The sequence below is a fragment of the Dendropsophus ebraccatus genome, chromosome 3, assembly GCF_027789765.1.
Source record: "Dendropsophus ebraccatus isolate aDenEbr1 chromosome 3, aDenEbr1.pat, whole genome shotgun sequence".
Taxonomy (NCBI): Eukaryota; Metazoa; Chordata; class Amphibia; order Anura; family Hylidae; genus Dendropsophus; species Dendropsophus ebraccatus.
In genome coordinates this window covers 69801647-69873735 of record NC_091456.1, presented here as the reverse complement: position 1 = coordinate 69873735, position 72089 = coordinate 69801647, and the positions used below count along the sequence as shown (strand labels likewise).

The following is a 72089-nucleotide window of genomic DNA, read 5'->3' as shown; positions in this document are numbered from 1 at the left end:
ATGGGGGTTAACTAGTCCACCAGGGACATGACTGATGGGGGTTAACTAGTCCACCAGGGACATGCCTGATGGGGGTTAACTAGTCCACCAGGGACATGACTGATGGGGGTTAACTAGTCCACCAGGGACATGACTGATGGGGGTTAACTAGTCCACCAGGGACATGACTGATGGGGGTTATTTAGGCTACCAGGGACATGACTGATGGGGGTTATTTAGGCTACCAGGGACATGACTGATGGGGGTTATTTAGGCTACCAGGGACATGACTGATAGGGGGTTATTTAGGCTACCAGGGACATGACTTGGGGGTTAACTAGACTACAAGGGGCATCACTGGGGGTTAACTACAATAGCAGCGGCATCACTGGGGGTTAACTACAATAGCAGGGGCACTAGGGGAACAATACTTTGCCCTGGGTGCTGCAAACCCACGCTACTAATTGCCGCGCATGGTATGCGGCCCTCGAATGATTTTATTAATGCCCGACCGGCCCTCGACATGGAAAAGGTTCCCCACCCCTGGTATACAGGGATGTCACTCAGTATATGCACAGTATACAGGGATGTCACTATATGCACAGTATACAGGGATGTCACTCAGTATATGCACAGTATACAGGGATGCCTCTCACTATATGCACAGTATACAGGGATGTCACTATATGCACAGTATACAGGGAGGTCACTCAGTATATGCACAGTATACAGGGATGTCACTCAGTATATGCACAGTATACAGGGATGTCACTATATGCACAGTATACAGGGAGGTCACTCAGTATATGCACAGTATACAGGGATGTCACTATATGCACAGTATACAGGGAGGTCACTCACTATATGCACAGTATACAGGGAGGTCACTCAGTATATGCACAGTATACGGGGATGTCACTCACTATATGCACAGTATACAGGGATGTCACTCACTGTGTAGCCAGCCCCCACATATTATCCCCCCCCCGTGTAGCCCCCCCACATAGTATAGGTCCCTGTGCAGCCAGCCCCCACATAGAATAATCACAACATATTATCCCCCCCTGAAGCCCCCCACACAGTAAAAGCATCCCTCTGTACCCCCCCACATGGCATTTTCCCCCTGTACAGCCCCCACATAGTATAGTATAGAGGGGTCTATAACTCCATGTTATAGGCCCCAAGTAAAGCTCCCACTGTGTAGGAGCATTCATGTAAAAAACAAAAAAACAAAAGTATACTCACCTCTGGTGGATCCAGCAGGTCCTCTCTGTTCCTCTCTGGTCTGGTGCTGTTAGCTGCTTACATATTCTGTTACCAGCAGCCCGATGCAGACCGGCCTCGGAGGCTCACAGCTCCAGCCCCGCGGCGCCTGCATCTCTCTCCTCTCCTGCTCGGGCAGGCAGCAACTGATGACGTCACACGTCTGCCGACGAGCAGGAGGGGAGAGAGATGCAGGCGCCGCGGGGCTGGAGCTGTGAGCCTCCGAGGCCGGGCTGCATCGGGCTGCTGGTAACAGAATATGTAAGCAGCTAACAGCAGAGGACGGCAGCAAATGCAGGGCGGCCACACAAAGTTCTTACGGCCGCGGCGGGCGTGAGCGCGTGGTGGCTCGTGGTTTACTTAGCAGGGGGGCTGGTCGGCGGCCCTCCGACTGATAATCTGAGCAGCCCAGCGGGCATTTGCCCGGCCTGCCAGATTATCAGTCCGGGCCTGCGTGCATTACTGTAACAAAATTCTAGACTTTACATCTACTTGTGTTATTTTTTCTCTTTTTTCATTATAGACACTTATTCAAGCATTCAGTGGGAACACAGGATCAGACCGTGCACTTTTATCACCGCATTGGGGGCGCAGAGGGATAGGCACTCATATTTGGGATGATTGAGGCCGGACTAAATCCCGGTTTCTCTAGTCCCTGGTCTATGCTGATGGTTGGTCCACTTGGGTAATATGACGGTGTACACATTATGCGTTTTTAACGTAGATACAATGTGAGCTGTAGTGTGGCCCTACTTACTTGTCCCCTAATATAATGCTGTCATGTTCTAGCAAATTCAAAATTTCCCTTTACGATTCCTATGTTTAGATCTCTATATATATGTTTCTATGTTGGTGGGCGTTCCCATTGACTAGTCCGAGCTGACACACTTGCGTGATTGGGGAATCTTTTGCGCATGGGCTGCCTTTATGGACATGCACGTAATTATGGTCCACCAGAGCTTGCGTTCCATAGTCTCACATGCCACGCTATTGGAGGTGATGAATCAGCTAGCTGTATGTCACCCCCGCATGTGTTTAACAATCCATCCTCGTTCCTTTGTTGGATTGTAATATTTACTCTGTATATGAGACACTGATTGTTAAATTTGATAACACAGTACCACGTATGTATATCTCTTAGAATTAAAGTGACTGTACCACCAGGCCCAGGCTGAAGCACTGGAGGCGGGCCGACCCACCATTAGTGGGAGGAAACCCAGACCCTCTATGATAGGGTTCCATTGATTCTAATGGAGTCATGTCATGGAGGGGCTGGAGTTTCTTCCCACTAAGGGTGGGTCGGCCCGCCTCCAGTGCTTCAGCCTGGGCCTGGTGGTACAGTCACTTTAAGGGATTTTTTCCTCTTGTCACACTACAAACAATTCCATTGATGGACACTAGATGTCACTTTTTAGCAAAGCTAATTAGACTTGCTTCACTATGTTACATATATATATATATATATATATATATATATATATATATATATATATACCCCCAGGGGGCATGTGTGTTTATTAGGCTTGAAAAAAAGCTGTTTTGCACATGGGTTATGAAGAAACTTTTTTTTCAATCTACATTACAAATTAAGCAAATTGCTTAGTTTGCTCGGCAGTCGGCTTTCTTTGATCTTCGTGTCACTCCACCTTGGGGGCTGGGAAAAGCTCGATCCAGTCCTGGAAAACTGGGAGAAGTTTCCCAGGACTGGATCCAGCGTTTCCCAGCACCCGAGGTGGAGTGATACGAATATCAAAGAAAGCCGACTGCCAAGCAAACTAAGCAATTTGCTTAATTTGCAATATAGATTCACTAATCTTTAATGATACATGATGCCAGGAGTTTTTATAATCCGTTCAATGGCACACCGTCCTTATATACAGACTGTGCAACTAACATGGGAAAAAGAAATCTGATCCCACCATAAGAGAATATTTCTTAGAAATTCTGTTTCTTGCAATGGATGGACCCCCAATCACCCCAGGTCATAAAGGAAATACTAAGAGTTCTCCTCATGTCTAATCAATCTGGCTTTGGCTTCAAAAATCTGCCAGATAAATCTCTCTGTGTTAAGCCAGCCTAAGCAAATTGCTGACAGATTTTTGAAGCCAAAACGAGGAATTGATTTGATAGGAGGAGAAATCTCAGTCTGTGACATCTATAACACTCATCTAAAGGTATTCTACCCATTCGGAATAATCTAATGGTTGCGTTTAATTTGGTCATGGACCCTTCCCTGGATACCTCCTCTGGCAAAACGGCTGTGCCACGCTCTGAATATGCAATGGCATGGTCGGTCCTTGGTCTCCATGGTCTGGTGGATGTTTGGCACATCCTTCATCCCAAGGACAAGGACTTTACCCATTATTCGGATGCACACCGCACCTATGGCAGACTGGATATGTTCTTCATCACTCAGTTTGCTTTAACATTTAATCCCACAGCCACGATAGGTAATGCTTTGTGGTCTGATCATTCTCCTATTTTTCTGTCCTTGACTTTGCCGGGGGTGGTGCCCAGGGAATGGACGTGGAAATTGAACAAGTCGCTCCTTAAAGACATAGTATGTAAGGCGGCTGTTACTCAGAATGCCACTGACGAAGCTCTGACTGCATTGTCGCTAGCTAGGGAACAGCTAAAGGACCTCCTTAATAAGTCTTCTTCTTCCCAACAGGAGCGGTACCGCAGCTACCTTTATGGGCATGCCAACAAGTGTGGCAGAACATTAGCTAGACTGATTCACCCAAAGACACAGGTTACGCACATTCCTAGCCTCCTTGACCAAACTGGAAATGCTATACACAATCCCAGAGAGATTTCTGATCTTTTTTGTTCTTACTTCTCGTCTCTGTATAACAGCAAGGGGCGCTACTCGGAAATGCCAGCAAAGGCCTTGGAGTCTAGGATATCTGCGTACCTGTCAGACACGGAGCTGCCTAAGGTGCCCGCGGATTCTGTTGAGGATTTGGAGTCTCCCTTTACTAAAAATGAACTTAAGGATGCTATTGCTGACACTAAGGGGGGAAAAGCCCGAGGCCGGATGGTTTCACCGCATGCTTTTTTAAAACCTTCAAGGATCTACTGCTGCCGATTATGATTAAGTGCTTTAATAGCATCTCAGTGACGCGCCTCTTTCCTCGTCAGTCGCTGGAAGCCCATGTGGTGGTCCTGCCCAAACCGGGAAGAGACCCTAAATACTGTAAGAATTACCGTCCCATCTCGCTCATTAATTGTGACCTTAAGCTGAACTCTAAAATGCTAGCCACTCATTTGAATAGCTATATCCCCCAACTCATTTATACCGACCAGGTGGGATTTGTCCCTGGCAGGGAGGCAAGGGACAACACGTTGAGGACTCTCACCCTGATGTCATGGGCTAGCCGTTCGGGATTCCCTTTGTGCTTGCTCTCCCTTGATGCGGAAAAAGCTTTCGATCGAGTGCATTGGGGGTTCCTGCAGATGGTTCTGCGGGGGGTGGGACTTGGTCCGCTTATAGTGGACAGAATAATGGCATTGTACTCTTGTCCTTCAGCGCGTGTGCGAGCTAATGGTCTGCTATCTAGCTCCTTTGAGATTCACAATGGTAAAAGGCTGTCCCTTGTCTCCCATGCTTTATATCCTAACGATGGAACGCCTGGTGGTTGCCCTTAGACATAACCCCACAATCCAGGGCGCCGTGATTGGACAGGACCACTACAAGCTTGCATTATATGCAGATAATCTCCTGCTCCATATCTCATCCCCCACCACGGCGCTTCCTTCTATCCTGCAGGAGTTCCAGCGGTTTGCCGACCTTAGTAATTTTAGGTCAATCTGACAAAAAACGAGGGGCTTAACATCTCAGTCCCACAGGCTGTATTTAATGCGGTCAGGGCTTCCTTTCCTTTCCAGTGGCATACGGATTTCATTGTTTACCTGGAAATAAAACTCCCGCCTGCTCTTAGCTCACTTTTTGATCTGAATTATACCCCCATGCTGAACAGGGTTCTCGCGCATATGACCTCTTACTTCCTGAAGCCGACCTCATGGTTTGGCAGGATGGCCATTAAAAAGATGGACATCCTCCCTAAGCTACTGTACATTTTTCAAACTATTCCCATAGTAGTCCCGTTGCCTTCTTCAGAACTCTGCGCAGGGCTATCTCGAAATTCATTTAGGGGAACAGCAAACCCAGGATTGCATACTCCACCCTGACTCAATCTAGGTCCATGGGAGGTATGGGATTACCTGATCTACGTCTCGATCATGAGGCGCTGTCCTGCACGGGGTTCTGGACTGGGTACACTGTCGGGGCTCTAAGAGGTGGGTGGATTTAGAGTTCTCGCTCTGTCTGATTGCACCCTCTCTCTTGCCATGGATTTCTTCCGGAGTTCGCCAATCACTGCCTGGTCTCCCCTTCTTTATCCCACACACGTTATGCGTTTGGGATAGGTGGGTTGCTAAATACAGACTATCTGCAGTACCGGGACCACTTTCCCCGATACTCCAGAACCCATCATTCCAGCCTGGCCTGCAGATGCGCGGATTTCTCCTATGGGAAAGGTCCAACTGCCCTAGAGTCAGGGACTGTATGACGGGTGACGCCATCTCTACTATGGCGACACTTCTGGCTCAGTCCCCGGACCATCGGTTGTCCTGGCTGGAATATGGGCAACTAACTTCGTTCTTACGGGCCCTTTTCCCAAGGGGCAGGTAGGTCTCTACACTCACGGACTTTGACAACCTGGTTGTTTCCTCTGCTATCCTACATTGTATATCTGTACGATACCAGAGCTCCCTTCTTTACCAAGTGGGAACGCGACTTGGATATGTCTTTTGACGGTCAGTCCTTCCAGAAGATCTGCGAACTTACCCATGGTCTCTCCATGGCCGCTAAGGCAAAGGAGAAAAATTATAAGATTCTTTCACGGTGGTATTACTGCCCAGTCTCCTTGCATACAATGTTTCCTGAGGTCTCTGACCGCTGCTAGCGATGCCTCACGGAGATATGGCGATATGTTACACATTTGGTGGGCATGTCCAGGCATTCGAGAGTTCTGGGACAAGATTTTAATCATCTATACCGCATATTCTGGAAGGACCGTCGTTAATTCCCCACAACTGACTTTTTTGTTGCAAATCCCAGGTTCCCTTGCCATTATTAAGAAAGGGATGCTGCAACATTTTCTGACCGGGGCACGTATGGTCATCCCCTGACACTGGAAAACACGGTAGTACCTACGATGGCGGAGTGGCTTAGTGATCTTAGGGAACTGGGTAGAATGGAGGAGCTGAGTGCAGAGGCTCTTGATCAGTCTGCCAAATTTGATAGTGTGGTTTCCCTGGTGCTTGTTTATGGACTTTATACTCTTATAGCGCTGTAATTGCTGCAGCGTTTGGTTCTGTGGTCTGCCCCCCGCCTGCCTCCTCTTCTCCTTTCTTGTCCTCCTCCTCTCTACCTCAGCTTCTCTTTTCTTTTTTCTTTGTTATAACCTGCATGACATTTATTATGCTTAAAGTTTGAACTATATGGCACTATCGTGTTGATGGTGTAGATGTTTCGAATTGTTGGCATTACATTGCTCTTCTTGTTCTTTATATGTTTTTCATACTTAAAAAATGTGACGCCAGACGACTTGCAGGTCACTATATACTAATGTTTCATTGATTTTGTACCTACTGTTTTGCGCTTGGCTGTCAATAAAATCAGATTATATATAATCTAATAGTTGTGTTATAACCGTGATGAATTATGTACAACTGCAGAGGAAAATATTTTTTGCTAATCATCTGCAGAAAACAAGCTTGTAAGCTTTCCAATAGGCCTCTGCTGGGAGAGAAGACTTCGAAATCTTAAGTAGAGATGAGCAAAATTACAGTAGAAACGAAGCGCTTCATTAACTTGGCAGCCAGTTTGTCAGCTGGCTACCTTTAAATGAAGTGCGTCCAGGTGCTTGGGAAAAGCTGGATCCAGTCCTGAAAAACTTTTGAGCTTCCCAGAACTGGATCCAGCTTCTCCCAGCACCCGGAGCAGCAGAGCTAATGAAGTACTGTGGTACCTCGGTTCTCAAACTGCTCAGAACTTAAAACAGTATTTTTAAGGAAAGTTTGCTTTGGTTTTAAACTCTTGCTCGGTTCTCAAACACTTTTCGGCACCCGGTCTTGAAGTACAGTAATACCGCGGTATTCAAACAAAAATTTACCTAAAAGTAACGTTCAGAATTCAAACTTTGCTCGGTATTTGAACCTTTTTGGGAGCGTGGATGGTGAGTTATATCTAATGATTTTAGAACTGGTAAGGCTCCACATACAGTACAGTATAAGGCTATGTTCACACTATGCATATTTCAGTCAGTATTGCAACCAAAACCAGGAGTGGATTAAAAACACAGAAAGGATCTGTTCACACAATGGTGAAATTGAGTGGATGGCCGTCATATAACAGTAAATAACTGCCATTATTTCAATATAACAGCCGTTGTTCTAAAATAACAGCAAATATTTGCCATTAAATGGCGGCCATCCACTTAATTTCAACATTGTGTGAACAGAGCCTTTCTGTGTTTTTAATCCACTCCTGGTTTAGGTTGCAATACTGACTGAAATATACGTAGTGTGAACATAGCCTAAGACTGCTGGAGTGCATGTACAGTACAGTAGTAGTAGTACAGTCAGTGCACCACCTTCTCCCATCCTGTACAGTACTGTATAAGACTGCTGGAGTGCATATACAGTACAGTAGTAGTATAGTCAGTGCAACACTGTCTCCCATACTTTACAGTGCTGGAATAGGAGGGATTGTTTATACAGTAAAGGATGAGTGAGGAGTTAGTAACTACTGTACTATAATTGCTGGTTTTGTTGAACATTTTATGTATATAATGTGCTGTACAGTATAGTGCTATGCTGTACTATACTGTAGAGATTAAACTAGGCACTTTTCAGTGTAATAAATGAGTATTGTAGGTAATTATTTGTTGGTGCTGGAACCAATTAAACACATTTACATTATTACCTATGGGAAAACACTGCTCGGTTCTCAAACTGCCTTCCTGAAACCAATTATGTTTGCGAACTAAAGTACCACTGTTCACTTACATTATCACACAGACATAGACAACATAGACACAAGCCCTTGAGACCTAAGGATACATATGAGTGGTTAGTCAGAAATAGTGAATCTTGGGTTGGGAAATTGAAAATGAATTGCATGCTACAACTAGAGGTATTTGTTAAAGGAATATCTAGGGAGCTGAAAGTCTGTCTGCAACTGAGAAAACAACTGAATTATATTTTGGGTATGCAAATTACCAACAGTGATTACACCATGGGCCCACCAAAACCTGGAATCAAGTTCTGCTTTTATATGGAGGAGACCCAGTTTATTGCACAATGGTAAACCAGTCATGATAGCTCTAAAGTCATGCAAGTTTTTAATTGCTGTCCACGTGCCTAGGCAATTTGTAAATTGGAAGCAGATTCTTCGTAAGAACGTATCAGGAGAGGACATATAGTGCGCTAAATGCATCTTTGAATTTTTTCTGACTGTCAAACTTCCTCAGTCTGTAAGAACTCACCTTGTAGGGAAAGGATGATTCTGGAAAAAAAGGTCAGGAATCAGCTCAGAAGTAAGGGAGGACCTGGTCAATGACTTGAAGAGTTGGTACCACAGACCCAAAGATTAGTAAAACACTAAACCATTGTGGATTTAAAGCGACTCTGTATCACCAACCAACCCTTTTTGATTAGAGTAAATCCTTTACTGGTCATTATCATTATTATTTCTAAAGCACCCTTAATTTCAAAGCGTGTTTTAAAATGCACTTGGTGCCTTGTTTAAAGCAAAAAAAATCATCTTATAGGCTGCGTTCACACTACATATATTTCAGTCAGTATTGCAACCAAAACCAGGAGTGGATTAAAAACACAGAAAGGATCTGTTCACACAATGTTGAAATTGAGTGGATGGCCGTCTTTAAATGGCAAATATTTGCTGTTATTTTAGAACAATGGCTGTTATATTGAAATAATGGCAGTTATTTACTGTTATATGGCGGTCATCCACTCAATTTCAACATTGTGTGAACAGATCCTTTCTGTGTTTTTAATCCACTCCTGGTTTTGGTTGCAATACCGACTGAAATATACATATACTGACTGAAATATACGTAGTGTGAACGCAGCCTAAGAGTGCGTTCACATGTACAGGATCTGCAGCAGACTTGATGGGGCTGATTCGAAGTTGCTGATTCAAAGCAAATCTGCAGCAGATCCTGTACGTATGAACGCACCCTTAATCTGCAGCATTGTGTCATATCTGCATGGCCTGGAGTGTCCATGCCCCAGATCTGTGATGCCTCCCCTTTCTTCCTCCTAATCATTAGGAACAACCCCAGACAAGATTTCTATTTATCGCTCATCTAAACTGCACCTGAGTCGCTACACCCAAAGTGCAGTTTAGAGAAGTGGTGAATAGAGAAAATCCTGCCAATGTTCCTAATGATGAGGTGGGTAGGGAGGAAGGAAAGAGAGGCGTTGCAGACCTGGGGCAACAACACACCAGTTTGACACAGTGCTACAGATTCAGGGTGGGTACACACAACAGAATCACAGCGAATTTTACACTGTACGGGAATCGCAGTGGATGTTGCTGCAAACTCAGTTTGAATAGGATCACATGCTCGCAGCAGAATTTCCATTCCGCCGCCCCCCTTAACCCACGGTGGCCTGGTCTACCTGGCTTTGTTCTAACCAGGCACCAGGAACATTTTAAAAGACATGACCGGTAAAGATCTACTCTCATCAAATGGATGGCACTAGCAGTTTGGTGGATACAGAGTCACTTTAAATCCTGTAGGTCACGCAAAGTCAACCTGCTTATACATGTCCAAGCCTGTTTGAAGTTCACCAATGACCATCTAAATCATCCAGGGGAGGTATGGGAGAAAGGCATGTGGTCAGATAAGAGAAAAATAGAACTTTTTGGTATCAACTCCACTTGCTATATTTGTTGGAAGGAATACAACTCCAAGAATACAGTCCCAACTGTGAAGCATGGGGGTTGAAACAGCATTCTTTGAGGGTGCTTTTCAGCAAAGGGGGCAGAATGACGGCCCCAATTATCCTCCCTTCAATATGGTGCAATGTAGCGTGGGATTTTAGCAAACTACCTCCTTCATTCAGTAAGAGCATTGAAGATAAGCCATGGCTGGGTCTTCAATCATGACAATGACACGAAACACAAGAAGTGGCTCCTTAATGGTGTGTTTACACAGAGAGATTTATCTGACAATTTTTTGAAGCCAAAGCCAGCAATGGATTTGAAAAGGAGAAACATCTCAGTCTTTCCTTTATGACCTGTTTTCTGTTTATAGTCTGTTCCTGGCTTTGGCTCCAGCCCTAAACACAATAGAAAATCTTTCGAAGAAGCTGAAATTCAATGTTGCCTAGTGACAGCCCTTAAACCAGAAAGATCTGGAGATGATCTGTATGGAGGAGTGGAACAAAATCCAAACTTGGTCAAGAACTACAGGAAATGTCTGACCCCTGTTATTGAAAACAAAGGTTTCTGCACCAAATATTAAAGGGATATTCCCCTTCAAAATCATTTTTGCATTAACGGATAGTACACTCAAAGCTTCAGATCTTTGTAAAATGAACTTATGGCTTTTGAACCATTTTGCTGCTTTCTGTGTGACCTCACCCCCTCTGGAAGCATAAAATCATCTGAACTGTGTCCTCTCCAACACTGCTCCCTGCACCCAGCCTCCGTGTCGGGGATCACATGTCCTCAGTCTTTTCAATTGGCAGTGTTATAGCTCTTCTAACCTTGCCCACTGAAGAAAGGGGGAATACGTGATACCCTGAGATTGTGTTCTTCCTCCAGTAAGAGCTCTCTGCCAAAGCAAAGCGGCCCCAGCGTGTTAATAGTTCACTGTGCAATTCACCTAAACGCTGCCCTTTCCCTTCTCTTCCTCATCCCCTGCATGATCACTTATCTGCCCTGCGTCTCAGCTCCCCCATCTCCTTCCTACACACTGACTTTTCCTTCTTCTCCATGAGAACTTGCATCCTTACTTGTCAGCAGTACTTTGCTGTTCTTATGGCTGTCTCTGTCCTGTTCCCTGCACTTTCCCCTCCTCATCTCACTCTGAGCTCACAGCACAGTTGTGCTTAGCAGAGCTGAGCAGGTGCACTGAGTCATGTAACAGACGTTCGTAGTGCTTGAGTGCGCCAATCACTACCAATGTTTATTATAGTGTGCTTGCCCAATAGTAAATACAAGCCCACTTAATCTAAAGTAAAAAATAAAAAAAAGTACAGTGGTACCTCAGTTCTCAAACTGCTTGGAACTCAAACAGTATTTTCAAGGAAAGTTTGCTTTGGTTCTCAAACACTTTTATGGACACACAGTCTTGAAGTACGCGGTATTTGAACGTAAAATTTACAGAATTCAAACTTTGCACGGTTTCTCAATGGTTTTGTTAGCATGGATGGTGAGCTGTACCTAGGGAGTTTAGCACTGCTGAGGCTTCACGTACAGTACTGTAAGACTGCTGGACTGCATATACAGTACAGTAGTAGTACAGTCAGGGCACCACCATCTCCCATCCTGTACTGTATAAGACTGCTGGAGTGCATATACAGTACAGTAGTAGTACAGTCAGGACACCACCATCTCCCATCCTGTACTGTATAAGACTGCTGGAGTGCATATACAGTACAGTAGTAGTACAGTCAGGGCACCACCATCTCCCATCCTGTACTGTTCTGTATAAAACTGCTGGAGTGCATATACAGTATAGTAGTAGTACAGGCAGTGCACCACCATCTCCTATCCTGTACTGTATAAGACTGCTGGAGTGTATATACAGTACAGTAGTAGTACAGTCAGGGCACCACCATCTCCCATCCTGTACAGTATAAGACTGCTGGACTGCATATACAGTACAGTAGTAGTACAGTCAGTGCCCCACTATCTCCCATCCTGTACTGTATAAAACTGCTGGAGTGCATATACAGTATAGTAGTAGTACAGGCAGTGCACCACTATCTCCCATCCTGTAAAGCATTGTATAAGACTGCTGGAGTGCATATACAGTACAGTAGTAGTACAGTCAGTGCCCCACTATCTCCCATCCTGTACTGTATAAGACTGCTGGAGTGCATATACAGTACAGTAGTAGTACAGGCAGTGCACCACCATCTCCCATCCTGTACAGTATAAGATTCCTGGAGTGCATATACAGTATAGTAGTAGCAGGGCGGATTCTGGGGTTTCGCCCGCCTGAGGCAAACCTCAGGCGGCCGCCCCGAGTGATGGCCGGCACACCCCACCCCCCCCGCCATCCACTCACCTGTCCCACACCGCAGCCGGCCCGCGCTCTCTGCTGTCTCCACATCCCATCAGGTCCCGCGATGTCACCCTGCAGCTGTCACGGACCTCCAGGCTGTGGTGAGTGAGTGGGGTGATCGGGTCGCCCCGGGGCGGTCCCGCGCGACCCGATCACCCCAGCGCGTCCCCCCACGACCCCGGGCACTCATCACAGCCTGGAGGTCCGTGACATCGCGGGACCTGACGGGATGTGGAGAGCGCGGGCGACGGGACAGGTGAGCGGCCGCTGTCATTTTTGTTAAGTGATACTTAACAAAAATGACAGCAGGGGGGACATAATGCCGCCCCCTGCCGGACCGCAAAATCTGCCGCCTGAGGCGGAAGGCTCATTCCGTCTCATGGCAGAAGCGGGCCTGAGTAGTAGTACAGTCAGTGCCCCACCACCTCCCATCCTATACTGTATAAGACTGGAGTGCATATACAGTATAGTAGTAGTACAGACAGTGCACCACCATCTCCCATCCTGTACAGCTCTGTATAAGACTGCTGGAGTGCATATACAGTACAGTAGTAGTACAGTCAGTGCACCACCATCTCCCATCCTGTACTGTATAAGACTGCTGGAGTGCATATACAGTACAGTAGTAGTACAGGCAATGCACCACCATCTCCCATCCATTACAGTGCTGGGATGGGATGGGATACAGTAAAGGAGTTGGTTACTGTAATATAATTGCTGGTTTTGTTGAATGTTTCTTGTACATAATGTACTGTATAGAATAGTGCTGTTCATTAATGTAGTGATTACACTGGGCACTTTTCAGTGTAATAAATGAGTATTGTAGGTAATTATTGGTGGGTGCTGGAACCAATTAAACACATTTACATTATTTCCTATGGGTAAACACTTCTTGGTTCACAAACTGCTCGGTTTTCAAACTGCCTTTCAGAACCAATTAAGTTTGAGAACCAAGGTACCACTGTAATGTGTGTACAAATTTCTTGGGTGTAGCGTGAGTTATGCCAGGTGGTGTTTGAAGGCTTATACTACAATATTTTATAATGATCTCACAATTTCCTATTTTCAGGGATTGGCCCGCTCTGTTTACTGCAGTGCTTCTCAATTCCAGTCCTCAGGCCTCACCAACAGGTCATGTTTTGAGGATTTCCCATACAAAGGACACCTGTGATAATACCTGATGCACAAAGTATAATTATATCACCTGTTAAATAACAAGGAAATCCTCAAAACATGACCTGTTGGTGAGGCCTGAGGACTGGAATTGAGAAGCAGTGGTTTACTGTGCAATGTAGTAATGACAAGCAGTGGGCAGAAAAGAAAGCAAAGGGAGGCGGGTACAAATGGACCAATCAGAGAGAAGCACTGCACAATAGGAAATGTAGTTTCCTGGCTGGCGCCATCTTGGATATAGATCGCTTTTAGAAAAACTTGTAACTCAGGAATGGCAGCAGCTAGAAAGTCAGGAGATGGCTCAAAATACTCAAGAGAGACTTGGTAAGACCAGCTAGGTTTGGAAGCATTTAAATTTTTAGCTCTTGGGAGGAATCCCCTTTAAGTTCTGTTTTTCTATAGTATAGAATACTTACTTCATGCTCATAGTTCAAGTTTAACTAGATTTGCATTTCCAGGGAAATACATAGTGCTTGAAAAGAGCGCCCCTTTACCAGTGCCTTCCAGAGCGCCCCTTTACCAGTGACTTCCTTTTAAGAGAAACTTTAATCCTGGGTGCCATCTCTTAAAGAGCGACCTGGGTCCCATCCCTTAAAGAGCAACCTGGGTCCCTTCGCTCTTAAAAGGGACCCATTTAGAGCGACTTGAATCCCTTTAAGAGCGACTTGGGTACCGTCCCTGCTACATGGCTGCCTCAGCTCTGCTATTTTACTGATTGACCTCTGCTACTTATAATAGTAAAGATCATTGCTCGGTTACCATGACAATCTGACTCATGTCAGTGAGACAAAATCGTTAAGGACCTTCCATATATTACATCTTCTATTGGCCAATAGTGGACATGTGACTGTGTGAATGTTGTGATACATTGCCTGACAAGACCTTAAGAGTTCCTATTGGCTGCTATATTTCTGCTATTTGCATATGTGCTATGATCGGCTGTTAGTGTTTAGAGTGTGGCCATTATTTTCTTTGTAGATGAGAAAACTTGCAAAATCCTTAGTGTATCAAATACTTATTTTCCCCACTGTATATGGATACTTTGGGGGGGAAATTCCCCTTGTGTCTCCCTGGAATATGCAGTTGTCCCTTTTCAGTAGTGTACGCCTGCCGTATCCCCCCACTTACGTGACATTGGAGAAGGGGCATAACAAGGGGGAGAGGAGGTGTTGCCTTCTCCAGCACCTGCACCTGATTAATAGAGGTTTACACAATTTTGCGCAATGCCTACGCAGGGTGCAGGGCCGGCTGTACTAAGAGGTATTCGCCTCTTAGTAAATATGACTGGCAAAAAGGGGGCGGGGCTTTAAGAGTAGCATACTCATACGCCAGTCTTGATAAATGTCCCCCTTTGTGTCAAGACAGATACCAGGAAGTGCTAAGCAGCAGCACTGGGCACCAAAAGTGGGGGTGGACCTTTTTTGGTATATTAAAGAAAAGGTAAGGCCATTTTTTGAAATCTAGCAGGGGCAGGGGAGAATTTGATCAGGAGTAAGAACTTCCCTCTCCCCGTGCCCGCGGTGAGCAGCTCCAGGACCCCCACCAGAAGGCCAGTCCATCAGCCGGGTCGTGACGTGTGATCACCAGAGATCTCGGACCAGGTCCCGAGGCCGGTCCTGCCACTCACCACAGGCATGGGGAGAGGTAAGTTCATACTCCTGATCAAATTACCCCCAGCCGGCTGCCAGATTTTGAAAATGACTTCTCCTTTAAAGGGAACCATTCACCCCGTGGCCCCCGGCAGAAACTGACATACAGTGACATAAAGGTCAATATACTTACCACATCGCTCCCGGTCCCGTCCCGGATCCCGTTGTTGACACGGAGAAATCGCCGATTCTTCTTCTCCCGCCCATTATGGTAATGAGCTGAGATGAGTCCAACGTCCATAGGAAACGACGGACGAGTCCAACTTATTCATGAGGTCCTCTTCTCGTCGCCGCCCATCCACGCCTCCTGGAACTTGATTGACGTCTTCAGTCTTCAGCCGAATTCCCGCGCAGGCGCCGCTGTGATGGTCTCGTCACCTCTTCTGCGCCTGCGCGGTAAACAGGATACGGTGTTCGAGCAAATCGGCGCACGCGCAGTAAACAGTGAAGCTGCGGAGCGGCTTCAATTGTGAACTGCGCATGCGCCGAAAACGACTGTCACGGCGCCTGCGCGGGATCCGGCGAGAAGAAAGAAGACGAGGAGGAAGAGGACCTGGCGTCAATCAAGTGTCGGAGGCGGGGAGAAGGCTGGACTTCGGACCCGGCGGCGCTCATTACCATAATGGGTGCGAGAAGAAGAATCGTCGATTTCTCCGTGTCAACAACGGGCTTCGGGACGGGACCGGGAGCGATGTGGTAAGTATATTGACCTTTATGTCACTGTATGTCAGTTTCTGCCGGGGGCCACGGGGTGAATGGTTCCCTTTAAGCCTTGCTTGAGCACACCTGCATTAAAAAAAAAATCTAAATCTAAAATTATTATCTATTTTCTTCAGGTCAGTATGACTCCAACAATGCCCAGTTTAAGTAGTAAAATAAAAGGTACATACATTTTTCAAAAACTTAAGTAGTGAGAGGGAGGAGGGAAAACAGATTTTATTAGACAAAAGAGCTTCCTTCTGTACTCAGATTTTCTTAAAATTGCTTAAAGTTGTTTGACAAGACAGTTGCACTATATTAAGAGATGGGCAAAGCAGATTAGTTTTGCTTTGCACTCATATCCCTCAGGCTGCCCACTCTGTGCAGAGGGAGGATAGCATCCGAGAACCGCCAGGAAAACATGGATCAGTGTCTTCCAGGCAGTCCCCAGGCGTAGCCTCCCTCTGCAAGAAGCCACCTGCTTTAAGTATATGAACGCAGATCAGTTTTGTATGAAGCAAAACGAATCTGCTTTGCTCATCTCTTACTATAATTAAAAGCATGCAATGGAGATTCCCTCATCTTAAACTATTTATTGAAACAAAAACCAGTGGTGCAACAGGGCCAGATTAACGCCAAATTAAAAATAGCAACAAACAAATAAAATGATACTTACGAAGCAGATAACACGTTTCCGGAATTGTTCCTTACATCAGATCCAAGAGTAACTGCTTGTATCCATTCGACAGGCCCCAAAATTAGAAGTATCACAGACGTTAGGTCTCCACGGCCAGCAGCCCTTCCCCTGATCCTCTGCTGGGGTGACAAAGCCCAAGTGCCTACAAGGTTAGAGTCCTAGCTAACCATTTAGGACCCACAACTAAACCAACAGCCCTCCACGGGTACCTCCCCCCCCCCCTTTTTCTCTCTGCTTTAACAAGTGGTGGGTATACCCTTAAAAAAAAAATCAAATGTCTCAATAACTTCATGTGCCCTTGAATGTGCATCAATTACAGCTTGACAGTGACATCTCTTGCTGTTCACAAGATGACTTATTGTCTGCTGAGGTTTCCCCTTATGTCATTGAGGTTCTGGGGCACAGAGTTTCAAGCCTCTACATGTCAATTCAGCTGAGAAAAGTGAGGTACCCCAGTCTCCAGCAGCTGTTCCCTAAAAATGGAAACTCAAGCTTGAGTATTGTTGTCCATGAATATTAAGCCTGTGTGGGTTATGCAGTCACAATGACTGCATTAATGATGTTATTCAAGTAGTATGGGTTTGTCACTAGCATTCTGTAGGGCAGTCCTGCATTGACAAGGCACACCTGCCCACACTATAACACCTCCACCACCAAAGGCAACAGTGGCTGATGCATGGTGCTCTCTTTAACGTCTCCAACATCACTTCTCATTTCGGCTCACTGTTCACTCATCCAGCATAGAAGGTGAGCGCAAAGCATCAGCCACTGTTGCCTTTGGTGGGGGTGTTACAGTGTGAGCAGGTGTCTAGTCAATACAGATATACCCTATGTTGTTTTTTTTTGTGTATTCCTAAATCTCCTTGATGGCAATGGAGCTCACTTAACTTCCCTCATAACCCCAATTAAAGAAAGCAATCATGGAAGGATATTCATTTTAACAGTAGATATTCTGCCCAACAAATAGAATATGAAAACCTTTCAAAGAAATATCACAAGGTCTTATGGCAAATTACAGTATGTGTATTGAAGGATACATCTATGTACAATAGCAGCTTTTCAAACCTTCAGTTCAGACGTACCAAACTGTAGTTACCCTGTGAACAATTAATAAATAAAAAGTTAGTGACATTATTGTTCATTTCATGTACATGGAATTCATCAGAGTGTCCTGATATTTGATAAACTTGTCTTGTAAATTTTTAATTTTAGTTAAAAGTTCCTGGGTCAACATAAGCATATGCAAGAAAGTCTCCGAGTTTATTGCCCTCCGTGTCATAATGAAGCATCTTGAAGCAAACATCACAGAAAAAGCAAGGGTCATCTGGAGCAAAGCTGTCTTTGTTTGTTACCCACCTAAAACACAGAGAAGATAAATTATGAATCATTCCTTTATTGATGACTAACAGTACATTTACACGTACCATGTTTGCTGCCAAATTTTGATGTCAATATAACTAAATGATTGAACACTACTTCAAAACTGCAGCAGACAAGCAATGTATGAATGTACCCTTAGCCTTAAAGTGAAACTGCCACACCCTTTTTGCATTATGACTTCTTTACACAGGTGTAAACGGTAAATTTAGTAGTTTTCGTACGTGATTTTACATCATACGTCATGCTGCTTGTTCCAGTAAAAAGTGATCTTTTAACATCTGCGGATTGTGCAATATGGGCGGGGCTTCACAGGCGAAGCGCCACTCAACAACCCCACCGTTTGTCCCGCCCCTCCTGACGTCATTGGTGCATAGGTCTTGCCCCCTCCGTGGCCATTGGTATGGGCCGACCTAGAGGGGGCCCATACCAATGGCCTAGACCTTTAGGCTGGCCTGTACCAATGGCCGTCGAGGGGGCAGGGCCTATGCGCCGATGATGTCATGCGGTGGGGCAAACTGTGGTGTTGTGGGCGGGGCTAAGTGGCGCTTCGGCCGTAAAGCCCTGCCCAGATAGCACAATTCACAGATAACAAAAGATCACTTTTTTCTGGAAAAAGCTCCATGACGTATGAACTAAAATAAGGTATGAAAACTGCTAAATTTACCCTTTACATCTAGAGAAGTCATAATGCAAAAAGGAGGTGACAGTGTCACTTTAAATTCTGCAGAAATACAAACTCACTAGGGATTATATTTAAAAACTTAAAAAGTTTGGTGTGCCACGTAATGCAATGTCCATGTAATTTAAAATACAAATCAGACATGCCTGTATTATGACAGACTTCATTGGGGCGCTTTGTAGTGAAGCAGCATGGAGGTAACAGAATGGTATTTCAACTTATTAGGAATTAAAGGGAATCTGTCAGCTTCCAGGCCTTACCTGAGGTGCTGACAGTGTGCTGTAGCAGGCAGTCCCCTATTGAGCATGGAATCTTTTGGTTATTTGTCTGTGAAGTGGTTTATGCATCTTTCTTTTTATGACTGAATTAAAATACTAAACTAATTTGGACCTGATTGTATAATTTTTAACAGTGCAAAGAATTCCCAATCATGAGAAGAAAATAAAAAAAATAAAGAACTATATTTCCTTCAGGGGATTTGAACCAAAGAATGAACTGCTGGTGCTGGTTTCTAGACAGGTGAGTTATACCTAGACCACAGCTTCTGCACAGGCTTGGAGATTCAACTATATCTGTTGGAAGCCGGGCAGCATTGATTATTCATGAAGGAGAGGGAGGACTGGGGAGGTGTGCCAAAGTGTGACACAAACACTGAGCCGTGTAGGAGTAGGAGACGTGAGATTGTACATAATCCACTGCACGGAAAATTACCAAAAAGGCACCATGCTCACCAGGGGACTGCCAGCTACAGCACACTGTTGGCACCAGTGGTAGGGCCCAGGTGCTGACAGATTCCCTTTAATTAAATGCTGTAAGCAATCAGGGAATTACCAATGTGTCAAGTAGTGTGAGCTTACTATCTACCAATAGCAGGGCAGTAATATGCTTACCTGCCCACTGAAATGGAATGCCTTACAAAAAAAAAAAAAAAAAAAAAGGATTGTTAGGTCCTATGACAATGAATAAATGGGTGCTGCTGATTTCAATGAGGTGGGTGATAAAAAAAAATCATAAGAAAAAAAATGCACAGGGAAGCGTAATTTAATCTAATAGCTTAAAAAGTGAAAGCATTTGAAAAGGAAGTAAAAATTTGATTAGTGTAAATACCTAGAATTCTCTAAAGTACAGCATATGCTTTATTCAAGACTTCAGCCAAAAGTAAAAGTTGCCTCTAAACTCTAATATGTACACAGCTACCTTTTATGTCAGTGCCTGACAGATATTAGCCAACCAGCAAGGAGACCTCATGAGCGAGACATAAATGACCAACATTTAATTGCCAAAATGTCGCCATACAAGCTGACATAGCAGCATAAGGAAAATGATGACATTGTGCCACTTGGAAATTAGGAGTACATTCAATATTGTATATACACGTATTGATACAACATAACTACATTTCAGAACTACCCATTTCCATAGAAGACACTTACTTTGCAACATACAGTTTACACACATTGCACTTTCTTGTCCAAAACCAATGTTTTCGGATATGCAGTGGATAAAGTCTCCTATCTAAACAGTCTTCGTGATGTATTAACCTTTTAAAAAGGGAAATAAACGGAAAACTCAGTTTTTCAAAGGCAAAAACCATGAAACACAGCCATATACTTAAAGCGTAACTGTCATTTCAGGGTGATTTTCGTGAAAACATTAAATATCAACAGCTGTAATAGGTTTTATAAACCAAAATAGTTACCTTCTGGACTGAAAAAGCAATCTCCGAGCCTCCCCCCTCACTTCAGTAGCAGCAGGATTTCTGTCTCCATTATGTGGCTATGGAGAGGGGAGGGGCTGTTAGGAGTGACTGAGCACGGAGCAGTCTTGCAAAGCACAACACCCTGCAATCTTCTCTCAGTAAGTTCATAGATAAGCACTGACCTTTCTGACCCCAGAATCCTGCGGTTTAGGTGCCCAGAGAGTCTACAAACAGCTGACCTTCAGGTCACCTCTTCCTGCTCCCTCATCTCCCTCGGCCCCTCCCCCCTCCATAAGGATAGAATGGAGAGAGCAGAGCCAGTCTTCACTGGCTTCTCTGTAATGAAGACGTGTTTGCCTGATAATGCACAGATAAGAAGTCAGGGGGGAAGGCGGGCAAATTGCTTCTTGAGTACAGAAGGAGGCTTTTTTGGCTAATAAAACCTATTATAGAGTTTCTTAAAATCGCTTATACTACTGATTTCTGCAAAAAAAAAAAAAAAAAATGACAGTTACACTTTAACTTTCTTGTGTGTTTTTTTTCTTTGAATAAGCATTTACAGGAGTTATTTGGAAGCTTCTATCCAGACCTGAACCTAATAGAAAATCTTTGGAGAGAGCTGAAACTCAATGTTGCCCAGTGACAGCCTTAAAGGGGTACTGCAGCGTGGGGGCACTTTTGCGCTGGGACCGGGGCCAAGGGAAAAGATGTCCACTCACCTCCCCGGTTCCAGTGGCGGGTCCCGCATCGCGGCGCTCCGGTGCCCGCCTCCTTCACCGGGTGGCTGAGCGGACCTGAGAAACGGGGAGGTGAGTGGAGGTCTTTTCCCTCGGCCACCTCGTCCCCGGTCCCAGCGCAAAAGTGCCCCCACGCTGGAGTACCCCTTTAAAATCTGAACGATGTTCAGAAGATCTGTGTGGAGGAGTGGGACTAAAACCCTGCTGCAGTGTGTCCAAACATGGTCAAGAACTGCAGGAAATGTCTGCAATTGCAAAACAAAGGTTTCTTTACCAAATATTGAAGTGTAACTGTCATTTAAATTTTTATTGTAGAAATCAATAGTACAAGATTGTAAGAAACTCTTTAATAGGTTTTATTAGGCAAAAAAGACTTTCTGTACTCAAAAAGCAGTTTTCCAACCTCTCCCTCTTACTTTTGATCTGTACATTATCAGGCAAAGCCGTCTTCATTACAGAGAAGCAAAGTGAAGACAGGTTTGCTGAGTCAATTATAACCTATGGAGAAGGGAGGGGCCAAGGGGGATGACTGAGCAGGAAGAGGACAGAGCCAGCTTGTGCAGTTTGCAGACTGTCTGGGCACATAAAACGCTGGATGCAGAGATCAGAAAGTGCTTATTTGGAAGCTTGTTGAAAGAAGATTGCAGGATGTTGTGTTGTGCAAGGCTGCCTTTTCTCCTCTTCGTGCTTACTCAGCCCCTCGACCCATCCCCCCTCCACAGAGCATAATTGACACAGAAATCTTGCTTCTACTGAAGTGAGTAGGGGAGGTATGAAAACAGCTTTTTGAGTACAGAAGGAAACTCCTTTTCTTAAAGGGGTTATCCAGCGCTACAAAAACATCGCCACTTTTCCCCCTCTCGTCTCCAGTTGGGCGGGGTTTTGAAACTCCATTCCATTGAAGTAAATGGAGCTTAATTGCAAACCACACCTGAACTGGAGACAACAGTAGGGGGAAAAAGTGTCCATGTCTTTGTAGCGCTTGATAACCCCTTTAATAAAAACTATTACTGAGTTTCTTAAAATTGCTTGTACTATTGATTTATTGATTTATAAAAAAAATGACATTTAAATGAGTTACATTTTAAGTTCTGTTTTTCTATTGTATCAAATACTTATTTCAATTAATTAAATGCAAAATAATTATTTAAAAATCATACAATTTAATTTTCTGGATTTTTTTCCCCATAGATTGTGTCTCTCACAGGCGAAGTTTACCAACGATTAAAAAAAATAAATAAATAAAAATACAGACCTCTCCATTCTTTGTAGGTGGAATAACTGCCAAAATCTGCAGTGTATCAAATACTTATTTTTCCAACTGCAGAACAATTGTGCATGCAGTTCCTTTATGTAAAATAATTGTGCCTAGGTATTCTGATTTTTAATACAGACTTTGCTGTAAATTCCCTGTAATCTCAGTGTTATGGTAAAAATACTTAGTTATTGACCTACCTAATATCTGTGACAGTAATAATGTGCTCACAATCTCCTTGATGGCAGTACAAGTAGGGAAAACCAATTTTTATATTTAGGTCATTAAAGGTAAATTCTTCCATCTTGGCTGACCGAAATTTCCCATAGCCTCTATCACGGGATTCAGACCATTCAATTGTGGTTCTGAAAAAAAATTCAAACACAGGGTGAATTTATACAAAAACTTTAGTACTGCCATATAAGCTGAGTTTGATAAGTTGAGTTTACTCCACTATAGAAATGATGTGTCGCCTTGACACGACTGTAGCAGCTACTTTCTAACCACCCTAAAAGGAATGTCAATGATGCAACAGTGTTCACACAGACCAATATGGTCGAATTAAAAGGCTGCAAAGTTGAAAGGCCAGAATTGTTAGCAACAAAATGATATGTTCATTAAACTGCCTAAAAAAAAAATAAAAATAAATTAAAACACTGGGGACAGACAGACACAGATCAGAATGAAGTGGTGAAAGGTAGGGAAGGCTGATGATGTCACTCAAAAAACACAAAAAAATTCAACAGCTCACCGCAATGGTAAAATACAGACCCACTACAGACATGAAAATAGTTAAAAGCAGCCCCCCAACTGCTTAAAAAAATTCCCACAAAAATGAGGCTTTTGGTTACCATTTGTACACAGTGTAAACCACCCCACCACAATAAGGTGGCCCCATGCTCGGAGCAGACCCTACACTGTACTATGGCCTCTCAATGGCATGTAATACGCCTATGCTCTGAGCATGCAAGATCCGTCTTATGCTGGTATAAGATGGATCTTGCATCCCCAGAGCATCGGCGTATTACATGCCATGGAAAGGCCATAGTACAGTGTAGGGTCTGCTCCGAGCATGGGGCCACCTTATTGTGGTGGGGTGGTTTACACTGTGTACAAATGGTAACCAAAAGCCTCGTTATTTTTGTGGAAATTTTTTTAAGCAGTTGGGGGGCTGCTTTTAACTAATGAGGCTTTTGGTTACCATTTGTACACAGTGTAAACCACCCCACCACAATAAGGTGGCCCCATGCTCGGAGCAGACCCTACACTGTACTATGGCCTTTCCATGGCATGTAATACGCCTATGCTCTGGGGATGCAAGATCCATCTTATACCAGCATAAGACGGATCTTGCATGCCCAGAACATAGGCGTATTACATGCCATTGAGAGGCCATAGTACAGTGTAGGGTCTGCCCTGAGCATGAGGCCACCTTATTGTGGTGGGGTGGTTTACACTGTTTGCAAATGGTAACCAAGAGGCTCATTATTTTTGTGGGAATTTTTTTTTCAGTTGGGGGGCTGCTTTTAACTATTTTCATGTCTGTATCTTGCCATTGCAGTGAGCTGTTGCATTTTTCTGTGTTTTTGTGTCCAAATTTGTCTTTTTTTCTGTGATGATGTCACTACCTAGGCTAAAGATGATATAAAGTAAGGCCCCCTTCACACGACCTGAAATCCGGACAGATTTCCGTACCCATGTGTTTTTAAAGAAAAAAAAAACAAAACTCCTCTAACACATCGCTCCCACGCAGCTCCTCTCCTCTTCTCCAATCTCTCGCGGGCAGGGACTGGATCCCTAGGCAGGTGCGATGATGTCACATCATCACATTGACCAATACTGGGGAAGCTCGTTCCTGCAGTCTATGGGAATGTATGGCAGAGCGGGTACTGGCAGTGCCAGTCATTCTACAATTGTATATTTGTCTGGAGGAGGACGCAGCTACAGTGAGCTTTAACAGCCCCTGCTCAGAGATCCCAGGCTGAGAGGGTAGATTGCGGCAAAGAACGGGGCCTTTCTTTAAGCTGCACGGCCACACACCACGCAGCTTAAAGAGAACCCTGCTGTCAACCAATCTGGATGTGCATCAGAAAAGCGTCTGGAATTCAAACGATCCCATAGACTTCTATAGTTGAGTCTGTGGCGGAATTCTGGACAAAAATAGGACAGGATCTATAAAATTCTGACGTATCTTCTGGAACGTACACCTTTCAGGAAAAATCCTTAAGGGTGTCCATAACTAATGGACCCCTATGGGTTTGGACATTTGTACCGTAAAACAGCTTGATAAATCTCCAACGTAGGCCCACTTTACACAACCTGAAAATCCAACCAGATTTCTTATCAGGAAATTCAAACAACAACTGACTTGGGTATAAAAAAACAAAACAAAAAAAAAACTGTAATTTACCTGCTTATATCTCTACATTCTGGATATCTCATATCATTGTAAAATATTCCTTCAAAATAGAAGTAAGCTGATTTGAAGAGATCCTGAAATAAAGGTGAAACTAGTTAGAAAAAGAAAAAGTTGTCTAAAATAGAATAGTGATCTGGGTGGGATCTAATGGTGAGGATCTAAAGGTCCTATTACACCAAGCGATTATCAGCCGTATTTGGTTGGTGTGATAGCCAGTGGTAAAAGGCAACAATCAGCCGACATGCACAATGTCGGCTGATTCTGGTCTCTCAACAGATTGAAAAAAAACTTCAATAATAATGACGGTCTGCTAGCCGTCGCTCCGTTTAATAGATGTAAAGACCATCTGGGGAGCGCCTCCTGCAGCTGCCCCCGACCCCAACACTACCCACTCGCTGTTGGCACGTGTAATGGCAGCGGCAGTGAGCGGGGTATGAGCAGCAAGCGAGTGCTGACCTGACCTGTGCTCAGCCCTTCATCTCCGCTCTAAACTGCTATAACGAGCAATGTACTGACATAATAGAAGTCTATGAAATATCGGGCAACTTCATATACCGGAAGTTTCATATTCTTCCATTATTACCATACACTGGCCGCATTAGCTGGTCAGGGGGGAGATAAAGGCGCAGATGATTGCAACGCCTAAAGTGGATTTCTCACATTGAACTTCTCCTTCTTGGATGCATATAAAGATAGCCATCATCCTTTCAGTACTCTATAATGTGCTGCCAAAAGATAAAACACAATGTTCCAACTGACAGATGCATTTACAGATCTTCAATACTAATAAAAGAGACCAATCACTTTATTCAGGTTACTGTGCTTTAGTATAGTTTTATCTGTTGACAATTAGCTTATTCTACTTTGTAGCTGTGCAAGTTCTTATTTTATTTTTTTTTTGTCGAACTTTCTTCCAACATTTTTAGCATGTGATTTATACAAATTTATCCTTTTGTGGGATTTCACCTCAAGGCTACGTTCACACTACGTATGAGACCAGCCGTTCCATGACCCGGCTGGATCACGGAACGGCCGGTCTCTGCCCGGATCATCCCGGCCGGTACTTAAGTACCGTCCGGATGATCTTTCCGGCCACAGTGTTCTGATGCGGGTGCATCACGGCGCCCGCATCAGAACCTCTCACAGCACACAATGAAGCAAGCAGCCGGAGCCGCTTGCTTCATCGTGTGAATTGACAGGGTTTCCTACGGCCGCAATTCATTGAATTACGGCTGCAGAAAACTGACATGTCAGTTATTTGCGGCGCCGCACGGGATCCCAGCCAGAGCGTATATGATGTGTATACGCTCCGACCGGGATCCCACAGAAATGTAGGCAATGTTCCACACTGCATAAAGTATGGCCGTTGTTGCAGATGGCAACAACGGCCATACTTTTACGTAGTGTGAACATAGCCTTAAGAGTTTTTCTATGACATTGTCCAAAAAACATCAAGCTGTGTTGCCAAAGCCTAAACAAACCTCCCCACATACTTATTTCTTCTCTATCAGCTTCATCTGCCATCATACAGCTCTGTTTACATGCAGCGTTGCCTGTTTTCTTACACAGCACGCATAGAGGCCAGAGGCAAAACTGCAGTGTATATAGCAATGATGTCATAGCTCTGGCGCTGCAGCCCTAGCCTCCTCTACAACAGGCCCTGGTTCTCACAAACTGCAGTTTACTGTGCAGCATAAATCACCACATTACACAGCATGCCCCTTATAGCCAGGGATGTCCCCTGCAGCCAGATACACCCCCCATGGCTAGACATGCCCTTTCTTGTAGCCAGGTCCAGGTATTTCCACCTCTTCAGGCAGGTAAACCCCCTCCCCACCCTTGTAGCCAGGTGTAGCCAAGTACAGCCTACCCCCACACACCCCCTATGGCTAGGTATAGCCCCGCCCCCACCTTGTAGCCTGGTCTTTTAATAGTGGCCAGATATGTCCCTTGTACTGTTCCAGCTAACCAGCTAGCACATGACCAGTCTGAGTACAGATATGAGAGCCTACCGCATACGTAGTACAACCATAATAGAATTGTACTGCACATGCGAGGGGAGGCTGAGCTGTCCAGGACATAACCCAGCCCCCGGGAACCTGATGTCACTGTACTCAGGAAGCGACTGGAAGATGAAGTGATTCGGGACGTCACAGGAAGACGAGAAATCGCAGCCAGGAAGATCACGTGTCCTGTTCAGCAATCTGAGAAGACAGCGGACCCAAGCTATGCACGTATATTAGTAATTGTTTGATCATCGTAAACCCTTTGAGTCCTGCATTTTTCATTTTCAGCTGACATACCCCTTCAAAAAGGCACCGTGACGAAGACAAACGTTTGACATGTCAGAGAGAAATGTCAAGTTCTGAGTGCTTAGCACCCGACCGATCAGGAGAACAAACCGGTGCGGTCCTCTACTAGCTCTGCAACAGAAGGAGAAGGCTGCATAATGCAAGTCTATGGTATATGTCTCTTCACACTGACAGAGCGGGGAGTGGGATTGCACGCTCATTCGTCCGATTGGTCATGGTCTGAACACTCAAACCTTGAAAGATAAAAACCTTTGACGTCTCCTTGAGACGTTAAAAGTTTTATTTCATGACAGGTACTCTACTTTTTTCCTCTGCTAATTAAAAAAAATAACATAAGCTAAGTTACAGTTATTGGAGTCTAAAAATCTACATGATATCATGCATACTGAATAAAGTTTTCATAATTTATAATTATCTATGATCACCACCCAAGAGTGGTCATACAGGTATACACAGAACATTTATACATGTTTAACTGAGGGAGATGATTATAGATCAGAAGAACTAAAATATACATGATAATAGTGGACATCTTGAAAGGGACATATAATTTTCACATATGACATATATGTTACACAGAAGGCTTTTACTGCCTTTTACCTTGCAAACATTTTCAGGTGCCAGGTCTGGATTGTTGCTAAATTCTCCTCCAATCTGTAAGTCACTGACACACTTAATGGCATCTCGAAGTTCTGCCAGCCTCTGGCTACCAAGCACCAGAATTGTCTCATAGGGCTTGTACATCTTGTGCTAGAAAAAGAAAATACGAGACATAAGTTTAAAGTTTTTCATATCAGTTATGTAACCCATAAAACTATACAGCTTTATGACCCATTTTACTATTCACGTACAATGTGACAGTTTCACATCCCTGTATAATTACTAGGAAAATATATGAATGGTTTCCTTGGGGTACTTTTAATGCAGCTCTGCTTCACAGTAAGCTAGCACCTTACCAGCCAGAAGATAGCACTAGGAATGAGCCGCTTTAGTAGAACCAATGAGGCTGTAACCATCCATCAGGGTTATCCTCATTAACATAGGTGACTAAATAGTTGGATACCATTTGTAATTCATAGAATCTAGTTCAATGAATTAGTTCAGCTTAGTAACGGCAGGAACAGGCTGAAATATCTAGCCCCATGGTTAAAGGACAACTCCCACAAAATATTTTTTAGCTTATTTAAAACACATTACAAAGTTATATAACTTTGTAATGTGTTTAAATAACCGGTCTGGCCCCCTTCCCCCACTTTCGGACCCCCCTTGCTGTATAGAAGCAAGCATAGCATAACAGTAAGCGCTGTTGTGTCCAGCAAAAAAAAAAAAAAAAAAAAATGTTTGTTGCAATACTTTTTGTTTTTCCTTCATGAATTACATCAAGGGGAAACAAATTCTGCTGTGTGGCACATAGCAGCATCAGTTGTTGGCATCCTTTTAGTTTGTATGGTTTTTATACTTTTAAACACACGGGTGTGAATACGGCCTTGGTAAATGCAAACCTTTTGAAATATAACAGGATATAAAACATTCATAGTTAGCACCAGTTCTCCCTCATCAACCATGTAGGACGGATCCTCTGGTCTTGTTCCAGTACCGCGAGACTCCTAGAAATAAAGGAAAGAGCATTAATTTTCTACACAATTCTTGCTCTTATCTTATTTTCATTTGTATCACCCCTTTTACAGTACGCTTCATCATTTACCTTGTATGTAGCCACAGACTATAGCCCACAAAGCTGTAAGCCATAGTCTCTCAGCATTCCCTGATGGTTCAGCTGTGGATATGTTCTATACATACTCTGAAATGCATTACGCATATACTATGCACCATACAGAAATCTAAAGAGTAAAGCACTGATACCACAGCTAACCGTGCACACCCTGACTTCACAAAGGTCAAGGGTAATTGTACACTGAAAATATTATAACATATGACCATTCAGGGATTACTATTAATTTTTATACCTTATAGCAGCTTCTTGTGCAGCTGTTTCTCCTCAACAGGGTTAATGCTTAGTAAGATATTTCGGTGCACAAAAGGCATGTGAAGACATATAAGTAAGCTGGCTATAAAAAGTGACATCTGATGTCCTGTCATAGGAGTCTACCAGCAGGGGAAAGAGCAATTAAACGGATTGGATTTCAACCCATCCAACCATGACTGACAGCTCCTTATCCTGGACTCACACTGATACAATAACATGCCCATCTATTCAGTATGAGGTTACCGCAATATGATGTTCAGCCTGTTTTTATCATGTGGAAAGAAAAGGACCAGGAATGGAAACCTCTTTACATCCCAAAAAGCTACACTTGTGGAACCAGAGTAACATTTAACGAAAACGGTGTCTGCTGCAATGTTCAGAATACACCCGCTGCTAATGGCCGACACCAGCAATGACCCTGGTGCAAAGTCATTTAACCAAATTTCATAAAACTTTACAGATACATGATAAATAAGACATTATCTATTATTAGGCTATTGTATTATGCTAGTGCTGCCATAGCTCCAGTGGGGTAAGGGGGCCCGGGCTTAGTGAACAGCCTGGGGCCTATGATTAATCCGCCCTTGCATCTATGGTGTGCGTATGGTATAGTCCTCATACCAAATATTCACGTCTGATTGTTTCCTTAAAATGTAATAATATTTAAGTTCTATTGGCATACTCACCATTTCATAACGGAAGGTCTCCTGTCGGAACGCCCGGTCAACTATCAAGTGCTTACGTCTTTCATTGATTTTGTTCCGAATACTAAAGGGGTCAAATAAAAAAATAATAATAAAAAAAAAAAAGTATATTGTATTTTCTGCCTACATCAGTAATTAGAGATATACTGCACTGAGACTTTTCTTTTTTTCTTAGAAAATGCAGGACTTTGCAAACTACAAATAGTAGAGATACAGCACTGAAAAGAGATGGTGGTATGCAGCAATGACACTCTGAAGTCGCGGCTGGGGAACACGGGGAAGAGGCCATTCACATACATAACACACATTACAAAGTTGTATAACTTTGTAATGTTTGTTATTTTGTGAATAAATGATTAGCGCCACACTACCCCTTTAAGTTATTATATATTAGAATTATAAAATTATTACAAATGGCCTGAAACCACCTTTAACCCCTTCGGGACCAGGCGAATTTTCGTTTTTGCGTTTTTGTTTTTTCCTCCTTGTGCTTAAAAGGCCATAGCACTTGCATTTTTACACCTACAGACCCACATGAGCCCCTATTTTTTGCATCACTAATTGTACTTTGCAATGACACGCTGAATTTTTGCATAAAGTACACTGCGAAACCAGAAAAAAAATTCAAAGTGTGGTGAAATTGAAAAACAAAAACGCATTTCTTTTATTTGGGGGGGAATGTGTTTTTACGCCATTCGCCCTGGTGTAAAACTGACTTGTTATGCATGTTCCTCAAGTCAATACGATTAAAACGATATATAACATGTATAATTTATATTGTATCTGATGGCCTGTAAAAAAATTCAAAACATTGGTAACAAATATATGTTCCTTAAAACCGCTCCATTCCCAGGCTTATAGCGCTTTTATCCTTTGGTCTATGGGGCTGTGTCAGGTGTCATTTTTTGCGCCATGATGTTTACTTTCTATTGGTACCTTGATTGTACATATACGACTTTTTGAGCGCTTTTTATTACATTTTTTCTGGATTTGATGCGACCAAAAATTTTGCACTTTGGGATTTTTTTGCGCTGACGCCGTTTACCGTGCGAGATCAGTAATGTGATTAATTAATAGTTCGGGCGATTACGCACGCGGCGATAGCAAACATGTTTATTTATTTACTCACTTTTATGTAAAACCTGGGAAAAGGGGGGTGACTCAGACTTTATTGGGGGAGGGGGCTTTTTTACTAATGACAACACTTTTTCTTTTTTTTTTTTACACATATACTAGAAGCCCCCCTGGGGGACTTCTAGTATATACACTTTGATCTCTCATTGAGATCTTTGCTGTATAGATATACAGCAAAGATCAATGAGATCGGCACTCGTTTGCTTTCGGCTGCTGCAGCCGAAAACAAACAAGTGCCGAGTCGGGGACGGCGCCATCTTGGAGTGGTCCCCGGCCGTCTTCAGTAACTGAGACCGCTCCTCCGGGACGTTGTCCCGGGGGAGCGATCTCCGCCACTAGACACCAGGGAAATGCTGTATCGGGTAATCGGATGCAGCTGTCATGTTTGACAGCTGCATCTGATTACTGTATAAGCGGGCACGGCGATCGGACCGTGCCCACTAATACCGGCCGTCCCGGGCTACAAGCGGCACCTGGGACTGCCGCGGTTCAGAGCGGGGTAGCCGCGCGACCCCGCTCTGAACGCCCACACCCGCGCGAGGTCGTACTGCGTTGCACTTAATTATATTAATGCAAGTTTTCTTTTTAATTAAAGTGGAATTCAAAATTCTGCTGTTTCCTGTGCAGTTATTAGGCATCTTATATAGGTTTAAACTGGAACCATACTTCATTTCGTAATATTTATGTTGCTACTAGAGATGAGCACAACTCGAGCATGCTTAAGTCCAATCGTTAGGTATTTGAATATCAGTGGCTGAAGAAATTGGATACAGTCTTCAGGCCTATGGTTGTTTAGTTCATGTTTTTCTGGACTTCACAGGGTTGCATCCAACTTCTTCAGCCACAAGTAATCAAATGCCAAACAATTAGACTTGGGCATACTCAAATTGCACTCATGTCTAAGGGTGATTTTACACACAGATTTATCTGACAGATTTTTGAATCCAAAGCCAGGAATATATTTGAAAAGAGGAGAAATCTCAGTCTTTCCTTTATGACCTATTCATAGTCTGTTCCTGGCTTTGGTTTAAAAAAAATCTGTCAGATAAATATCTGTGTAAATGCACCCTAACTGTTTCTCATCAAATTGTTCTAATTTCCCCTAAAATAAGCCCTAGCTTGATTTTGCAGAATTTTTGGAGTAGACTTTAAAGTGTCACTGTAGCTATAACTTTCAAAATCTAAATCAACAGTAGATGTAAATTATAGCAAGTTTGTAATATACATTCATTATTTTTTTGTTGTTGTTATCATGCTGGAAAACAAAGCTGAACTTATCAGAAATCCAGGTCCAGTTTCCTGAAGGCAGATTTTCTGACTTGTGCTGGTAGAAAAAAAAACAGACTAAACACAGGAATTATGGCCAGTACAGAGAGTCACATGACTGTCTTCTCTCTGTGAGTGCTCAGATGACCTGGGAAACACAGGACTTTGTGTATCCCAGGCCAGAAAACCGGAAAACCATGTTGTTTTCCATGATAACTAAAAAATAAATAATGAATGTAAATTGCAAACTTGCTTTATATCACATCTACTGCTGATTTAGATTTAAAAGTTATAATGACAGTGACACTTTAACCCCTTAGTGACCGCCGATACGGCTTTCTACGGCGGTCACTAATGGGCCTTATTCTGCTGCCATCAGCTTTTTACGGCGATGGCAGAGAATAAGGCTGCGGGGCCGGGACGGCCCCCACCCCATCCCCCCGGCTACCGGAGGTAGCTGAGGGGTTGGGGCAGTGTGTGAGGTCCGTCCCGGCCCCCCCCCTTACCGACGATCGCCGCTATTAACGTTATAGCGGCGACCGTCGGTAAATGAGAGTACCGGTGCCGCCGCCACCTTTCATCTCCCCCCGCCGTGAATCTACGACGGGGGGAGATGAAATAAGTATCCCCCAGACCTCAGATCAGCCCCCCCTAGTGCCCCGATAACTAACCCCCCTCCCCCGGCGGCCATCATTTCCAAGATGGCCGCCGCTATCGCTGTGAACCGACTAACGTCGGTTCACAGCGATTAAAAGGTTAAAATGAATGAAAGCCCCATGCTCTCCGCCACCGGAGGTAGCGGAGAGCATGGGGCAGTCATCGGGGACCCCCCTGTGGGGTCCCGGTACAAGCGATCAGCGGTATATACTATATACCGCTGATCGCTTGTGCCATGTGCTCCCGGCACTTTTTATCCCCTGTCACCATGAATGATTGGTGACAGGGGATAAAAAGTGATGTCCCCCCACCCCCCAAGTCGCCCCCCACCCCCCCTGTCACCCCCGTCCCCCACCCCCCCTGTCACCCCCGTCCCCCAGTCACCCCCCCCTTCCCCATATACTCACCGGATCGACGGAGCTCCTTCCTCCTCGACGTCCTGGCTGGTCATGAAGTGCGCATGCGCTTCACAACCAGCCAACTCTGAAAATTTAAAGTGACAGAGACCAATTTGGTCTCTGTCACTGAACTATGATTACTGAGATAGAAAATATCACAGTAATCATAGTAATACAGTGAAAATGAATATGTAAAGTACAAAAAGTGACAAACATACAAAAAAATAAAACACACACTTTTTATTATAGTAATAATTGCAGTTTACTCCCAAATTACCCCTAACCCCTCCCCAGATTACCCGTAACCACCGCACGTTGCCCGTAACCACCGCACGTTGTCCGTAACCACCGCACGTTGCCCGTAACCACCGCACGTTGCCCGTAACCACCGCACGTTGCCCGTAACCACCGCACGTTGTCCGTAACCACCGCACGTTGCCCGTAACCACCGCACGTTGCCCGTAACCACCCCAAATTGCCAGTGACCCCCTCCAGATTGCCCGTAACCACCCCAAATTACATGTACCCACCCCAGATTACCTATAAGCACTTCAGTTTATCAGTAACAATCCCAGATTGTCTGTAACCCTTCCAGGTTGCACATAACCCCCCCAGGTTCCCCGTAATCATGCCAGATTACATGTAACCCCCCCAGATTGCACGTAACCACTGCGCGTTGCCTCTGACCACGCCACAATGCCTCTGACCACGCCACGATGCCTCTGACCACGCCACGATGCCTCTGACCACGCCACAATGCCTCTGACAACGCCACAATGCCTCTGACAACGCCACAATGCCTCTGACCACCGCACGTCGCCTCTGACCACCGCACCTTGCCTCTGACCACCGCACCTTGCCTCTGACCACCCCAAATTGCCAATGACCCCCTCCAGATTGCGGTGCCCATGTCAGATTACAGGTACCCACCCCAGATTGCCTATAAGAACTTCAGTTTATCCGTAACCACCCCACATTGCCCGTAACCACCCCACGTTGCCCGTAACCACCCCAGATTGTCAGTAAGCACTGCAGGTTGCGCGTAACCACCCCACGTTGCCCGTATCCACCTCAGATTGTCTGTAAGCACTGCAGGTTGCCCGTAACCAGCCAACGTTGCCTGTAACCACCCCAGATTGTCTGTAAGCATTGCAGGTTGCCCGTAACCACCCCACGTTGCCCGTATCCACCCCAGATTGTCTGTAAGCACTGCAGGTTGCCCGTAACCACCCCACGTTTCCCGTAACCATCCCAGATTGTCTGTAAGCACAGCAGGTTGCCCGTAACCAGCCCACGTTGCCCGTTACCAGCCCACGTTGCCCGTAACCAGCCCACGTTGCCCGTAACCAGCCCACGTTGCCCGTAACCAGCCCACGTTGCCCGTAACCAGCCCACGTTGCCCGTAACCAGCCCACGTTGCCCGTAACCAGCCCACGTTGCCCGTAACCAGCCCACGTTGCCCGTAACCAGCCCACGTTGCCTGTAACCAGCCCACGTTGCCTGTAACCAGCCCACGTTGCCTGTAACCACCCCACGTTGCCGTAACCACAGCAGGTTGCCCGTGACCACCACACGTTGCCCATAACCACCACACGTTGCCCGTAACCACCCCGCGTTGCCTGTAACCACCCCACGTTGCCTGTAACCACAGCAGGTTGCCCGTGACCACCCCATGTTGTCCGTAACCACCCCAGATTACCTGTAACCACCTCAGGTTGCCCATAACCACCCCTGGTTGCCCGTAACCACCCCACATTACCTGTAATTTCATTTTTTTTATTTTATTTTAGTAACTGCGCTATTCTAATAACCATTACTAGCTGCGGTTTTGCTCCTGTAAATTGGCGCTCCTTCCCTTCTGAGCCCTGCTGTGTGCCCATACAGTGGTTTATGCCCACATATGAGGTACCGTTTTACTCAGGAGAACCTGCGTTACAGATTTTGGGGTGAATTTTCTCTCCTGTTCCTCGTCAAATTGAGAAATTTCAAACTAAACCAACATATTATTGGAAAAATTCGAGTTTTTCATTTTTACTGGCCAATTTTGAATACTTTCCTCTAATACCTGTGGGGTAAAAATGGTCACCACACACCAAGATGAATTCTTTGAGGGGTGCTCTTTCCAAAATGTGGTGACTTTTGGGGGGAATCTATTCTGCTGACACTACAGGGGCACTGCAAACGCACCTGGCGCTCAGAAACTTCTTCAGAAAAATCTGCACTGAAAATGCTAATTGGCGCTCCTTCCCTTCTGAGCCCGGCTGTGTGCCCATGCAGTGGTTTATGCCCACATATGGGGTACTGTTCTACTCAGGAGAACCTGCTTTACATATATTGGGGTGACATTTCTCTCCTGTTCCTCGTGAAATTGAGAAATTTCAAACTAAAGGAACATATTATTGGAAAAATTCGAGTTTTTCATTTTTACTGTCTACTTTTGAATATTTTCCTCAAACACCTGTGGGGTCAAAATGCTCACCACACCCCAAAATAAATTCTTTGAGGGGTGCACTTTCCAAAATGGAGTGACTTATTGGGAGATTTTACTCTGTGGACACTACAGGGGCTCTGCAAACGCACCTGGCGCTCGGAAACTTCTTCAGCAAAATCTGCATTGAAAAAGCTAATTGGCGCTCCTTCCCTTTTGAGCCCTCCTGTGTGCCCATACAGTGGTTTACGCCCACATATGGGGTACCATTGTACTCAGGAGAACCTGCGTTACAAATTTTGTGGTACTTTTTTCCTCTTGTTCCTCGTGAAATTGAGAAATTTCAAACTAAAAGAACATAATATTGGAAAAATTTGAGTTTTTCATTTTTACTGTCTACTTTTGAATACTTTCCTCTAATACCTGTGGGGTCAAAATGGTCACCACACACCAAGATGAATACTTTGAGGGGTGCACTTTCCAAAATGGAGTGACTTATGGCGAGATTTTACTCCGCTGGCACTACAGGGGCGCTGCAAACGCACCTGGCGCTCGGAAACTTCTGCAGCAAAATCTGCATTGAAAAAGCTAATTGGCGCTCCTTCCCTTCTGAGCCCTCCTGTGTGCCCATGCAGTGGTTTATGCCCACATATGGGGTACCATTGTACTCAGGAGAACCTGCGTTACAAATTTTGGGGTACTTTTTTCCTCTTGTTCCTCGTGAAATTGAGAAATTTCAAACTAAACGAACATATTATTGGAAGAATTCCAGTTTTTCATTTTTACTGTCTTCTTTTGAATACTTTCCTGTAATACCTGTGGGGTCAAAATGGTCACCACACACCAAGATGAATTCTTTGAGGGGTGTACTTTCCAAAATGGGGTGACTTATGGGGGGTTTTCTCTCTGCTGACACTACAGGGGCACTACAAACGCACCTGGCGCTCAGAAACTTCTTCAGCAAAATCTGCATTGGAAAAGCTAATTGGCGCTCCCTTCCTTCTGAGCCCTGCTGTGTGCCCATACAGTGGTTTACGCCCACATATGGGGTACCGTTGTACTCAAGAGAACCTGCATTACAAATTTTGGGGTGCTTTTTGTCTCATATTCCTTTTGAAAATGAGAAACTTTAATCTAAACGTATATATTATTGGAAAATTAAAATTTTCAATTTTTTTACTGCCTAATTGTGAATACTTTCCTCCAGCCCCTGTAGGGTTAAAATGCTCATTATACCCCTAGATTAATTCTTTAAGGTGTGTAGTTTCCAAAATGGGGTCACTTATGGGGGTTTTCAGGATACCAGACTTCTAAATCCATTTAAAAAAAGAACTGGTCCCTAAAAAAATCAGTTTCACGAAAATGTGATAATTTGCTGATAAATTTGTAAGCCCCATAACACCCTAAAAAAGTAAAATATGTTTACCAAATTATGCCAGAATAAAGAAGACATATTGGTAATGTGACTTAGTAACTAATTTATGTGCTACGACTTTCTTTTTTTAGAAGCAGAGAATTTCAAAGTTCATAAAATGCAAATTTTTTTAATTTTTCATGATATTTTGATGTTTTTCACAAAAAACACACAAAGTAGTGACCAAATTTTGCCACTAACATAAAGTGCCATATGTCACGAAAAAACAATCTCAGAATCGCTAGCATACGTTAAAGCATCACTGAGCTATAAGAGCATAAAGTGAGACAGGTCAGATTTTGAAAAATTAGCCTGGTCATTAAGGCCCAAACTAGCTGCAGCACAAAGGGGTTAAATATAAGCTCTACTCTAAAAAGAAAAACTACTCCATGAGTACAAGAAACAAACCCAGAATAATGTGCAAATGTTGTTCATAGAGAAAATAACACCATAAATAAGCCTTTTTTTCCGAGAAGAAAAAAATATAAGATTCTGTTTTATTTTCGGAGACACACAGTAACTATACACAAAAAATTCAGAGACTGCCAAAGCAGCAGCTTACAGCCATCTATAATATGCATTTTAAATATTGCAGTGTCCAGTGATGCCACCGCCCAATTAGCTATCCGTGCCTCCCCAACTTGTGTCACTGCCTGTATTCTCCTAATGTTTTCTGGACTGGATCTTCCTCCTATAAAGCCAATTTGGTCTCAAAAGTTATTTTTAAAGACAGGTACTCATTAAACCTGTGCAGTTACATATAACCCCTAGTAGTGTCCTGGGTATGAGTTTTAATGTACTTTTACTTTTTGTAAAATCAAATTAATATACAGAAACAAAAAAGAAAAATAACTTTCTGGACACATTTCCTTTAGAGCTGATAATAACAGCTGAACCTTTATCTATTGAGGCTACATTTTATACGCCTTCAGTACTATTTTTTTTATTTTTAACGTTCTCATTAATGTAGCCATAAAGAATTTTTGGATATCAAAGTAAGATCTCTTTTATAGAACTAATCAGAGGGACATGGAGCAGTTCCTGTATTAGTGTAAAGACGTAAAATGTTAAAACTATAAAGGCACATTATGAATAAAAATCCTGTTTTGTAGAACTGTAGATAAATCGAATAAGCAAAGGGGGAGTATAAGCAGACGCAAAGGGAAAAAAAACACAAACTGTTATTTCCCTTTAGGACAGCAAGTTCAATGCACTTTACAAACCAAAGATAGTCTTCTCCATATGGAGATGGCCAATTTAGAAACAGTCAAGGGGGATATTTTATCAATAGTTTTTGTGCAGGGTTTCCCTGAAAATTGCTGCAAATTTTCAAACAATCACGTGCAAAAAGTTGTGCGTTTTGCACAAAAAATGTTATACCAGATTTTTTGTAAAGGTGTTGATAGATACCCCTTCACCTCTAAAGGGTTTATCCAGCGAAAATCTTTGTCTTTCAAATCAACTCGTGTCAGAAAGTTATACAGATTTGTAATTTACTTCTATTAAAAAATCTCAAGTCTTCCCATACTTATTAGCTGCTGTATGTACTGCAGGAAATTTTGTTTTATTTTCGGTCTGACACAGTGCTCTCTGCTGAAATCTCTGGCCGAGACAGGAACTGTACAGAGTAGGAGAGGTTTTCTATGGGGATTCATAGAAAACCGAGACAAAGTTCCTGTCTTGGCCAGAGATGTCAGCAGAGAGCACTGTGTCAGACTGAAAAGAAAACATTTCCCGTATGACATATAGTTACTAAAAAGTATGGGAAGACTTGAAATTTTTAAATAGAAGTCAATTACAAACCTATATAACTTTCTGATATCAGTTGATTTGAAAGAAAAAGATTTTCGCTGGACAACACCTTTGAATGTAACCTGTCAGGAGTCTAAAGCTGCCCAAACCAGGGGCAGCATGAAACAGGGCCAGGCTTCCTTAGAACAAAGTATGAATTTCACAGAAATGTTGCAATAATTCACAGTATAGTTTTAAAACCGTCTGGGAACATAACTTAAGTTTCCATGGCAGTTCTGGTCAGGTTCTCTACCTCCTCTTGGGCTCGAATGATAGATCTCCCCCTATTTGTGTATAGGGAAAGATCGGTCAACAAAGCATAAGGGATAAATCATTGGTTTTAAACAAAGTGTTTCACATTGCATCATCATTTACAGTGATAAGGGAGCCTGTCCCTTCTTGATACTGGTATGAAGAGCATGAAACTCTTGCCAGATTCCCCTAATGAGTGGTAAAAGATCCAATTTTAGGTAAGATGTTATATCTTTACTCACTGATGATCAAAGCATACCTCAAAGTCACTAGGCAGCTATCTTCAGGAATTATCTCCGGATTAGCTTCCTCTCCATCCTCATTACTTCTCAATGAGTTCACACTAAAGAAAAATGAGAATTTTTTATTGGGTACAGGTCTGAGCAGGACAACTGAAATACCAGCTAAACAGTACATGAGCAGTGCATACAGTTATACAACTTGGATAAAAGCACACTTATATCACTGAACTTCAGCTACTTATTGTGTTATATTCACATGGGAAGCACTGGATTTACCAATTACATTACCTACCTGCTTATGTCAAACATTTTTACAAAATCAGTGAACTGTGGTGTCTATCAACCAAGTACGTCACATGGTCACAACAGAATTGTTGAGAAATCAGGCAAAATACTGTACTGTAGACTGCCAGCTTATATGCATGAAGAAGATTGGAGCGTCTGCTCTGTCCAAATATAAATTAAATGGTACTTGGGGCGGTGCTAAAGCCCTTGGTGCACCAATATGCCCACCTGCTTCTTTCCTGTTCATGGGTATTTTGGTAGTGCTGTGCAGTAATGTGTAGCCCGAGTTACAAGCACAGTGCAATTTGAATACCAGCTGCTGTAGTACCAGTCCCAGTGCAGATGAAGGTAATTAAAAAAAAATTCTCAACATTCCCAGTCATGTGAAAAATTGAATTCACAATTGTATTTAGGCCTATACAAAGCCAAGTAACTAGAGTTGTTGCAAAAGTCTTCACATCAAAATTTTCATGTTGATGTAGTCTGTGCAACTCCCTTTTTTTATAGTTGGCTGTGCTGTTTCAGATGTAGCAACCATCTTTTGCACGTTCCTGCATGGCTGAATTAGGGTACACACATGTTGAAGTTTCATTGCGTTAATGCAATGCAGGACGGCTGATTATTTACCACAATGAATGCAGGAATGCAATGAAATGATGAATTACCAACAAATGATGCATTCACATTCAGTTACTGTGTAAACACAGTCTAAAGTACGTTTACTTAGCCGGAGAAAAAGCTACGCTGGATTCTTGCAAGAGCTGGGACGGGAGAATGGAGTGTCTGAAGGCTGGGCCCTGTTCAATGACTCAACTTGGTGAGGCCACATCCCAAGATGGAACCGGCAGCCGAACAGGATAGGCAGTAACTAGGTAAAACTACATAACTTCTGGCAGGGGTGAGTGATGATCAGCTGTGACACGAGGCAGGACATGTAATAACACTAGATTACAAAAACTATAGAACTTTGGGATTGCTTTACGTAGATGGAAAAAAGTTTTTGGCAGGAGTACTGCTTTAGTTCTGATGCTTCTCAAAAATGTTTTAAAGCAGACCTCACAACAACAGGAAAAAAGGTCTAAATAAGCAAGTTTATTTAGCGCTAATAATTGAGATTCTAGGCATACCAGTGTTTTCTAGTGTCAGGATATAAGCAGTTTTGCTATTTAAGGGGTACTTCAATTTAAAAAAAAAATAAATTTAAATTAAATGACCTCAAGATATATAAAACTTACTATTATGGAGTTAGTGTCAGCTTTAATGTGCTTTTCTTTATTTTTACATTGACAGGAAGTGGAATATACAAAGACTACATGCTCCAGCTCCTTTCTCCCCCATCACAACGCATCAATCAATCTCTGATGTCACAGGAGGCTTGGTGGGTTCTTGTCTCTGAGCTCTAGTCCCACCATCTCTGACCAGCCCTTTCAGCCTGAGCAGTAAAGAAGTGAAATAAGCAGGTGTTACAACTTTACTGTGCAATAGTCTGCAGTGAAATTAGATGTTCTGAAACAGCTTTGGAAGGGGAACTGTCAGGAGTGCTGGGGGGGGGGGGGGGGAATAAGGCAGGGTGAAAGGGATGTGATGGAGAGCAATACATTCTGGAACTTGTACTGAGCGACTGCTCAACCACTGAGTACAACCACAAAATACAAACCCCAAAACAAAATGTAGTTTGGTGGTTTAATAGGAACCAATCAACAGCCGGAATATCTGCTAAAATTCTCCCTTACCATGTGTCCTATGTGTTCTGTAGAAGCTTTAGCTGCACAAACGAAGTCTTTTATTCCGTCGCGTGAGACATGCAGAGAGCCATAAACTAGTCATCTGGCTCTCTGCCTGTCAGCACGTGCAAGATGATTGACAAAATAAATAAATAAAAAATAAGCCTCTTTTCCTGTCAATCATCCTGCAGAGCGTGCTGACAGACAGAAAGCTGTGACTAGTCACGGCCCAGATGACTAGTTCACCCCCGTTAGAGCACCATATACTCACCTAATCCCGACGGGTACCGCTTCTGGAGATGGTCGGGTCACGGAGATATCGGCGCCCGAAGCCTGGCGCGTGCGCTCCTCAGATGAGTCCAACACTCATAGAGAATGACAGGAGAGTCCACCGCTCCGTCATTCTCTATGAGCGTTGGGCACGGGGGGTGACAGGTTCCCTTTAAGTAATGAGGCTCAAGTGCCCAGGAGGGCAGTAACACCCAGGTAGGTCCAGAATCCTTATGACTAGTTTTCTGTTTTTTATACACAGAATAAAGCAGACATATAAGCTTATATTACATTATACCCTTTTCACTTGGCTGTTCCAATGAAATGAAAAATTTGAGGCATGTTGCTTTCTTTAGGTGGCATAATACCACAATTAATACTGTACTTTATTACAGATTTGGGAACAATTCTCTTTCTGTTGCAACATTAAGTACAAGCATGAGTTCAGGTTTAGACGGAATATAAAACAGAATTAGAGCTTGGAAAAAAAAAGCAGTGCCAAGGAAAGAGAAACATGAGGGAAATAAAAACTTTTACAACAAAACTGTCTGGATTTCACATAGCAACCAATTACAGCGCTCATTAACCCCTTTCCCGACTGCTAACAGGCCAAGCAGGATAAAGGGTGGAGGGAGGGGCCCACTCAATACACAGCGGGGGTCTGCAGCTATGTGCTATATGGTCCCACTGGTGTCAGTCATTTCCACTTAATGTGTCATCAGAAAATGGTTTATTGTTTAACTAATGTTTTTAGGTTAAACATATATTTTAAGAATTTTTGGTGACTTTTTCTAATTTTACAATTTACTTTCCATCTTATAAAATAATTCAGAAATTTTGCTGTTTTCATTCTCACCACTGGGGCTAAAACAAAGCTGAGACTTCCTGTTCTGTCTGTGGTGAAAAGATGAGACTGCTGCAAAGTGTAAACTATGTTATTGATCCCACACAACGAACTTCGCAAAAAAAAAAAAAAAATACAATCATGAGTTTCAATAATGTAAATCAAAGTGCTAAAGCTGTGTTCATAGGTACCTAGGAATGCATGTGGCCCAAACCACAGCCCTAAAGTGCATCACAGGGAGCCGAAACACATGTGCATAGGTTTACAAACTGGCGGCAGTGTGCCCATAGGAAAACCTCTCATCTTAAAGGGGTTATCCAGTGTGGGGGAGGAGGTGGCTGAAATAAAAGATGTCCACTCACCTCCCCGGTTCCAGCGGTGGGTCACTCATCGCGGCGCTCCGGTCCCCGGCCGCTTCCTGGTGTCTGACGCCGCCCGAGACGCTACGTCTCAGGGCCACTCAGTGAAGGAGGCGGGATCCGTTTGCAGCAGTCCGGGGACCGGAGCGCCGCAGTGAGTGACCCGCCGCTGGAAACGGGGAGGTGAGTGGACGACTTTTATTTCAGCCACCTCTTCCCCGGTCCCCCCCAGAAAGTGCCCCCACACTGGATAACCCCTTTAATTAGGTCATAAAGTTCACTCTAATGAACCATTACTTATACTACAAGCTGAAGTCTTTCATGTAGAATATATTGCAGTGTACAACAAGCATGAACAACATGTTATAAAAATATAAAGAGAACAAAGTGGGGATGCTGAAATCTGAAAACTCAAACTTTTTAAAATCAATGATCAATCCTAGGGCATCAATATTAGATCAGCAGGGGTCTGAATCCTGACACTCCTTTTGATCATTTGTATAAGGGGCCACGGCACTTGGGCAAGCGCCACAGCATCTTCTTATCTAAGTGAACGAGACAATACAGCAACTTCTTGCACTGCCGCTACTAAAGAAACGGTGAGTGCAGGAGGAAAACACATGCAAACACTCGATTAGCTACAGCACTCGCTAGCTTGGACTTACCATTTGGCTGCAAATCTGCACAAGTTCTCCTGATAGCCAAACAGGTCTAATTCATCCAAACCTGCCACCACCAGCAGATCCAGCCCATGTTCATAGGTGTATATGGAGGCCTCCTGATTTTCTACACAGATGATGGATTTCTTTAATGCTAATACTAGGTTTAAACGCAAACACTATGTTTGATATTATTTTGGCATAGGTATTTTTTTTTTTATGTACAGTAGGTTTACATGCTCACACACTGTGGATTCTGTCCAGGGTTTTCACGTATTCCATGCCTAATTCTGGACAGAATTTAAAGCAATTTTACTGGCAAGCCGCATGAGTTTGTTGTTTTTCTTTGTTTTTTAAATTCCCAAATTAAAGGGTATTGCAGCCTAGCCCTGTTTTTTCACGACAGAACCCTTCCACTGATTATTATTTTTATACTTATAAGGGATATTATGCACATCTGTATCAGAGCATTAGTGTGTGTGCGTCTAAATAATATATATTTTTTTTTGGATTTGTGAAAATAACCACCAAGCTACACTTGTCATTAGCAGTTGAATAGCTTTATACTCACGCCTACTTTGATGCCATCATATGATCATCACCAGGCGTAAAAAAAGATAAAGAATTCAATGTCTGGTGGCAGGATACCAAACCAATTACCCATACATAGTTGTCTGCTAGACCCAGCAATCTAATCAATTTGAGCCTAAGGAAATTGACATAGACTAGAACGATCAAATGTGTTAAAAATAAAACAGGAAAGTAGCTGAACTCTCTGTGAATACACAATGTATGAGAATGTCGTACTGGGACACACATCCACCCTGATGAACTTGCATGTATATAGGAAACTATGTATATTTTTTTTTTTTTTTTGTGGGGGGGGGGGGGGGGGGGTAAAATGCTATTGGCAGATGAAAGGCTATGTTTATCGGGAGCAGAAGGTTTCAGCAGTCTTCTGTTCTTTAGATATTCCCTTTAAAGGAGAAGTCCAGTAAAAAAATTGTATTAAAGTATTGTATTGCCCCAAACAAGTTATACAAATCCCCAATATACACTTATTTCAGAAAATGCTTATAAAGTGCTTTTTTTCCCTGCACTTACTACTATATCAAGGCTTTACTACCTGGATAAAATGGTGATGTCACGACCCGACTCCCAGAGCTGTGCGGGCTGTGGCTGCTGGAAAAGATGATGGCAGGGGGATGCTCAGTGTCTCTCCAGTGCCCTGTGTCCCTCGGTGTGCCCTTCCATCATCCTCTCCAGCAGCCACAGCCTGCACAGCTCTGGGAGTCGGGTCGTGACATCACCATGTTATCCAGGAAGTGAAGCCTTGATGCAGTAATAAGTGCTGGGAAAAGGGCGCTTTATAGACATTTCCCGTAATAAGTGTATATTGGAGATTTGTATAACTTTTAGGGGGCAATACAATACTTTAATAAAAATTTGCGCCCAACTTCTCCTTTAAGTGGATGTTGTTCAGGTGGCATTTCATGTTTGCAGAGTCCTGGATAAATATAGCCTGAGGGTTAGCCATCAATGGTAAAAAGTGGTAATATCATTTTAAAGACAGTGATGACACACTACATAGTATATGGCCTATGCTTACTTAATTGACATCCATAAGACAAGGATTTAGAAAGGCCTGTAATGTTGTATAGTTTAGGAGGCTTTGGGTTCTTTTACAAGGCCCGACATGGGACCACATACAGACGAAAAAGAGCGCCAATCAGTGCTCACTTGCAGTGCCTTTCCACAGCACAATTAAATTGATTGATAGATAATGATAAATTTTGCCACCCCACAAAAGATCCAGTTGACGAGTACGCGTTTACCCACATGACGGCAGATCACCGACACTTTTACATGGGCTGATTATTATAATCAGCATTTCTAACAGCGCATATAGCAATCAAAGTAACTATTTTAACTCATGCACTGGTGGTGCCAACCGAGGTCCAGACACGATTACCACTTATTTCATTCCCCACAGCACCAGGGGGACTGACAAAACAGCATCACTGTGATCTCTGATGCCAGCCACACAGATCGGGGGTATGAGTTGCAGACAGAAGCTGGCACCTGCTGGGTATGGAGCAGGCTTAGCACCTCCTCAACTGACATATTACATACCAATGTATCAAATGGGTTAAACAACAGAGCTTTCAATATTTTTTCAGGTTTGTTTTTTGCAGTTTGTCATATGTATTGATATTCAATGTCTTGTTTTAGGGCGGTTCACTAAGTGATTTTGGATTAAGAAATCATTGCAAGAAAACTACGGTCCTACCAAGTATAGCTAAGTGGATTGGGGAGATCAGAGACATAGGCAGAATGGAGGAAGTCATTGCTGAGGCGCACCAATGCTCAAATCTCAGCCCCACACCCCACCCCCAGCGCTGACATTATCACTCGAGGCTAAATGACTTCTGACGGGGGTCCCGCAGCTGCTCCAGCCGCTCACTGCAGGCATAGGGAGAGGTAAGTGCGTACTTGAAATCAATTTCCACCCTTCGTTTTGTCGCAAGAAGTCTGGCGTTTTCTATTTTTTGTACTATTACATTCAAAATTCTTGACATTTCTCGTTTTGGAATACTTGTGATGGTATTGCTGCAGACTTGTTTGTGCACTTTGACTTGACTTTGTACTTTGTTGATGTCAATAAAAACTGATTACTGATTACTTAAGAAGTCGTTGCAGTTTTTTTAAGCCAAAGCTAGAAGCGGGTCCAGCAGTTAAGAGAAATCTGCAGTAAGGGCCCAATAACAGGGGGCGATTATCGTGCGGAAAATCGCTATATCGTTCAAATTTAAACAATAATCATTCCGTGTAACTGCAGGCAACGATCAAAAAATGACTTGTGTGTCGTCAATCGTTGATTTACATATGACCCTAAAATTATTGTTAAGCTTTCGCTGTAATTTTACAGTCCTTCGCTGTTATTCTGCATTTGTTCATTAATCGTTCCTTTTTTTGCTGGGATCAGATGGAGTAAACGATTGTAGTAACCAGGGCTGTGGAGTCGGTAAGCCGCAGCTCCAACTCCTGAATTTTATCAGGACCGACTCCCGACTCCTTCATAAATGGCCAGTCAGATACCAGGGGAGTTATTTATCACACTGGCTCAGCAGCTTCTCCCTAATGTCCTACATGATCCTAGGGCAACTTCTGAGTGAATAAAGGAATACTGTATATAAAGCAGATTCTTCTGTGTGTGCAGTGGATGCAGCCAGTCTCCAGCCTTCATGTCCTGAACTACTCACAACTAGACTAGATGGAGCAGGTGATCTTTTCCTGCTGACAGTCTTCTATGTTTCTAACTAAATATTCACCATACTTAAAGAAACACTGCTAACAATGCCAGATACCTGTAATATAGAGGTCAGCCATAGTGATATAGAGGGGGTCACACATAGTGATATAGAGGTCACACAGTGATATAGAAGGTCACTGTGGGGGCACGCAATAGCGCACACACACACACACACAGCCTGCTGCAGCCATAGCACGCACACACACACACAGCCTGCTGCAGCCATAGCACGCACACACACACACAGCTGCAGCCATAGAACACTGAAGAAAAACACACATTCTCCCAGAGAAAACACCACACTGAGGACAGAGGTTACTGCTACACTACTTATGTCTCCTTCTCCTCTATATTACACAGGATACCTTAATATTACACTGCTGCTCATATACAGTCATCCAGCATCCAGGAAGAGAACAGCACAGATCTCCCCCCACACAATGGACTCTTCCAGCTCAGAAACAAACTGCCAAATAGTGACCGACAACTTTTCCATGACCACCCTTATGTAATAGGGACAGTGTCCTATTAGAATGTTGCTCACATTATATATTTATGAGCAAAACTTGTAAAATTCATATCAAAATTCAATTCTACATTTTTTAAAGATTTTTTTTTAAAGCTGGAGTCGGAGTCGGTACATTTTTTTCCGACTCCGGACAAAACTAGCTCCGACTCAGACTCCACAGCCCTGGTAGTAACGACCGCTGTAACAATCATAACTAACGACTATTGTTCTGTGTAATATGGTGAATGATTTCAGGTTAATGATAAACAACCTCATTTGCGATCGTTTCTCTTAAAAGGCTAATTGTTAAAAATTGTTTTGTCTAATAGAACCCTAAAACCCCATTACACTGGGTTATTCAGAGGAGCAAGCGAGTGCCAACCTGTCAGGTCTGCGCACATTTGCTCCTCTTTCCCTGCTCACTGCCAGTGCTATAACAAGCGGTGGGGGCCTCAGGGAGCTGCCCAGGCAATCATTAAATAATCCAGGCAGCCCATAAAAAATAGCGGAGGTCTGCTGCTGTCACTCCCATTATAAAAAGAGTCGGCAGCAGATTGTTGCCAGGCTGATCTTTGTGTTTCAGCCTGTTGAAGGACAACGATCAGCCGACATAGTGCATGTCAACCGATCATTGTCTTCTATTACACGAATCGATTATCAGCCAAATATGGACGATAATAACTTTGTGTAATAGGGCCTTTAGTCCTTCCTTTACACTTCCCATTGCTGGGTCCACTTCTAACTTCAATGCAATGCAGCCCTTGTTAAACAATAATCGGGCTGTGGAATAGGCCCAGTAAACGAGCGCTGATCTAGCAGATTTGCTGTTTACTTGCCTGCAGTAGCCCACTTACTTCCATCTCAGGCAGGCAGCAGATCAGAAGGGCTGCTGAAGCCAGGGCCCTCTGGAAATGCCCAGGTTGCTAGCCCTGTCCGCAGTGATATGTTCTCAGGAGGCAAGGGGCGGGACAATTAGATGCCAGGCAGGACAAAGAGGTGCCCAGTATACAGGAGGCGAGGAATGGGCAGGCCTGAGCCTCCACCTAGCTCCAGCAGCAGCCTACATCCATGGATACAGGCAGCTGCACTAAACAAGCTTCTAACACAGTAAGGTGGCAAGTCTCTGTCGCCAGTCGCAACTGCTGTGACCGCTGTAACTGTGCCACTGCTTTTAACTTTTTGTGTCACCCATACCACTTTTTTTTTTTTAAAAAGGCAGGGCTTAGCATAAAGGTGTGTGGCGTCTCTTGCACACTAGATACAACAAATGCCAGAGAACCGGCATAAGTTGTAATTAAAACATATGCCAGCAGCTAGGTGGCAGAGATTTCACCGAGGTGCTAGGGAAGCTCGGATGCATGGAATGTATTAGAAGGCCTGAGACACAGATAAGCCGAAACGCTCATCTTTAATAAATCTGAACCAATAAGAAAATTACTATATTTTTCGCTTTATATGGGAGGGGGGGGACCTCAGTGCGTATTATAAAACAAATGTATCAGGGTGATCAAGTTGTTCTGGGAGCAGTGGTGCCAGGGAGTTAACCCTCAATGAGCTGTAGCCTTTTACACTGGTACCACTGCTCCCAGAACAACCTGATACATTTTGCCAACTACACAGCTGTATATGTACAGTAGTTTACGTAAGTGGGACTTGAACTGCAGTTAAATATTACCACCGCTACACAACGAATGGAGACAAACTGCCTTCTCTGTGTAGTGCGGCACCAAACAGCTTTTTCCTATTTTCCCACCTCTAAAACCTAGGTGTGTCTTATAAAGTGAAAAATACAGTAACAGTTGCACATGCTTTGCACCATACAAGTATTTTGGACACTTTTCCCGTGGTTTTGGCAATATGTTTTTAAAAGTTTAATACCAAATTTGTGCCAGAACACTAGCATGAGATTATGCCACAAACTAAGGGCCCTTTTACACGGAAAGATTATCGGACAGATTATCTGCCAAAGATTTGAAGCCAAAGCCAGGACTGGATTTGAAAAAAGGAGAAATCTCAGGCTTTCATGTATGACCTGTTCTCTGTTTATAGTCTGTTCCTGGTTTTGGCTTCAAATCTTTGGCAGATAATCTTTCTGTGTAAAAGGGCCCTAAAGTGTCATAGAGACATTTCAAAAGTTTTGATCAGCCCAGGTCTGAGCATTCACACCGATCAGGAGAATGAGCGGGAGAAGACTGTGCCGCAGCACCTCCTCTCCCCGCTCACACGGAGTAAAACTGGCAGAATTCTGTGTCATAAAGACAGTCTATGGGAGGCTCGCACAAACCTCCAATAGACTGTCATTATGACACAGAGACTGGCGGAATTCCACCAGTTTTACTCCGTGTGAACAGAGCCTAAGAAGAAAAAGAAAAAAAAAAGTCGAGCTCCATTATACGCAGAACTCTTTTTGTTTTCTAACACAGAGCAGGGAGAGGATGTGAGGATGTGTGCAGTATTCTCCCACTCATTCTCCTGATCAGTACCGGTGTGAACACTTGTGGGAATGTCAAATTTTTATGAAAGGACAGGTACACTTTAAAGGGGTAGTGCGGCGGTAAAGAATTATTCACAGAATAACACACATTACAAAGTTATACAACTTTGTAATGTATGTTATGTCTGTGAATGACCCCCTTCCCTGTGTCCCACCACCCCCGCACGTGTACCCGGAAGTGTGGTGCGCTATACATACCTGATCCGTGTCGCGCCCGTCCGCCATCTTGTGCCAAACGTCATCTTCGGCCGGACGAGTCGCTGACGCCCGTCCCCCCTCTGACGTGTCATAACTGTGCTCAGCCGCAATTGGCTAAGCACAGTTATGCTCAGCCAATCGCGGCTGAGCATCGGATGACGCTGCAGAAGGCGGCCAGCATTCGGGACAGTCGGAGCTGTTCACCGTCCGTCCGAAAAAGACGTCACTGACTGAAGATCGGAGACGGGGGTCGGCACGTGACAGGTGAGTATAGCGCACCACACTTCCGGGTACACGGGTGGGGGGGGGGGTGGTACACGGGGAAGGGGGCCATTCACAGACATAACATACATTACAAAGTTGTATAACTTTGTAATGTGTGTTAGTCTGTGTGTGTTAGTCTGTGAATAATTCTTTACCGCCGCACTACCCCTTTAAGTCAACTAATGGATGGTATAAACGTAATCTAGCCAGTCCATTATAATACGGTCACCAAATATAAGCCCATAAAACTGCAGACAGTTCCAGAGGAAAGTGAGAAGAACTGAGACATATACCTACAGCTCCATCAAACAGGCTGCATGATATCCTGAGACATGGTGGGCACTGCTATCACTGAGGGTTCCCCTCCTCTACTGTCAGCCATTACACTAGAGCTCTGCTGGCATCAGTCATGCTAAATCCACTGACACGTGATCCTGGCATCCACAGCAGAGCACTAGAGGTGATGTACCAGCACGGAGTCGGGGGGGGAGTCTGAAGGGGTTACTATATACACCCAGACGTGTCCATGGTAGAAGAGCAGCCGCCCCTGCTGCAGAGCTGGAAGCTCATCCCCCCACCGTCCGCAGCTGACTACCTGCACAGGCTCTTGATCTCCGCTGCGACGTCCGCCGTGCAGCCCAGCTCCGCCGCCAGCTCGTCATCGTCCACATCCACGCAGGACTCCTCCGCCAGACTCAGATCGCAGCTGCTCAGGTTCTGTCTCCACAGGTGTCCAAAGGAGGCCACGTGTATCTTTTTAGTGTTCACGTGTGTCACCTCATAGACAGGAATGTTTTCATCCATTTCCCCCGCCATTGTACCAGGAAGCTCCGTTAGTCGCAAGGCATTCCGGGGATTGTAGTCCCTGGCGCCTATCCGACGTCAGTCCTGAATGCGCTTCTAAACTACAGGACCCAGCAACCTTTGCGGCTAATAACAACAATAAAAGGGAACGCTGTCATTTTATACCGCGTAACGTCAGTAGTGTACAGGGGGAAAGCAAGTGGCATAACACAGGGCACTACCAGTAGCGGTCTTGGGCAACAAGCATCCCACGCAATTGCGTGGCGGGCCCCACACTTCCAGGGGGGCCCGCTCTGGTGCCCAAGACCGCTGCCCCGATCCTAACTGTAACTATGTGTTATACACTTATGGAAGAGCAAAGGGGGTCTATATAAATGGGGGAGCATTCAGGGGGGGCTGTATGATGGAAGGAGCAGACGGGGTCTATATAAAGGGGGGGAGCACACAGGGGGTCTATATAAACGGGGGAACCACAGGGGGGGCTATAGACTACTGGGGGAGCGCACATGGGAGCTATATACAAGTGGGGGAGCACACAGGGGGGGCTATATACTACTGGGGGCAGCACACAAGGAGTATATAATACTGGGGGATGCACACAAGCGGTACATACTACTGGCGGCAGCGCACAAGGGGTATATACTACTAAGGGCAGCACACAGCGGTCTATATTATATTGGGACTGCACAGAGGGGCCTATATACCTTACTACTATACTGGGACACAGAACATACCTAATTATTAGGGGGGGGGGGCACAGGGACACCTTAAATCTGTGGGGGTAACTACTATAGAGGGGTACAGGGCACCTAACTACTGTAGGTGTTGGAACCTAAAATATTTCTCTGACAGATTCTGGAGAGAGAATTCACAGCCGGGAGAAGACTTCAAGATGGTCCAGGCTGGATGTAGAGAGAAAAAAAGAGAGAGAGAAGACACCCCCTGTGAGTGACTGGATCTATCTGCACTCTGTTACTTGGTGATATCTTTTTGTTTTGTTCAGAGCAGTTTTGCAAGGCAATATGTAATTGCTGTATGGTGGTAGGAGGGTTATAAGAGGACTACTGGGGGGGGGGGCATGACTTTGCTTGGGGCCCCAGAAATGCCAAGACCGCCCCTGGGCACTACCATATATAGGCCGTCACCGTCTGAAAGCCCAGACAGCCGTCATACAGGTCACTCACTGCTTAGTGTCTTTGTGAGGAGGCGGCCCCATAGGCTTACAGTATGCAGCTGCCTCAGTCATGTGACACAGAGCCAGGAGAAAAGGGGCCCAGCGCTTTTCCTAATCAGTCCTAGTCTTTTTTTTTTTTTTTTTTTTTAAACAATATTTTATTAGTGGCTTATGTACTATTTGAACATACATATTCAAAATTCATTACATATTCAAAAAGAAAGTCACTCACAGGCAACAAAGGATTGTATGTTTACAATATCATACAGATACAATGAGCCTTTGTAATAACCTTAACCCTTTAAGGACCGTGCTAACTTTCTTTTTTGCGTTTTCGTTTTTTCCTCCATGTGCTTAAAAGGCCATAGCACTTGCATTTTACACCTACAGACCCACATGAGCCCTTATTTTTTGCGTCACTAATTGTACTTCGCAATGACAGGCTGAATTTTTCCATAAAATATGCTGCGAAACCAGAAAAAAATTACCAGAAAAAAACGCAATTATTTTTCTTTGGGGGGGGGCTTCATTTTTACGCCGTGTCTCCTATGGAACAACTTAGTTGTTACATATGTTCCTCAAGTCATTACGATTAAAACGATATATAACATGTATAACTTTTATTGTATCGGATGGCCTGTAAAAAATTAAAACCATTGTTAAAGGGGTTGTCCGGCGATAAAAAATTATTCACAGAATAACACACATTACAAAGTTATACAACTTTGTAATGTATGTTATGTCTGTGAATGGCCCCCTTCCCCGTGTTTCCCCCCACCTACGCTAGACCCGGAAGTGTGGTGCATTATACTCACCGCATCTCGTGTCGTCCACGGTCTCCGATCGTCAGCAGTGACGTCTTCTTCGGGAGATTGGCGGATCTTCCCGAGTGCCGGCCACCCTCTGCAGCGTCATCCGAAGCTCAGCCGCGATTGGCTGAGCATAACTGTGCTCAGCCAATCGCGGCTGAGCAGCTGATGACGCGGCCACGGATGCTTCGGATGACGCTGCAGAGGGCGGCCGGCACTCGGGAAGATCCGCCGGCCTCCCGAAGAAGACGTCACTGCTGACGATCGGAGACCGTGGTCGGCACGTGACAGGTAATGTATAGCGCACCACACTTCCGGGTACACGGGTGGGGGTGGTGGGACACGGGGAAGGGGGCCATTCACAGACATAACATACATTACAAAGTTGTATAACTTTGTAATGTGTGTTATTCTGTGAATAATTTTTTTATCGCCGGACAACCCCTTTAACAAATATACGTTCCTTAAAATCGCTCTATTCCCAGGCTTATAACGCTTTTATCCTTTGGTCTATGGGGCTGTGTCAGGTGTCATTTTTTGCGCCATGATGTGTTCTTTCTATCAGTACCTTCATTGCGCATATGCGACTTTTTGAATCGCTTTATATTACATTTTTTCTGTATTTGATGCGACCAAAAATGCGCAATTTTGCACTTTGGGATTTTTTTGCGCTTACACCGTTTACCGTGCGAGATCAGGAATGTGCGAGATCCCCCACTGGACACCAGGGAGAGGGGGCACAGCTGCTATTCAAATGCAGCTGTCAGCTTTGACAGTGGCATTTGAATAGTTAATTAGCCGGCCGCGGCGATCGGCCGCGCCGGCTAATACACGCTGTCCCTGGCTGCACTTAGCAAACGGGGACCGCGCGCTGCAGAGAGGGCTCACGCCGGGAGCCCTCTCGGTTTACTCTTAACGGCCGCATGACGGGTATACCCGTCATGCGTCGTTAAGAGGTTAAAAGATATATTATCATATACAATACAACGTAGTCTTACCAAAAACATAAGTAGAAAAACAGTAATTTATAATATCACCTTAAAACATGGTATAGATGTCAGATATTCAAATATGCTACCAATAGAATGGAGAGAATTGTCTTTAACAGAGAAAGGGAAAAGCTTAAAATATTTGGAGTGCTCCCAGAGTTCCCTTTTGGGCGGCCATGCAATACCAATCAGTGTCCTTAAATTGATTAATGACAGAGTCTCTCTCTTCTATAGTAAAATCATGAATTAGAAATTGTGTCCATTTGGACATAAATGTTTTTGTTGATTTTTCTTTGGTGCGCAGTACATCCAAAAGTTCCCAATGAAAGATCTCCTTCAGAGCGGAGATTACCTCAGAAATGTCTGGTAGAGTATCCAGTATCCAGTGTCTTAATAAACATTTCAGGGAAACTAATAGAGTTAAATGAATTCCTTTAGAAGTAAGTAATTTAGGAGAGGGAGTAGTAGAGTCTATGTCAATAAAATGAAAAAGATAACTAAGAGGGAGAAGTGGTATGGCATGGCCCCAAGTGGACAAAAGATAGAGCCGCACAAAATTTTTGCACTCGCGTGCAGGCCCAGGCACAATGAAACAAGTCTGCTTTAGGAAGTGAACATTTCGGGCAACTGTTTATGTGAGAAGTGTGGGAGTTGGAAAAAGGAATATTAAAGGCATATATAGCCTTGTGTATAAAGCGGAAATGTATTTCACGTAGAACCACATTGGGAGTGGCAGAATGCACTAGTTGAGATCCTCTCAATATTTGTTGGGTCAGATCCTCTGAAAAAGTCATGGAGGACCATTTTTTGAAAAAAAAATTGTCTAGATAAATTCTTTTGAGAGCGTGAGCTAAGTTCTCCATATGTATGTGATAAAGAATTATGTACCGGTGGCGTTGGGAATAGATTATCAAATTCTATATCACTTTCTGATTCTGCTATGTCCCGCACTCTGGAAGTAAGAAATTCAATTATAGAATCGTATTGAGGTAAATTAAATGAAGACAATTTAAATCGTGGTCTGACGATATCCCATGATAAGAAAGTGTTGGAATTAGTATCCAGCAGATCCCCAACAGAAGAAACATGTGCACTCTGCCACTCTGAGTAATCTAATTTGTCTGAGTCAGGTGGGTAAAGTGGTGAATGCCACAGAGGAAATCTTTTCGATAGGCAAAAGGGTAAACCATATAATTTTCGTATCGCCTTCCATGTGGGAATGGTGTCTTTAAAGATAACACTTCTCTTAATTTCTGGGGGTAGTTCTGGTAATTTAGCATGTAGCAGGGTGGGTAAAGGCCAAGGTGCTGCTAAAGCTTTTTTTTATTAAAATATTGGAGAAATATGACGTGTCCATAATCCAATCTTTAGCATGGCGAAAGAGAGCGGCTAAATTATATAATCTAATATCTGGGCATTGAGCGCCACCTTTAGAAGTAGGGAGACAGAAAGTGGAATAGGCAATACGAGGTCTCTTTGATTGCCAAATAAATTTAGTGAAATAAGATTGGAGTAGGGAAACGTCAGAATGTTTGAGTAAAAGGGGTATTGTTTGCATTGGATATAACAGTTTTCCAAAACACATCATTTTGATTAAGTGGGTACGGCCTAGAATTGACAATGGTAGAGATTCCCATCTCTGGAGATCTTGTTTTATTCTCTTAATTATAGGGCGATAGTTCAGGGAATATAGTGAGGAGGGAGTTCTGCCAATCTGGATTCCAAGATAAGTAATAATCAGTCCTAGTCTTAACACTCTGACCTAATCTATAAAACTATGACATATTAAAATGTAGTGTGCCACTACCGTGCTATGCCACCTGTTGCAAGGTACTTATATAAGGTGTTTTATACTGTGGTATCTCGGTTCTCAAACTGTTTGGAACTCAAACTGTATTTTCAAGGAAAGATTGCTTTGGTTCTCAAACTCTTGCTCGGTTTTAAAACACTTTTAGGGCCCCCAGTCTTAAAATACTCGGTATCTGAACATTTCTGCGAGCGTGGATGGTGGGTTGTACCCTGTGAGTTTAGCACTGGTAAGGCTTCACATACAGTACTGTATAAGACTGCTGGACTGCATATACAGTATAGTAGTAGTACAGTCAGTGCACCACCATCTCCCATCCTCTACTGTATAAGATTCCTGGAGTGCATATACACTACAGTAGTAGTACAGTCAGTGCACCACCATCACCTATCCTGTACTTTATAAGACTGCTCAAATGCATATACAGTACAGTAGTAGTACAGTCAGTGCACCACCATCTCCCATCCTGAACAGTACTGTAAAAGAGTGCTGGAGTGCATATACAGTACAGTAGTAGTACAGAGTGCACCACCATCTCCCATCCTGTACTTTATAACAGTGATTTTCAACCTTTTTTGAGCCGCGGCACACCACCAACCAAAATGGCACAAAATGACACTAAAACAGTACATATTATACATGTAGTTAATAATATAGATTCTAAATGTATTTATACTCACTCAGTGTGAAACCTGGGCCTGTTTTCTTCTCCCCCCCCTGTGCTTCTCTCCACCATACTTCTCCCCCCTACTTCTCACCTGTGCTTCTCTCTACCATACTTCTCCCCCCTGCTTCTCTCCTGTGCTTCTCTCCCCCATGCTTCTCTCCACCATACTTCTCCCCCCTGCTTCTCTCCACCATACTTCTCCCCCCTGCTTCTCTCCAGTGCTTCTCTCCCCCATGCTTCTCTCCTGTGCTTCTCTCCACCATACTTTTCCCCCCTGCTTCTCTCCTGTGCTTCTCTCCACCATACTTCTCCCCCCTGCTTCTCTCCTGTGCTTCTCTCCACCATACTTCTCCCCCATGCTTCTCTCCACCAAACTTCTTTCCCCCCTGCTTCTCTCTGCTGTTTCTCTCCCCCATCCCCAGGTTTCTCTTCCCCCCCCCCCCCTTCCTCCTCACCTCCTCCGAGATGGTCGCCGCTGCTGTCAGCCTCACCTGTTGGCCGCCCGTAGGGCCCGGACGTGCTTCTCCAATCAGCGGAGACCGGGAGCGTGGTGCGCCACGCAACCGCCCACATTATAATCCGCCACTGATCGCTGCGCATTGCCGGGGAACAAAACACAGGGGCACCATAGTTTGAGGAACTTTCCCCGGGGCACACCCAACCATGTGTTGCGGCACACTAGTTGAAAATCACTGCTTTATAAGACTGCTGGAGTGCATATACAGTATAGTAGTAGTAGTAGTACAGTCAGTGCACCATCATCTCCCATCCTGTACTGTATAAGACTGCTGGAGTGCATATACAGTACAGTAGTAGTACAGACAGTGCACCACCATCTCCCATCCTGCACTGTATAAGACTGCTGGAGTGCGTATACAGTACAGTAGTACAGTTAATGCACCACCATATTCCATCCTGTACAGTACTGTATAAGACTGCTGGAATGCATATACAGTACAGTAGTAGTACAGGCAGTGCACCACCATCTCCCATCCTGTACAGTGCTGAATAAGACTGCTGGAGTGCATATACAGTCAGGGCCGTCTTACCCATTGGGCATGGTAGGCGGCTGCCCGGGGGCCCATGCGTCCTAGGGGGCCCCTGCCCTGTGTCATATTCCCTGGCCCTTTAACTGGGAGTGCTCCTGATCAGCGCTGGTAGATAGGGGCTGTGCACAGCTCGCTCTTGTGGCCGGAAGCTGCATTCTGCTTCCCGTCACTAGAGGTCTCTCTCACCCCCTGCATTCCCGTGCGGAGCAGGAGAGTGACGTCACCAGCAGAGCCCTGAGAGGAAGGAGAAGCTGGAGGCCTGAAGCACAAAGCCTGAGTGAGTATGTGCTGATACCAGAGGGGGGAGGCTAGCTGGCAGGGAAGGGGTTAATCATGGGAGTGCTCTCTGCAGGGATGCAGACAGGGCCGTGGGTGAACTGGTAAACAGGGAGGGGGAGGGATCGGGGGTGTAACTCCTCGGAGTGTGTATATATCTCCATTCAGTGTATACAGCAATGTATTATATACTTATCCTCCTCCTGAGTGTGTATATATCTCTCCATTCAGTGTATTATATACTTATCTTCCTCCTGTATGAGTGTGTATATAATCTCCATTCAGTGTATACAGCAGTGTATTATATACTTATCCTCCTCCTGAGTGTGTATATATATCTCCATTCAGTGTATACAGCAGTGTATTATATACTTATCCTCCTGAGTGTATATATCTCTCCATTCAGTGTATACAGCAGTGTATTATATACTTATCTTCCTCCTGAATGTGTATATATCGCTCCATTGTTGTCTTCCTGTATACTGTATAATACAATATAAAGGGAAACAACATGGCTTATATATAGAGAAGGGCAAAACAACATGTCTCATATATACAGAGGGGCAACAACATGACTATTATATATGAGAACCATGTTGTTTCCCTGTATACTGTATACAGGGAAACAACATGGTTCTCATATATAATAGTCATGTTGTTGCCCCTCTGTATATATAAGACATGTTGTTTTGCCCTTCTCTATATATAAGCCGTGTCGTTTCCCTGTATACTGTATAATACAGTATACACAGACTCTCTGTATTATACAGTATACAGGGAGAAAACATGGCGTATATGCAGAGGGACAGCAACATGTCTCATATATAGAGAGGGGCACCAATATATATCAATTAGGCTTTTACCCACCACCTGTATACCCCACATATACCTGTACCCCATATATATATATATATATATATATATATATTATAATATATGGTATGGTTGTACACATATATCACTATTATAGGCTATATAACCACCTACCTACTGCTCCACCTTTATACCTGTATCTATATGGTTGATAAATAGGTGGTAAGGTATATTGCCTATAATAGTGATATACTGTATGTGTGCAACATATATGACAATCACTATTATAGGCAATATACCTTACCAGATAAGGGGGTTTTGATGGCGGTGGCCGCTGGGGGGGGGGGGGGCAATTCGCACCTCTGCCCAGGGGCCCATAATGCTGTTAAGACGGCCCTGTATACAGTACAGTAGTAGTACAGGCAGGGCACCACCATCTCCCATCCTATACAGTACTGTATAAGATTGCTGGAGTGCATATAAACTACAGTAGTAGTACAGTCAGTGCACCACCATCTCCCATCCTATACTGTATAAGACTGTTGGAGTGCATATACAGTACAGTAGTAGTACAGTCACTGCACCACCATCTCCCATCCTGTACTGTATAAGACTGCTGGAGTGCATATACAGTACAGTAGTAGTACAGTCAGTGCACCACCATCTCCCATACTTTACAGCAGAGCCGGGTTTTGTTGGCCCTTGGGGGACAGAGCCTCAGTGGGCCCCTTTGTGGACCGATTCATGTGGAGACAGAAAAATAGTAAAAGATCTTAGGCACTTCAGCACCTTCCTCTATAAAAGCTCCCTACAGTTACAGGACCCTCTTGGTGCCCCCTAAAGTTATGTCCCTTCTTTATGCCTTATTCTGTAGATGGGATCCCATCTGTAGTGGTGCCCCCTCTCTTTACCCATAACTGTAGCTGTGCCCCCTCTTATAGTGCATATCAGTAGTTAGGCCTCCTTTGTGCCCCTCATCTGTAGGTGCCACTGCCTCTAGAGAAATTGTGCCATTGTCCCTATAAATCAGTGTTTCCCAACCAGTGGCTCGACAGCTGTTGCCAAACTCCAACTCCCGTCATGCAGTTTTGCAGCAACCGGAGAGTGAGTCACAAGTTGGATAACACTGCACTAAATAAACTTTCCCAAACAGTGGCTTTTTAGCTGTTGCCAAACTACAGCTCCCATTATGCCCAGCCAGCAATGCATGGTGGGAGTTGTAGTTTTTCAGCAACTGGAAAGTCACATGTTAGAGAACACTGCACTAATAAACTGTCCCACAAGTCACTGTTTCCTAACAAGTAACCTTCAGTTTTATCAAACTACAAATTCAATTATGTCCTGCTTGCAGTACATGGTGGGAGTTGTAGTTTTTCTGCAATTGGAAAGTTATACGTCAGAGAACACCACACTAAATATACAGTTCCCTACCTCCAGCCAGTCTCAGTGAGGAAAGAAAGCAGCCCTGGCGGGACTGGGCCCCTAGGGATGCTGTGGGCCCCGGCACTTGCCCAGGTAAGCCGGGGGCTGACGCAGGCCCTGCTTTACAGTGCTGGGATAGGAGTACTCTATACAGTAAAGGATGAGTGAGGAGTAAGTGACTACTGTACTGTTATTGCTGATTATGTTGAATGTTTCTTTTGCACCTTCCTTTTTTCCTCCTCGTGTATATAAGGCCATAGCGCATGCATTTTTCCACATATAGACCCAGATGAGCCCTTATTTTTTGTGCCACTAATTGTACTTTGCAATGGCAGACATAATTTTTGCCTAAAATATGCAGTGAAACCAGAAAAAAAATTGTGTGTTGAAATTGAAAAAAAAAAACTTTTTTTTTTTTTAATTTTTTTTTTATGCCGTTCGCATAACGGGTAAAACTGACTTCTTATGTATGTTCCTCAAGTCAGTTCTGATTACAAAGATATGTAACTTGAATAACTTTAATTTTATTTGATGGCATTTAAAATGTTTTAAAATATGTTTCTTAAAATTGCTATATTCCCATACTTATAACGCTTTTATTGTTTGGTCTATGGGGCTGTGTGAGGGGCCTTTTTTGCGCCATGATGTGTTCTTTCTATCAGTACCTTGTTTGCATATATGCAACTTTTTAAACACTTTTTATTAGAAATTTTCTAGATCTTGTATTTCGGAATTTTTTTTTGCGCTTACTCCGTTTACCGTGCAAGATCTGGAATGTAATAATTTAATACTTCAGGCGATTACGCACGCGGTGATACCAAACATGTTTATTTTATTTTTTTAAAGGAGGGTGATTGAAACTTTTATTTGGAGTAGGGTTTTTTTTCTTAAGTCCCCCTGCAGTTACGGTTATTTCCTCTGGGGTTAGGGTTATTCCCCCTTGGAAACTTCTCGTATTACTGCTCTGATCTCTCATTGAGATCTATGCAGTATAAATATACTGCATAGATCCATGAGATCAGTGTTCTATACAGGGCCGGCCTTAGGGGTGTGCGAGCAGTGCGGCCGCACAGGGCACTGTGCACTCCCAGCAGGAAGGGGGTGCTGCCTGTGTCCCCCTGAGGCCATATATCTGTCCTCCGCCTCGGCACAGCAGTCTTGCTGAGAGTTAGCAAGGAGAAATCTCCTCTCCCCCTAACATGTGACTGCAGGCTAGCCCCATCCCCCGCCCCTCACAGTGTCTCCCAGCTCACAGATGCCTATAACCCTGCCCTCCTCCGGACGGAGACAGATCAGCAGTGTGATCCTCCGCTCTATCTCCTCCTCATGGGCAGATACATCCTCCACTGGTACTTCTGTGTGAGTATGTGTATCTATCTGTCCGTGTGTATGTCTGTGTGTGTGTGTTAGTGCTCCTGTGTGGCTGAGTATAGCTATAGCTCCCAGCATGCCTTGACAGCCTGTGTATAACTACAGCTCCTAGCATGCCCTGAAAGCCTGTGTATAACTACAGCTCCCAGCATGCCCTGACAGCCTGTGTATAACTACTAGTCCCAGCATGCCCTGACAGCCTGTGTATAACTACTAGTCCCAGCATGCCCTGGATGCCTTTGTATAATAACAGCTCCCAGCATGCCCTTACAGCCTGTGTAGAACTACTACTCCCAGCATGCCCTGGCAGCCTGTGTAGGACTACTTCTCCCAGCATGCCCTGACAGCTTGTGTACAACTACTACTTCCAGCATGTCCTGACAGCCTGTATGTGTAGAACTATTACCCCCAGCCTGTGTGGGTATATATGTCTGTAAGGCCTCTTCAGCTTCCTCACACACCCCAGCCCCAGCATGCCCTGACAGCCTGTGTATAACTACAGCTCCCAGCATGCCCTGACAGCCTGTTTAGAACTACTAGTCCCAGCATGCCCTGGTGGCCTGTGTAGAACTACTAGTCCCAGCATGCCCTGACAGCCTGTGTATAACTACAGCTCCCAGCATGCCCTGACATCCTGTGTATAATTACTAGTCCCAGCATGCCCTGACAGTCTGTGTATAACTACTAGTCCCAGCATGCCCTGACAGTCTGTGTATAACTTCTAGTCCCAGCATGCCCTGACAGTCTGTATAACTACTAGTCCCAGCATGCCATGGCAGCCTATGTATAACTACAGCTCCCAGCATGCCCTGACAGCCTTTGTATAACTAAGGCTCCCAGCATGCCCTGACAGCCTGTGTAGAACTACTACTCCCAGCATGCCCTGGCAGCCCGTGTTGGACTACTACTCCCAGCATGCCCTGACAGCTTGTGTATAACTACTACTCCTAGCATGTCCTTACAGCCTGTGTAGGACTACTACTCCCAACATGCCCTGGCAGCCTGTGTAGGACTACTACTCCCAGCATGCCCTGACAGCTTGTGTATAACTACTACTCCTAGCATGTCCTGACAGCCTGTATGTGTATAACTACTACCCCCAGCCTATGTGGGTATATATGTCTGTAAGGCCTCTTCAGCTTCCTCACACCCCCCAGCCCGTCCCCAGCCCAGCTCTTGGAGCCCATGTGCCATAAGATGCGATGGTGGCACACATGTAAACTTCACAGCTTCTCTGGCTACTTCTCTTCACAGTTTCTGTGGCGATCTGTCATGTCCTCTCTCCGCAGTTCTACTGTACATCATTGAACTCTTAGCTGTGAGCATGAGACCATTCTATTTATCAAGGGAACTATCGCATGTCATTGTGATAGCTGCATATGTTCCCCCTTCTGCAAAAGCTAAGGCTGCCTGTTAGGTCCTACAAGCCACGGTGAGTCAGTTGCAGACGCTGCATCGCCAGGCCCTTCTTCTCATATCTGGAGACTTCAACTATGCTTCTCCATCATCCACACTATCCAGTTTTACACAGTATGTAACCTGCCACACAAGAGACAACAAAACATCGGACTTGTTCTTTGCCAATGCAAGGGAGGCATACATCAGCCCTACCACACCTGGGAAGATCAGATCACAACCTGGTGCATCTTCAACCTGTAATATAAGCCACTTGTACGTAGAAAACCAGCTGTCACTCGCACAGTGAGAATATGGACCAAAAAGAGTGATGAGGCTCTCAGGGATTGCTTTGAAACAACTGCATGGGAAGAGCTGCAGGATTCCTATGGGGGGGACATGAAAGGCCTCACACACTGTATAACAGACTACATTAATTTTTGTGTGGACAACACAGTATCCACAAAAGTGGTGAGGCGTTTAACAACAAACCTTGGATTAATGCTGATATAAAAGCTCTTCTTAAGGAGAAAAAGATGGTCTTTAAGTCAGGAGACTAATCAATGTGCAAAAGGAGCTGAGGCGTCAAATCCGGGAGGGAAAGGCCAATTATAAGAGAAAGATGGAAGAACAAATGGAACACAAAAACATTAGTGAGGTCTGGAAAAGTCTTAAAGTGACTGTACCACCAGGCCCACGCAGAAGCACTGGAGGCGGGCCGACCCACCCTTAGTGGGAGGAAACCCTAGCTCCTCTATGATAGGGTTCCATTCATTCTAATGGATTCATGTCGTGGAGGGGCTGGGGTTTCTTCCCACTAAGGGTGGGTCGGTCCGCCTCCAGTGCTTCAGCCTGGGCCTGATGGTACAGTCACTTTAAGTCAATTTCTGGACACAGACAGCCTGTCTTCCAAGTAGAAGGAGATACAAAGTGGCTCAGGGAGCTCAATCTATTCTTCAATAGGTTTGATCACACACCAGCTCCTCCCACCCCAGCATCAGTCCCCTCTCCTTAACTAACAGTGACCTCACCTCCTGGTGGGAGCTCTCACCTCCAGATCAATAAAAATAACAGTCAATCTTCTGACTCCAGGCTGATCTTCACAAGTGCCCAGATGAGAAAGATCAAGGCTGGAAAGGCTGCAGGGCCAGATGGCATCAGTGCCCGGCTACTTAAGACTTGTGGGGACCAGCTGTGTGGTATTATTACATATATGTTTAATATGAGCCTGAAGCTAGAAATGGTACCACAACTGTGGAAATCATCATGTGTGGTACCAGTTCCAAAGACACCACATCGAAGGGACCTGAACGGCTATAGACCTGTAGCACTGACATCCCACTTGATGAAGGTCTTGGAGAGATTGGTTCTCACACATCTCCACCCTCTAGTGAGCCCAGCCATGGACCCTCTCCAGTTTGCTTATCTGACGGGCATTGGGCTGGATGATGCCATCATCCACTTTCTACACAGAACCCTTTCTCACCTGGAGAAATCGGGGAACACTGTGAGAATAATGTTCTTCTATTTCTCCAGTGCTTTTAACACCATACAGCCGAGGCTACTGAGAGACAAGCTGGCCTTTGTTGGAGTGGATCTCCATCTCTCAAACTGGATCCTAGACTACCTCTCAAATCGACCTTAGTATGTGAGAGGCAGGGACTGTGTTTCAGATACTGTCTTCTGTAATACGGGGGCACCTCAGGGTACAGTTCTTGCTCCTTTCCTCTTCACACAACTCACCTATCTGCTACTTACAAAAGGATTTTGTTGATTGGTGCCAGCGGAACCACCTGCGGATTAATGCTGAAAAGACCAAGCAGATGTCCAGTCCAGTCAAGTCCAGTGGACATCCAGGGGTCAGACATTGACACAGTGAACACATATAAATATCTGGGTGTGGTCCTCAATAATAAGCTGGACTGGGCTGATCACATGGACACAGTTTACAGAAAGGGCCACAGCAGGCTCTACCTGCTCAGGAGGCTGAGGGAGTCAAGGGGGCACTTCTTAGGACTTTCTTTAACTCTGTAGTGCAGTGCAATAGTAACAAAGTGGACAAGCTGATCAGAATGCCAGCTCTGTCCTTGGAAGCCCCCCAAAGGATTTTGTCAGTTGTCTTAATACTTAAATATTGTAATAAAATATTATAGGGAAAGCTGGGGACATCTTTGGGATGTGACCATAGTAGTAGTGAGTGGCTGGCTGCCTAGTAGAATTGATAAGTAATAAGATGTGTGTAGCGTACGAGAGATACCTTGTATTGCAGCTCTTCAATGTTTGTTTTCCGTAGTCGCAAGAACATATACTCACAAGAGTGACGGCTTTACTTGAAAATTTTTCAGTTTAATTCGGTTTCTCGTACAGGACATAATAAAGTGCTCACAGGCTGATACGTGCTCTCCTCTCAGTCCAAACCATCCAACCTCGCGGCGGACGTTTCGGAGGATAAGCTCCTCCTTCCTCATGCCCAGTAGAATTGTCAGTGCTGAGAGAAGAGATGACAAATCCTGTGCGGTGAGACACAGAAGTAGCTGGAGAAACTATGAAGGCTACCATACTTTCACCGCCGCATCTCACAGTACATGGGCTTCAAGACATAGGCTGGGGCTGGGATGGGCAATCAGCCTGGGGGGGGGGATGGGGGGCGCCAAAAGAATATTCTGCACAGGACGCCATCTACCCTAAGGCTGGCCCTCTTTCTATAGCTCTCAGCTGCTGCAGCCGAGAGCAATAGATGCCGAGTCGGGATCAGCACTGTTACGGTGCAGACCCCGGCCCGGAAAAGATGCGGTGATCGCTCCTCCGTAATCGTGTCACGGTGTGCGAACCCCACACTACACCACCAATGATGGGGGACAGCAAGCATATAGATGCAGCTATCCAATTGCCGTGCCCGCTAATAGCCGCGGGCCGGGCTAAATATAGCATCTGGGATGGCGCCGGTTCAGGGCGGGTCACGGCGTGGCCCCCCTCTGAACTTCCCTAGCGACACCAGGACGTACAGTAACGTCCCGTTGCATCTAGGGGTTAAAGGGGTACTCCAGCGGGGGGGCACTTATTTGCTGGGACCTGGGAGGGGATGGCTAAGGGAAAAGACGTCCACTCACCTCACATCGCGGAGCTCAGGTGCCCGGTTCCCGTCCGCTTCCTGGTGTCTGACGCGGGCCCGAGACTCAGGTCTGCTCAGCCAGTCCGTGAAGGAGACGGGATCCGTTTAAAGTCCGCTCAGATCCCGCCTGGCTGAGCGGACCTGAGACGTATCATCTCGGGCGTCAGACACCAGGAAGCGTCCGGGGACCGGAGCGCCACAATGCGGGACCCGCCGCTGGAACTGGGGAGGTGAGTGGACATCGTTTCCCTCAGCCACCTCCTCCCTGGTCCCAGCAAAAAAGTGCCCCCCCACTGGAGTAACCCTTTAAACTGGGCACTTTTCAATGTAATATATGGTTACTGTCGGTATTATTAATATTGGTGGGTGCTGGAACCAATTAAACACATTAACATTATTTCTAGAGATGAGCGAATCGGGTTCGAGTCGATCCGAACCCGAACGTTCGGTATTTGATTAGCGGGAGCTGCAGAACTTGGATAAAGCTCTAAGGTTGTCTGGAAAACATGGATACAGCCAATGACTATATCCATGTTTTCCAGATAGCCTTAGGGCTTTATTCAAGTTCAGCAGCCACCGCTAATCAAATGCCAAAAGTTCGGGTTTGGATCGACTCAAGCATGCTCGAGGTTCGCTCATCTCTAATTATTTCCTATGGAAAAACAGTGCTCAGTTCTCAGACTGCTCGGTTCTCAAACTGCCTTCCAATTAAGTTCGAAAACCGAGGTACCACTGTATTCTATTAGAAAAACCTTAGTTTTGGTGCCTCACGCTACACTACCTATGAGATATGTACACCTACTTTTTTTCTAGTACTTTCCACACCAATAGGTTAAAGGGAATGTATCAAGCAAATGTACCTTAAAGTGTCACTGTCGTTATAACTTTCAAAATCTAAATCACCAGTAGATGTAAAATAAAGCAAGTTTTCAATTTACATTCATTATTTTTGTTGTTATCATTCTGTAAAACGAAGCTGAACTTACCAGAAATCGAGGTCCAGTCTCCTAAAGGCAGATTTTCTGCTGGTTGAACAAAAAAAACAGACTAAACACAGGAATTCCAGCCAGTACCGAGAGTCACGGCTCAATGTGTCCATCAATCACATGGCTGCCTTCTCTCTATGAGCACTCAGATGGCCTGGGAAACACAGGACTCCCTGTTTTCTGACTGTTTGAGAAAAAAAGTGTCAGGAAAAAGGAAGTACTGTTGATTTAGATTTTGAATGTTATAATGACAGTGAAACTTTAAATATCAATCTCATTTGCATAACCACTCTCTGCTTCTGTAAACTTTGCTGCAATGACCAACTGTGGCGGTAGTTTTAACCCCTTGCCTCTTCAGCCTGTTTTGGCCTTAATGCCCGGGGCCAATTTTTCAAATCTGACCTGTGTCTCTTTATGTAGTGATAACTCTGCGATGCTTTTAACTATCGCGGTTATTCTGAGATAGTTTTTTCGTGACATATTCCTCTTTATGTTAGTGGTATACTTTGGTTGATACATTCAGTAGTTTTTTGTAAAAAAACACAACATTTGCGCAAAATTTGAAAAATTTACATTTCTGTATATATAAAATTCTCTTTTTCTGAGAAAAATAGTCATGTCACATGAACTAATTATTAATACAACATCTACAACATGTCTACTGTATGGTGATGTCATTTGGAGAACGTCCTTTTACTTCTTAGGATGTTAGAGGGATTTGAAATTTTGCAGCGATTTTTCAAATTTTCAGGAAAATGTCAAATTCAGATTTTATTAGGGACCAGTTCAGTTCTGAAGTGGATTTGTGGGGCCTGTATGTTAGTTACCCCCATAAATCCTCTGTACAAACTGCACCCCACAAAGTATTCAATGTAGCATTTCATAAGTTTATTAACACTTTAGGTGTTTCGCAGAAATTTAAGCACGTTGGAGGGGAAATTTAAAATTTTCATTTTTTTTTTTGCAGATATTGCATTTTAATCCATTTTTTCCTCTTAACACAGCAAATACTAACTGAGAAATGAAACTCAATATTTATTCCCCATATTCCAGTGTTTCTAGAAATCCCCTATATGTGGCCGCAGTGCGTCACCTGACTCAACCACAGGCCGCAGACATCACAGAAGCCTTGTGTATTTTTGGGGTCTTTTCTTATTTCAGGTTTTTTATAGCCATTATACCATGTGACAGAGGCCTTGCGGTGCCAAAATATTTGTGTAACACAAAATGACGTTCCCATCTGTACCATTCTGGGGGACATGTGACACCCTGATAATTTTTTATTAAGCTTTTTATGAGGTGGTCCGAATAAAAAAACACAATTTAGCAGCAGTTGTTTCGTACGCCTTTTATTACACATCACGTATGACATGTTATCCTTATTCGTCAGGTCAGTACAATTACAGTGATATCCATGTTATATAGCTTTTGTTATAGTTTATGGCATTTATACTATATATACTGTTTGAGTCTTACATATTGTAAGACCTGTACTATTGAAATTTTTTCGCCAATGGAGTTATGTGAGGGCTTTTTTTTTGCGGCATAAGATGACGTTTTTAGTGGTACACCTTTTGGGTACATGTGTCGTATTGATAGCTTTTTTTCTATATATTTTAGGGGGCGGGATTAACAAAAAAATATGTCATTTTGGTTAGTCTTTTTTTATGGCATTAATTGGGCGGTATAATTAATGTAACGGGTTAATAGATGGGGTCATTACGGACGCGGCAATACCAAATATGTGTATCTTATTTATAGGGGATCATTTATAAAGGGGATAGGGAATGTGTATATATTTATTTATTTATTTATATTTATTTATTTTAATTATTTATTTATTCATGTATTTATTTTATTATTTAATTTATTAGTTTTATTAATTCATTTATGTGTTTTGTGGTTTTTTTTTTTATACTTTACAGGTGTATATACAGTATAATGCATTACAGCACATGATGAGTGCTGTAATGCATTACACTGTATATTGAATGAATGAGCTGTCAGTGTGTCACACTGACTGCTCATTCAAACGATCAGACCCCTGCTTCAGTGCAGGGGCCTGATCGTTGTATAGCATAGTAACCCAGACGCCCTGGGAAGCGTCTGGGTTACCATGGTAACCCCCCGAAGCTAGGGATGAGAGTATTTGTAAGAGGAGAAAATGGTCAACTGTGTTGAAGGCAGAAGATCAGTCAAGGAGAAGGAGCACAGTGTATTGGCGTGAGGTTTTGGCAGTTAGCAGGGCATTAACCACTTTGGTGAGGGCAGTTTCAATTGGCATGAAAATTTTGGTAAAATCACTCTGAAAACTATCGTCACTTAATGTCATTTTAGCATGTTTTTTCTCAGTGCAGTTTTGTTGAAACCATTTTTTAACACTCCACAACATTGAAGTCCACCAGAGATGAAAACCACATTTTTTTGCTGTTGCTTTGGATATGGTTTTTGCCTGTGTTAAATAAGATCTTCAGCTGCAGTGTATCCCTGAACGGGATATAGAGATATTCAGGGACGCTGGAACTGTGCGGGGAAATGTTTGAGCCAGGAGGATGGGGGGGGGGGGGGGGGGGGGTTGGAGTAATTGATTTATGATTATTTAGTCCTATAGTTCACAGGAAGTAACAAAGGAGAGACTGAACTCCTGTTTGCAATGTATTGCATGTAATTTACTAGCTGCTACACTGGATGCTGTTATTTGCTGTTACAGAGGAGATTTATCAACAGGATTTTTCTATGTCCGGTATATTTCTGCTATATAAGTAATAGACTGGTCTATTAAAAGTGCAATTTACTATCAGGGATAAGTCTATTTTCTGTGGTGTAATTTGTCTCAGAATTGTCTCAGAATTTTCTCTAAATAGTCTAACTGGCCCAGATTTCAGGCTGACTGAAGCTCACACTATGTTTTTTTTTCCACAGCCACCAATCACAGCTCAGTTTTAATATCCTTATGAGCTATAGTAAAATGACACCTCATAATTACAGGTAACACAGTTACAGGTTACTCCAGACTGATTTTTGGCAAAGTAAGAGAAAGACACATGTGTACCAAAGAGAACTTTACCAACAGACAAATATGACAACACAACATCATGAATAGGCTGTTTCTAGCTTTTTTGCTAAATTTATAAAAGAAAAATGCAGCCATATTGTCACTCCATGGACAAGTTATACCGAAGCACCATCACTTCAGCTAATAATATTGAGCAACAACAAACCTCTGTCCTCATTTCTACGGATGAAGAGGGTTCCTTGGATAATGCTCCAAATGGAAAATGAAAAAATTAAAGATTTTTTAAAATGTGAAGTGGCAGTCATAGAAGAGCAGGTATGTGTATATTACTATAACTATATGTGGTAGGGGGAGGTGGAGTAATAGACAGCAATATATGTGTGTGTTGGGGGGGACAATAGACAGCAGTATATTGCTATGAAGAGTAAGGATGGCTGTAGAAATGAGGGGTGACATATTTTATAGCATATAGTCTGTTGTTTGTGGGGGAAATCATATCTTTATGGACTAGGTGAAGCAGAAAAGGGAAGAGAATGCACAGTATATCTACCTATCTGGCTAATTATTGTTATTTTTGGAGTTTTTCTGTTATAATAAAAGTAGACCTTTCTTTCTTTATGTACTTACATATATTTGAGTGTGGTCAGTGAATCGTCGATATTAAGCATGGGGCTGTAAAACCAAATATATGTTGCTGTTGTGAAATTAAAATACAATATTGTCACTCAATGGACAAGTTATCTTGATGCATCATCACTCCAGCTAATAATATTTAGCAACAAAAAAACTCTATCCTCATTTCTACAGATGAAGAGGGTTCCTTGGATAATGCTCCAAATGGGCCCAAGAGCTTTCAAAACGTGAAGTGGCACTCATAGTACAGCAGGTATGTGTATATTACGATAACTTATAATGTGTTATAAAAATACTAACCTGGCTGCAGCACTGCAGTCCTCCCGCATCTCCTTTCCCTGGTCTGTGAGCGCTTGAATAACATCATATGTATGATCTGATTGGCAGAGCGGGAGCCAATAGTCAATCATAGTGCCTGATAAGTTAAAGACATATTTTGTAGAAAAAGTTTTTGTTTTTTAAACATTTTTTTTTCAAAAACTTAGATAATTTTGTATTATAAGTTTATGAAAGAAAATATACATTTTTTTAACCCCTTAACCCATAGCTGCACCAGGACGTTATTGAACGTCCTCGTGCCGCTATGGGAGTGCCGCTATGAACTGCCGCGATCCCGGGTGCCGCATGTAGCCCGGGCTCGCGGCTATTAGCGGGCACGGTCCGATCGCCGTGCCCGCTAATTAAGTACTTAGAAGCAGCTGTCAAAGTTGACAGCTGCTTCTAAATACTTGCTGTTATACATCCCTGGTGGTCTAGTGGGGGGATCGCCCCCCTGCGGCGTGATTGCGGGGGGGGGGGCGATCCCTGCATCCATACCGGGCCGGGGTCTGCTCCATAATGGCGCTGATCCCGGCTCGGCATTCTATTACTTTTGGCTGCAGCAGCCAAAAGTAATAGAATACCGATCTCATGGATTCATGCAGTATAACTATACTGCATGGATCTCTATGAGAGATCAGAGTGCATATACTAGAAGTCCCCCAGGGGGGCTTCTAGTATATGTGTAAAGTAAAAGAAAAATGTATTTTTAATAACACAAAATCCCCTCCCCTAATAAAAGTCTGAATCACCCCCCTTTCCCCATTTTATAAATAAAAATAAATAAATAAATTAATAAACAAACATGTTTGCTATCGCCGTGTGCGTAATCGCCCGAACTATTAATTAATCACATTCCTGATCACACGGTAAACGGCGTCAGCGCAAAAAAATCCCAAAGTGCAAAATTGCGCATTTTTTGGTCGCATCAAATCCAGAATAATTGTAATAAAAAGCGATCAAAAAGTCATATATGCGCAATCAAG

General features: G+C 44.0%; 1 protein-coding gene across 2 annotated transcripts; it reads right to left on the bottom strand.

Moving 5' to 3' along the window:
• Positions 1-16381: 16381 nt before the first annotated feature.
• On the bottom strand, positions 16382-51304 carry SNAPC3 (small nuclear RNA activating complex polypeptide 3). Of its 2 annotated transcripts, none has more exons than XM_069964288.1 (9): positions 50760-50985; positions 39562-39645; positions 29945-30026; positions 28774-28878; positions 27872-28021; positions 24951-25033; positions 22741-22905; positions 20283-20390; positions 16382-18146 (listed from the first exon to the last, which is right to left on the bottom strand). In XM_069964288.1, exons 1-9 carry the CDS (start codon positions 50765-50767, stop codon positions 17999-18001), a joined length of 933 nt encoding a protein of 310 aa, XP_069820389.1. In that variant the 5' UTR covers positions 50768-50985; the 3' UTR covers positions 16382-17998. The 2 variants fall into 2 exon arrangements, with proteins under 2 accessions (XP_069820389.1, XP_069820388.1); XM_069964287.1 differs by lacking the exon at positions 50760-50985 and adding an exon at positions 51058-51304 and having other exon boundaries at positions 16384-18146.
• Between the last annotated feature and the right edge of the window lie 20785 nt (positions 51305-72089).

Coding starts and splice junctions, on each gene's coding strand:
- SNAPC3 (XM_069964287.1), bottom strand. CDS start 51,278: ATGGCGGGGGAAATGGATGAAAACATTCCTGTCTATGAGGTGACACAC. Junction 28,022..28,773: donor ATCCTGTTATATTTCAAAAG/GTTTGCATTTAC, acceptor TTCTTTTTCTAG/CACAAGATGTACAAGCCCTA. Junction 25,034..27,871: donor CACCTGAAAATGTTTGCAAG/GTAAAAGGCAGT, acceptor CCTTTATTTCAG/GATCTCTTCAAATCAGCTTA.